The 72,089-nt window shown below is 42.9% G+C and overlaps 1 protein-coding gene and 1 long non-coding RNA gene across 2 annotated transcripts; one reads left to right on the plus strand and one right to left on the minus strand.

The window, feature by feature from the left end:
- Nucleotides 1-4,511: 4,511 nt before the first annotated feature.
- Nucleotides 4,512-6,514, minus strand: LEP (leptin). Its single transcript, XM_077261009.1, has 2 exons — nucleotides 6,365-6,514; nucleotides 4,512-5,007 (listed from the first exon to the last, which is right to left on the minus strand). The coding sequence occupies exons 1-2, from the start codon at nucleotides 6,512-6,514 to the stop codon at nucleotides 4,651-4,653; spliced, it is 507 nt and encodes a 168-aa protein (XP_077117124.1). The 3' UTR covers nucleotides 4,512-4,650.
- A 4,578-nt stretch (nucleotides 6,515-11,092) lies between these two features.
- LOC143773614 (uncharacterized) lies at nucleotides 11,093-60,005 on the plus strand. Its single transcript, XR_013215258.1, has 3 exons — nucleotides 11,093-11,226; nucleotides 54,747-55,014; nucleotides 59,308-60,005. It is a non-coding gene; the product is annotated as an uncharacterized LOC143773614 (long non-coding RNA).
- The last annotated feature ends 12,084 nt before the right edge of the window (nucleotides 60,006-72,089 follow it).

Raw genomic sequence — 72,089 nt, forward strand, 5'->3', positions numbered from 1 at the left:
CATGGGCGGCACGCGACCAATCACAAGCCGTGACGTCACAGAAGGAAGTAAACGCGCGCATTTTAAGCAAAGAACGCTGCCGGTTCCCTCGGTGAGGTCCAGGCTGCGTCGGAGAGGTGAGTATAGCAATATTTTTTATTTTAATTCTTTCTTTTACACATTAATGTTGTTTCGATACCGATACCCGATACCACAAAAGTATCGGATCTCGGTATCGGAATTCCGATACCCGCAAGTATCGGCCGATACCCGATACTTGCAGTATCGGAATGCTCAACACTAGTCTTCAGTGAAAACAAACTTTACCATAGAGAAAGAAGCAGACTTTTCTGATAAGATATATTGCAAAGTTACCTATTTTCATGTGTACTATTGATTTATTAAATAAAAATTAAAACGACAATTACTATTTAAGGATTTTATGATTCAGTAATGACAAGGCTGATGGGGACTGGACAGCAAATGTGGTACCAATATTTAAGAAGGGGTCAAAGACTGATTCCTGTAAATGTAAGCCTTGTTGTTTGTTGACTGAAATTTTAAAGGAAATCAGTCACCAGGTTTTTGCTATGTTATTTGAGAGCAACATAATGTAGAGACAGAGTCCCTGATCCCAGGGATGTACTGTATCATTTACTGGTCTTGATGCTGTTATTTTGAAAAATCACTGTTTAGTCTGCTGCAAATCTAGCAGCTCTCTGAATGCTGAGCTCTCTATAACACTGGCCACACCATTGACTAGCAGATATCTTTGTACACTGTGTATAGGCAGAAAACTGGTGTGGCGGGGTTAATCAGAGCAGGAGGACTACATTGCATGAGACAATTAGTCTCCTGCTGATAAAATACTGATATAATTGAAATTATAACAAGCAGTCCAGAAAATGACGCATCATTGGATCAGTGACTTTGCCCCTACATCATGCTGCTCTCATATTTCATAGCAAAAAACTGGTGACAGTTTCGATTTAGGTTTGAAAGAAATATTATTCTGGAAAAAATAAACCCTTTCGTGCATCTGGGCGGGGGTCCATATGTATGGAGGGGGTTTAGGAACTGAGTCAGCGCCACATGTGGCAGATGCCTGCTGTGGCACAGATGCTGGCTGTGTTACAGCGTTCATCGCTGCTTTTTAACCATTTAGATGCTGCTATTAGTTACTGATAAAAGCATTGAAATAACTGATGGGATATTGTGGCAGCCAGCAGCTTGCTGAAAGCCCTTATGGCTGCCATCTGGGTACTTTTGTGAATACCAGCCAGTTGAGATCATAGGAAATCATCATTTAATTATCATCATTGTAATACAGTAGTACTATAGTATATAAAACGAGATCAAAGGATTGCAAGCTTAAGTTCCCCAAGGAAACTAAAAAAAAATAGAGATATATGAATGGCGCCCTTCCACAGTAACAGCTTAAACATAAAGTGATTAAAAAAAAACATATTTGATATTGTTGCATCCATAAAAGTCTGATCTATTAGAATATACTCCGCAACATTGAAATTGCAACACTATGAAGGAAAAGTGGTGAATTCTGGAAATTACAGAATCAATAGATGTGTTATTGACAAGTAAATTATGATAAAATTGAAGAAACATTTTCAGGGTTCCATAGATTTACTCTTTGAACCTGTGGTAGGTCCATTTCTCCAGTGTTCGATGAGACGTTTTTCAACAAAAAAATGTGAGGCTGCTTGTTGTTTGCGCTATTGTAAGTACCTTGTGTAGCCTAAACGTGCTTCCATGACCTGCAGCATCTCCAGACTTGCCTCCCATTAAGCATTTCTGAGACATCATTGGTCAGTAATTGGAAAAGGAGCTGCCAGCAGCGGATCTTGATATGTGTGCCCAACCACATCCATTGTGATAAAATATTCATTAATAATAGCAGGCCAAAGCGTGTAAGTGCCTGTATTTCTGCAAGTGGTGCTCATACTTGATACTAAATGAATCGAGATGATCTGAAAACATTGTTTCCATTGTTTCATAATTTGCAAATCATTAACATGTCTATTGATTGTGTGAATGACAAAAGAGATGCATTCCGGTCGCCCCTCCTCACTCAAGAATTGCAACCAGAATGTCAACTGTAGCTCAACATGATAGCAATTAAAACGCCGGCTTGGTACATGGCACACAAAAAGCAACAGTTTTCATTTTCCTGAAATTTCTTTCAAACTTATGATTTTTTATAACCGCTAAAATTATTTAAAAAACTATGCAAGTTTAATATTGTCAGTGTCAAAGTGGCAGGTAATTTTTACCACGCAATAAATGCAATAAAAATTAAACCCATATAATAATGGGGAATTTTTTTTCACCTGCTACTGTTAATGGCAGTTACCTGCAAGCCAATCAGCGGTCATTTAATGGATTTAGTAGACAGGACAACTGCACTTCCTATGCCTATAGAATGATCAGTAATAGCTCGTTCAGTGCACATAGACTGACATTGTTCTTAGCAGCATACAACCTGTTTACACAGGATGATGTTCTGCTGACTATTAAGATATTTAAGAGACCTTAAAAATTATTTCACCCAGCAAATAAGTGTTGTGCATTTGGCAGCCTGTGAGCACTGGTGGGTTATCAAGAAGCAACCATTCCTAGGAATATGTGGTCATGATAATGAACTAGTATCTGTACGGCCTTAGGATATATGTACATGACATTTTTGGGGGGTAAAGTCTACCTGGAACCCACCTGAAAAAAGCTTAAAAATACGCCAAGAATGAATACATGCACAGCAATGTCAAAACGACTCGCTGTGCATATGTGCAGGCTTCAAAAGTCTTGACGCGGATAAAAGAAGTGACCGTTTTGCCTGGAAGACACCACTATTTAATATGCGGAATTAGCAAAAAATGTGGGTAACGAAACTGTTGCAAAAGATATCCAAAAAATGCTTCAGGGAAAACACCGCCAGCCTTTTCCTGAAGGGACTTCTGCTTTAAAAATGATGCAGGTACGCCAACATCTAAAAGGCGTTGTGTACGCAGAGAGTGATAGACAAACAGTGTAGGCTCCTGGAATATCAAGCTGCATATCATCGAGAGTATGGCAGGGAACCAGAATATCAGCATTATACATTGCAATAGATTTGTACTCTGAGCCCGTTTTGGGTATTACCATGATAAATGAAGCACCAGACATCTTGGCTCTTATAAAACTACGGTAGTTTAATTTAGAGAGAAGGGGTTTGACATAAATAAATAAATATAATGCATTGGCATGTCCTGCCGGAATTTTCAAATATATAAAACTGTAAACTGTGAGTTTTAACTAACAAACAACATAAATATGTAATCTAAAGCAATTAATAAATACACTACTTATAAATTAATACATTGACACTTAAATCTAAGAAATGTAATATAAACTCAACTACATGCTATTTACTAAAGAAAGTCTTGACACCGTGAAACACAACAATAAGTCTTAGGCCAGATTCAGACGGCCATACTAAACCTTGGGTCCGTCATGTCTGCAAATTGCGGATGTGACTCGGTCCGTGTGCAGCGCCATGTAATTGTTCACACAGTGGATGAGTGCAGGAGCTGCCTGCTATGTACCAGCACCGGTGTGGTCTGTAAATCGGAGCAGAATAATTCATTGGGAGATTTTCTCCACACAGACACTGGAACCATGTGGAAAATCAGCCATGTGTACTGCCACTCCGGCTATAATGGGTACATGCTCTCCGTGTGCGGTCAGGGTACACATGGATGGCAGACATCCCTGCAACACGCTTCTCTAGAGGAGCCCTAAATCTGATTGTTTTGCTGTCCAACAGGATAAGGGAACCAGCCCTAATGTAAAAAAAGGATAATATTTTGGATATAAGTATTGCTGAATTACTAACATACTATTATGTTTGTACATGGCCCCAATAATGCTGTGTGCATTAGCAACAGATAGAAAATCGTAGCCCAGCTTTCATTAACAACTGTCACCTGACTCTATCCTGTAAAGTGTTAATAATAGCACACTAATGCCTTATTGCCACTATGTACATCATACAGTAGTATCTCCATCTTTAGGAACAACAAGGATACACTGCAAATGATGCCATTAGATTGGAGTTACTTTGCTTAGAACTGCATGACATGGGTTGTATAATATAAGACACAATTACTATTATAAAATACATAAATATAAAACATTTGTAAAAGATTTAAAAAATAAATATAGTACAGTTGGGCAAACAACTGTAATGCACATAAAATTGATGATAAATCATTATTACGCCCAAATCTTAATCTAGGAAAGTTGTCAGACTGTTACAGTCATTAGTGCAAAAGATTTGGCTGTCTTGTAGTCCATAACATCAAGTAATGCAGCTTTTCATGTTCCTCTGGTCCCAAATAAAAAGTGGTAGCCAAGATTGACTTGTTTAGATCCCATTCCTTCATTCAAGTTGGGAAGATGTTATGGAAATTTGAAAGAGTCAAAGTATAGTCAATGCCCTGAAAGAGATCTGCAGTCAATATGATATGGTTGAATCAATAAAAATCTTCATTTGGTTTATAGCTTAAGGACTATAAATGACAAACATGGGTGGAAGGGTAGTGTGTCGAGGAGGAGCCACACTCCCGCATTTTCAAGTACAGAGATAGTCTGGCGATCACAAAAATCTGTGATGACATTCTAACAACTTGTGATGTCTACATGTCTGACGATGCTGTCCAATGTTTTTTCTAGTCGATCAAGAGTCACCTTTTCCATTGTATATGACGCGTTTTCATGCTGTTCCCTTAAATACTCCGATGAGTCTATCTGTCGAGGTTCTCTGGCCGTACAACCCATAATAAGATTAAGAATCTGTAACAGGCTACGAAGGTTCTCAATATCACTCAGCATTTGTTCCACATGTTCCATTGGGATACTGGACAGAATATGCTGAAATATTTCGAGCGTTTCATCCATCTTCTCCAAACTCACCAATATCTCTTCATCTGGAATGAAGTCTAAGCCACTGCTTTTCAAACTGCTAGGATAATTCAGCTGAATTGGGAAAAGGATTGAAATGAAGATAAGTGAGGTGCACGTACATCCAATCTTATACAATACCATGCACTGAACTCAGTTTTCTACTCATCAGTCTGTAATCCATTCACTAAATTCTTCCTTAAAGAAGCCCTCCTGTGAATATATATACTGTATATATATTAAATGAATCTGTGCATATCTGTATGTAGTGTAGTGTGTGTGTTAATATACTCACCTCCTGCTGCTCTCTCTGGTATCTAGCGCTGTTCTGCTCCTCTTCACAGTGACGTTACCGCTCTTCAGATTCTCCTGTTCACTCTATGCCCTATACGTGAGTTGGAAGTCTCTTTTACAGCATAAGCCTTGTTCTGAAGCACCATAGGCTTACATTACAAAAGCCACTTTCAGGTCACGGATAGCGCGGTGTGACCCGGAGAGTATGAAGTGATGTCACTGAGAAGAGGAGCAGAACGACACTGGACATAGAGAGAGCAGCAGAAGGTGAGTATATTAGCACACACTATATGCACATATACTCAGATTCATAAAAAACGTTTGCCTACTTTAGACCAGTTTCTTTTAATATAGTCCATTTTAAGTTAAACTTTCCTCTTACTAGACTACTCCACTTGACAAGTAAGGCTCAAAAAGTGACATTCTGATAATGTCTGTAATCGCTGTGGAATATGATGGCGCTTATAAGAAAGTAAAATATTTAAATAAATCTCACAGTTTTTACAATGAACTCAAGAATAAATAGTAGTATGGTAAGCTTCTCATAGTGATGTCTGTAGGTAGCCAGATCTTTAGCATTTAAAGGAAGTTTGTTAGCAAAAACAAAGCCAAAGAGTTCAGGGCAACTACTGGTTTTCCACCTGTCTCTGCTCTTCTCTTCTCTGATTGAAGACTATGGTATTGCAAGAGTCAGAGAAAGGCAGAAGCAAATGGTGGGAAAGTGCACTGAACTGTTTGGCCATGCCAGTGGTGCACAGAGCACCTGTGCTTAGTTTAAGCAGTTATTTTATGCAGATAAATTACCATATAACTTCGAGACTAATACATCAAGAAATTTAGTCATCTCTGAATTCTTCTACTGAAAATAGCTTGAAGATTAAAAGTGGACATTCACCGAAAGGTCATACAAATTAGATCGACAAGTATCCAACTCCCAAAATCCCCATAGAACAGCTGGTTGATGGGACCGCAAAGCTCTGAATTTGAAATCCCTATTGGATCGGTAAGGATCCAACTCCCAACACCCCCAAGGTACAGCGGGTTGATGGAAGCACAATGCTCTGAATTTGAAATCCCTTTAAGTTAATGCTTTTCCTTCATTCTTTAGAGGTTGTTGATATGTCACCATTTCTCTCACCTGAATTGGATGTTCCTGAATCCTTGTTATTAAAATTTTGGACAGTAGCTTTGCATCAGCCTTTAGTCGATCTGTTCTTAATGCCCTTCCATGGCACTGAGGTATTCGCATCCAAACAACCCAAAATAAGGAGAGTAGAATGTATTGCATTTTCCTTGTATACCACTCTATAATAATAACTAAAATAAAAAAATGACAAAAATGAAAATCACAGAACAGCAAAGGTAAATCAATGTACAATGAAAACAAATGCATTATTCTAATGAACTTTGCATTTCAGCATTTTAGCATGTTTGGATCTTGAATAGGTCACTGTAGCCGATGTAAAAAAACATGTATATATTCAGTGTCTACATAATTTATGAGCTTGTTATAAAGTATCAGTGTACATAAATGCTACCAGACTAGGATTTTTGTGTGGCTTCTGTGTATGCTCACGAAGTATAACTGACTGATACATTGTAACAAACATAGCAGCTATGGGAGCAGCCCTGGGTCTGGGCAGGTTGATAATCTCTGGATGTACACAATGAGCTGATTGCAAGAAGAGAATATAAAAATGGTAATTGTTACCATTGTCAATTGCTAGTAATGAGGGGTTTTTGCCTTGTTTTTGGAAAAATGCATTAAGGTCCCATATCTCCAACACCATTAACAAGTTCTTGATGTTAAAAGCAACCTGCACTAATAACATATTGGTCTTTATTTAGTATATTGCAAAGATTTTTTAAAATCTGGTTTAAAACAAAAAAAAAAGGCTTTTGTAGCTCAGTAAAGAATTGTAACCACTACTTATAGTCTGCTGTGCAGTTAATGTTTCCTTTATATCGTGTGAAATCCCTTTAGGTGCATCTATCCTGGAAGGTAATACAGATAGCTGAAATCTTGCTTATCTCAAATTCACATGAAAAATTACAAATTTGTATAATAATAGATGTTATTTTAGCCCTCAGAAAATTGACTGTTTGCTTGTAAACTTATAGAAAAGTAATCTTCATAATTAATTACTAAACAGAAAAGCAAGTGGCCTGAATGTGCCATGTTCTGTAATTCGGAACTTGAAGTGATACTTCTATCTTCTATTACATTATAATTACGCTAACATGACCGAATGTTCCCCTACACTGACAGGCGTGTCCCTATGTGTGTGTTCTATGTGACCAAGGTGGGGAGAATCTTCCACGGACAATCTTAGGACTAGTTTTCTGAGACGCATATGTGGCACCCCAGGGTCCGGTTGCCACGGTGACGTTGCCTCCCTCTGAGGGGTGATGTCATGCCTGGAAGCAGGAAGAGGTCCCCATGCCAGTTAATACACAGCATGCATCACAATTCCGGCTCCAGGCCAGAAGGGGAAGCTCTACACCTGACTTCAGGGGAGCTACTCTCTCTGGTCGGGAGGAGAAGTCAGTTTTCAGCCTGTTAGGAAGTTAGTAGGAGGAGAGGAGAGAGAGAGAGGAGAGAGACAAGGGCTCTGGGGAATTGCAGCTGCGTCAGAGCTGATCCCGAAGTGGAGCCCTGACAAGAAGAACGCCAGAGTCCTTGGCTGTGCGGGTGCTGTACGCCCCGACAGCCGAATCTGGAGGGCAGGGGATTGCAAGCTCCCTGGCCACACTAAACACCCAGAGGCATCGCAGCAGACTAAGAGCCCGGTGCTGCTAGGGAAAAGGCACTGCCCATGATAGGCTTGTGCTGTCTGCCATACAGGTCGAAGCCAACATGCAGGAGAAGGCCACAGCTAGCTACAGGCAACAGGGACCCAAAAATAGAGCACAGCAGGAAGGCCTTCAACCCCACCTGGCAAGGTGGACCCCTGAATGCTTCCAGGGTGGCCGGACTCCTGCTGTCATCTGTAACTGGTACCCTGGACTGCATGTTCATCCACCAAGAAGTAAAGGTAAAGAATACTGCACTTTTCTGTGTCCCTTGCTTATTCTCTGCACCACAACATTCACCACCACCTGAACTGACTGTTATATCTGCCCTGTGGCCCCGCTCGACCCGTGGGGAGCTGTACCATCTTTGCTGCGTTACCATCGGCCACAGTGGACCTGAACCGCAGTGTTGGTCATCCCTTGCCAAACACCACAGGTGGTGTCACGAAACAATCCCATATAACTTTTCCCCTTGCATTTTTTTATTGCACGCCCAGGGCAATGGAATCGGGTCATGTCCCTGTGAATCCCCCAAAGAAATGCCCGACCCGGTTCTGAGTGCTCCACGGCCCTGGTGGGCGTCGCACATAGTCCCTGGCCAGCTTTTCAAAGTATGATCTCTTTGAAATGACTCAGCGTAATACCACAGCCTATATCTGAATCAAGCTGTCTATGGTACAGGTAGCATAAAGCTCATGACATGTCTGCTTTAACGTGGGATTGACTCTCGATGAACAGTGCTTATCAGCAATATCTTATTATATTCCTATTATCCGAGTGATCATGTAGTAAGGTGAAGCAGCCATAAGAAAATCAAAAGCCTTGCTGCTTTCTTCCAAAAAGTGATATTTCTAGTAGCCTGTATTCTGTCGATAGAAAGAAGAGACTCTGCAACAATTTGCTGACTGCCATCAGAATAATTGACTCCAATGCTGGGATATAGCAGACTAGAGGTTGTAGTCTATTGATTAACAGAATACAGGTTACTGTAGACACCACTTATTCACGGTGCCAGAATAAAATGTGATTTTGTGTGTCTGCCTTTCCTTATTAGTCTAAGCATGTAAGCAGCTTGGATTAAAGATATGTATTAGGCAATTACGAGCAGGCCTGGCAGGTCAGGGGTCCACCAATGCCTGCAGAAACTTCAACTGGATGTGCGTCCTCAGACACACTTCCAGCTGAAGTTTATTGCATCGCACAGGCCCACCAGCTATGTGTGCTACAATACACACTGTCGGCCAATCAGAGGCCATCGGCTGCTGGCTTCACAAGAGGATGCGCGCAACGAGGGAGCGAAGGGAAGATGAGTATTTTTTTTAAATCATTGACCATACGTGGATGACTATGGGGTGCATTATACCATATGGGGGACTATGGGGAGTGCAGTATAACCTATGGAGGACTATGAGGTGCATTATATTATGTGGATGACTATATGAGTGCACTATACTTTATTGATAACCATGGGGTGTATATGCATGACTATGGGCTGTGCATTATACTTTAAGGATGACTATGGGGGTGCATTACACTTTATTGGATGACTATGGGATGGATTATACTTTATGGATGACAATAGGGGTGCATTATACTTTATGGAAGACTATGGGCTGTACATTATACTTCATGGATGACTATGGGCTGTGTGTTATACTTTATGATGGACTATGAGCAGTGCATTATTCTACAAGGATAACTATGGGCTGTACATTATATTATATGAGGATATGGGCTGTGTGTTTTACTAATATGGATGACTATCGGTTGTGCATTATACTACATGGAAGACTATGGGCTGTGCAGTATATTATATGGAAGACTATAGAATGCATTATACTATATGAAGTACTATGCGGGTGCATTATACTTCTTTTATTTTCTCCTATACATTAAAGAACAGCGACATAAGGGGTGGACATATACCAAGATGGATGATATATACCAGGATGGGGTCCAGGATAAGGCACACATAGGAGAATGGGCAATATATATACCATGATGAGGCCATGATGAGTAGTGTTGAGCGATACCGTCCGATACTTGAAAGTATCGGTATCGGAAAGTATCGGCCGATACCGGCAAAGTATCGGATCCAATCCGATACCGATACCTGATACCAATACAAGTCAATGGGACTCAAGTATCGGACGGTATCCCTGATGGTTCCCAGGGTCTGAAGGAGAGGAAACTCTCCTTCAGGCCCTGGGATCCATATTAATGTGTAAAAGAAAGAATTAAAATAAAAAATATTGCTATACTCACCTCTCCGACGCAGCCTGGACCTCACCGAGGGAACCGGCAGCGTTCTTTGCTTAAAATGCGCGCGTTTACTTCCTTCCGTGAAGTCCCGGCTTGTGATTGGTCGCGTCACGGCCACATGGGCGGCACGCGACCAATCACAAGCCGGGACTTCACGTAAGGAAGTAAACGTGCGAATTTTAAGCAAAGAACGCTGCCGGTTCCCTCGGTGAGGTCCAGACTGCGTCGGAGAGGTGAGTATAGCAATATTTTTTATTTTAATTCTCTCTTTTACACATTATTACATTAATGTTGTTTCAATACCGATACCCGATACCACAAAAGTATCGGATCTCGGTATCGGAATTCCGATAGCCGCAAGTATCGGCCGATACCCGATACTTGCGGTATCGGAATGCTCAACACTAATGATGAGTGATTTATATACAAGAATGAGGAACAGATATATAATGGTGAGGGACATATAAATCAGGATGGAGGCCGCACATATATGAATTATATATAGAACATCTGGCTCTATTTATCATTGTCTGTACTATCATTGCTGTATACTATACATGTGGAGTACATTGCTTTGTCAGCATTGCTTTGAATCCTATGGCTACACATTACAGTGAGTAAGAGAGCTTCTATTCAGTATGACCTCATGAGGACAGGTCTCCTTTTTTGCAGAAGCATATCTGAACAGGAGTGAGTCATACTAAACCTTTGCCTTCCCCCATGCCGGGAAGTGACTGCCTCTCCAATCTCATGCATCTATGAATTTTACAGTTTGCAAATATTTAGAAAGTTACTCTGAGAGCAACATTCTGCCTTGGGGAACACACAGAAACTTCCAACTAGAAAATGAGAACAATTTAGAGAACTAAAGAATGTTTCCCAGAAACTCTTCCGGCCATTCCCGAAGCTCTGTTAACCTTTCTGCTTTGCACACTTACAGTAAAGGTATCATTTCTTATGTAATGTATTATGTATTGTTACATGCATGTTTAGAGGAGTTAAGCTGACGAATGGTTTTGCTTTTGTTTTGATTCTTTTTTACATTAAAAATGTATTTACTATTCAGGGGATTCTTATGTGCCTGAACCTTGTGAATTGGCATTTTCAAAGGAAACAAAACAGAACGAGAAACAGTTTTGTTTTTTATCCAAACTAAAACTTGAGCAATATGTGAATTATTAGACCTCTGATTTTTTTCCCAGAAGACTCCTTAGGGGCCCTAATAAATATTTTGGACTGTGGACATTATATAGCAATGGATGATAGCTGTAATAGCAACGTCCTTCCCTTCTTCAATAGATGCCTTCAGATAAACTCTAGAGATATAGATTACATATTGAAATCCTCTGGATTGTAGCTTTGGCACAGTGAGAGGTGAAAGACATCATGGGCAATTGTTTTACTGCTCCAGGATTTTACAATGCAGAGTGGCTTTTTCCCAGAAGGAAAGGAAAAATGTAATAAGACTAGCCTAAGGGGCGTATTTGCCTTTCAACGTCCAGGGAAATGGCCAGCATTGATTTTAATAATTAAAAAAAGAAAAGTGAAAAAAATATAAACATTTTGAAGCAAAAGTGGCATATATCAGAAAACTAGCGCTGGTAATGTACTTATGGCTTGTGATTACATGCAGACAATACTTACAAAAGTAATATGATTTACACATCTCTATAGGAACTCCTATATAGCCGAAATATCAAAGATGTATTCTAAAAATATTGCATGAAGAAATATATGCAACTAATAAAAATTTAGTCATGGCCTATATGAACATAATTTCGGGTCTTACAGAGGTGTCCACAACCCCTTCTTAAATACCATATTCCCCAGAGTAAAATAAAAAAAAAATATACCTCCCACCCTGGTGCTGTTCCAACAATGTCCGCAGCAATTCCCCATGGCTCACGTGGCATTAGTATCTCACGTAAGCCTTGCAGCCAATCAGTGGTCATTAATGGGCTGCAGGTCTCTCATTTCCTATAGACATCTGAGGTTTGTCCGAAAAAAGTGTGAGCAAAGCAGCCCATTAGGGGATGCTGGTTGGCTGCAGGGCACATATGGCATAACAATGTCACGTGAGGACCCGCAAGACCCAGTTCTGACATCATTGTAACAGTAGCGGTGTGGTTTACATAGTATTTAAGAAGTAGTTATCCAAGTAGTAGACAACCCCTTTAACATGCTCTTTTATCTGCTTCTTGCTATAGACATATATACCCCAGTGGTAAGTCACATCTATTGCCCCTTTTACTTGCGGCATCCTACCGATCTCTAATTTATTGACCCTAAGTTCAAACAATGACATGTAGACCACAACTGCATTATGATTAGATAACTAATTATAAAACACTTTAAAATAGATACAAATCTTTAGTGAGGGAATCATTCTGTCCTACTAAAGACTTGCAATAAATATATAATGACAGGTATTTGTATCCAAGTTATAGACTATAAAGTTTTATTAGTAAATTATTATTTATTATTACTTTATTATCATAGAGCAGGGAAAGTGCCAGTTTTTGATATAATAATAGAATAATTTTGTGTACTAAAAGTATTTTTTTAATGAGTCCAGAACCTCAAGTAAATAAATGGCAAAGTAGCAAAATATTTGAAATCTAGAAGCATATAATCTATTAACTACATTATCTATATCTATCACAACATGAGAAATGAAACCGAGAAGTCACATGAATAACTTCTCACTTTCTTTTCTTCAGATGAAGTCAGGGAATCAGTGTCAATAACAATTTGTGAAACTCTAGGAATAATCTTGTCATAGAAAAATCTTAATGCAAGAAATAAGAATTGAAAAGCCTCCTTACCTCTCACGTTTGTCTTAGTTTGAATGAAGTGTGATGGATAGTCCATCTTTCCCTGTCTTTATATAGACACAGCTCAGACATATTACTCATCCAATGGCTAATGCAACTTACGCTGTCACACTTGTCACTTAATTTTTTAGACTTCTTTTTTACTCACTCCCTAAAGACATTTAATTTTTTTTCAGAGTTATGTAATTTTTTTTTTTACATTTTTTTTACACTTCTTTTACAATCGCATTCAGAAGTGTAAAGTCATCTCTCAGGAAAACTGATCCAAACTGTGTGTTATAAGACTTATTGCATGTAAGCTCATTCTTGTGTTACACAACTTCTGTGAACAGAATTTTTACATAAAATCAATGGAAATTGTGTGATTATATAAGCTAGGTTGTACTGTGTATGTTTAGTACATTGTATAATATAATACATACTGTATAATGCAATGTTCTATCTGTCTTTATAAAGAATGTACTAATTGTCTAATAAATGCATAAACAAAGAAATTGGTTTCCTATGTGCCATTGTATGTGCTTATATGCATGTGTATGTTTACCAGGTATCAATGTGATTGATAACTATGAAGTTATGGTTAAATGCAATCAATCCAGTTATCCTATAGTTATCTAGATAGATAGATAGACAAATACATTTATATATCTATATCTCTCTACCTATATATGCGTGTGTATCCATATATATATATGTATGTATATATATGTGTGTGTGTGTGTTGCAAATGAAGACACGTTAGTTGTGTTGGAAAAAGGGGCATAAACTTCCACGTGACAAATTTACCAAATTTACGGCTGGGCCTGGCAGGTCAGGGGTCCACCATTGTCTGCAGAAACTTCAACTGGATGTGCGTCCTCAGACACACATCCAGCTGATGTTTATTGCACCCTACAGACCCACCGGCTACGTGTGCTATGTGTGAGGACGCGTGCAATGAGGGTGCGAAGGGAAGGTGAGTATTTTTTTAAAATCATTGACCATACTAATACATGGATGACTATGGGGCGCATTATACCATATGGAGGACTATGGGGAGTGCAGTATACCATATGAAGGACCAGGCCCGGATTTAGGGGGGGCCCAAGGGGCCCGGGCCCTGGGCCACCCACCAAGCAGGGGCCTCCCACCAATATAGGGATAAATATCTCAAAACATGTTAAATGCAGGTGTGAACCGCTTCTAATGATAAGGAACATTTAACAAAAGAGAAACTATTGAAAGTGTAGGGACCTGGCTGCAGTCCTACATCTCAGTGGCTGGCGCAGAGCGGTGGAGTCATGGCACCTGAGCTGCGTCAGCATCCACTGACCTGGCTAGCCTAGCCAAACTTCCTTACTACCCTCCCTGTACCTGATGCTTAGCTAATGGCACGCGGCAGCCTTCTCTGATCTCAACATACGCTTCTAGGCGCTACCTATTCAGCTATATGATTGCTCCCTCGGATTAGATCAGATGAGAGTTTGTTCAGCTACCTTCGAGGAAGGTAGATTAAGGACATCCATGAAGCCAGAACGACTTGTAAATTTGGCTATCATGAGCATCGAGTCAGATATACTGCGTGAATTGGACTTTAGTGACATCATTAGTGATTTTGCAGCACGAAAATCAAGGAAAGTGCCTGGATTGTAAAAAATGAATGATTTTACCTGAATTACTCTGCGTAAATGATTTTTGTAAATAAACTTGCATTCGTTTCATTTTGTGTTTTTGCATTACATATTGCAACACCTTGAAAAATGGGCCTCCCTCCAAAATGGGCCCCGGGCCACCCACCTCTTAAATCCGGCCCTGTGAAGGACTATGAGGTGCATTATACTTTGTGGATGACTATGGGAGTGCACTATACTTTATGAATGACTATGGGGTGTATATGGATGACTTTGGGCTGTGCATTATACTTTATGGATGAGTTTGGGGTGCATTTTTAGTCAGTGGCAGTGAATAATGCCATATCGCATATCCCTAATACAGGTACACATTAAACGGGTGTTTTCTTCAGTGTGCTGGATCCAATTTTCATCCATTTCTGGCTTCTGTTTTAATCGTCAAGAATGTGGCATCAGTTTTTTCACATTTGCAAAATAAAAATATGATGGTTTTTCCATGCTTCTCCTACCCATTAGGCAGGGAAAAACAGACAGCAATAACATGTGCTGGCTATTTTTTCTCATGAATGCATTGATTTGAATGGGTGATTTTGATCTAGAAATCAGAAGGTCTAATGATCTACAAGAGAGTACACATAAAAGTGTCCATGGAATACTACAGGTGCATCTTGTATCTATCAAACACACTCCTAGAACATGTATAACAAACCTGGAGGTCTGAATGGAGTCTAAGGTTAGGTCAACAAGTTGCAGATTTTTCTGCTGCAAATATGCTGTAGATTGTACTGCAGATATGAGATGAATCCTTTGATTTTAATGTGGATTCATCTCTCATCCCAATCATGCCACTTTAAAAGGGTTGAAATCTGCAATGGGACTTTCTCTGCGAATTTCACCCCTTTCTATAGTGCATGTGTAGCGCCCCCACTGCCGCAGGGTCGAGGGGTACCCGGTACCGGGCCTCTGAGTCTCTGCTCTGGGGTCGTCACGGTGGCTAGGCCCCGGTCCGTGACCCTGCCGAGGGGCGCACAGTGAATAATAGAAGTTTATGGTGATGTTGCGGTGCAGTGTAGGTTGTAGTAAATAACGAGGACACCAGGTTGCAGTCTCTTTACCTCTTTACTGAAGATCTCTGGGTCCTCAGTCCGGAATCCAGATAACCAGGCTGCGCAAGTCCGGCCGGTCCAATGGCACCTCCAGAGTTCTCTTAACAGGTGGAAATCTGTGCCTTCCTTCTAGCGCTAGGTGTTGCGGTCCTTCCCTGCTGTGCTTACGGAAAGTCCCCACAACTGTTGTGTCCGTTTCTTAAGTTCCCTCACAACTCGATTAGATGATGTTCTGCTAATCCTCCGTCCCTCCCTGATGTTACGGTTAGGACGGCACCCGTATGACGGGTAGGCTCGGAGCTCTTTGGGACCCTAGAGTCGCCCCTCTCCACAAGTTGCCCTCCAAGACTGCATAGGTGATTTAGATGAGACAGCCCGCCTGAGACTGACTGTCCTGCCGTTGGTTTGAAGTATTGCTTGGAGCTAGATATATAAATACTTCCTCGGCGTTCCGGCCGCCGGTTGTGCGCCTCAGTAGGATGTTGCCTCGGTCTTACAGCACGACTCCTACTGGTATTCTCCTTCTTGCTTTGATCTCGTTTCTCACTCAGCACAATATATCTTGCTTCTAATCCTTTCTTAGGGCACCGCCGCTATGCTGAGCAGGCACGGTCCCGTGACATTCTTCCTTGTAGCCAGGCCTCTGTCAGGGTCCCAAACCTGACAGGGACCCTACCGAATCTTTCCCCACAACACCCTCTGCCACCAGGTGTTGTCTGGTCCAACCCAGTCAGCTTTCTCCACTAACTTCCTGCCTGACCCCCAGTTTTACCCACAGTGGTGAGGAGTGGCCTAATAAATAGCACCCTTAGCTCCCCCTGGAGGCCCGACTGTGAAATGTATTGGTGTATGTGATACCTAATCAGATGAACTCCTTCAGTGCCATCAGACGTACCATAGCCCCCCTTAGCGGCGGAGCCACAGTACTGCAACGACCAGGACTCTGGGGCGCTGCACATGTTTTTTGCTGCATCAAAAACACAGCGTCTTACAGTTCTAGAGGATGGGATGTGGACGGGATGGGATGTTTAGAAACCTCCTGTGCACTGTGCTTCTTCTTAACTCGTAAAACTCATCTGTGTTGTGTGTTTCAAATCCGCAGCACGTCGATTTCTCTTGCGGATACTGTGAATTTCTATGAGGAAGTTCCCCATAGACTTACATTAGATGTGGAAATTCCACCAGTAAACAAATGCACAAGCTTTTTTATTGTGTTTGCATGGTAGACCCGCATCAAAAACGCATGTAATCTGCACCTAAGTATGTCAATAAAGTTTTGTGAAAGCAAATAAACAGTAAGTATCAAAAACAAACCAGCTTTATTTGCAGCATGATACACCTAAGGGTACTTTCACACTAGCGTCGTTTGGAATACGTCGCAATGCGCCGCTGTGGCAAAAAAACGAATCCTGCAAACGTGCCCGCAGGATGCGTTTTTTTGCCCATATACTTACATTAGCGGCGCATTGCGACGTATGTCCATACGTCGCAAGCGTCGCACACTAGAAGCGTCGGCCCGTCGGCACAAAAAAACGTTACATGTAACGTTTTTTCGTGCATCGGGACCGTCATTTCCAACCGCGCATGCGCAGCCTGAACTCCGCCCTCTCCTCCCTGGACTTCACAATGGGCAGCGGAAGCGTTGTAAAACTGCTTCCATTGCCCACGTTGGGCATTATTTTCACAACGGGTGTCGCCACTTTGGGCTGACGCATAGCTACGGCCCCGTGCCGACACCAGTGTGAAAGTAGCCTTACAAGACAGAAAACGCAACCACAAAAATCCGATGAAAATGTATGTAAAAACGCACAGAAAAACTAAAAAAAAAAAACCCACAAGTAAACTAACGGAATAGGAGCAGAAATCCTGCAACATAAAAAACGCACCAAAAGCTCATTGCGGATACGTAGCCTTATTGGCATATTGTGGCTTTTCAAAGTCTGCATCTATTCTGGTAAATGTGGATGTAACCTTCAGCTCAAGCTACATCAGTAGACCGTTGCAGAATGCAGTATTTAATACTAAATAAGGAATAGGGAAATATATAATAATCAAAAGTATGATTTTTGTTTTGTTTTGTATGACATTAAACATTTTATTTCATTATTTTACCATTTTGCTTTTTGTCACGTAGCAAATTCATGAATGAAAATTCCACTGAAAGTGATTGTAAAACATACTATATTCACTGACGAGCCAAAGTGTAACAATGTTTTGAATCTTTAATTTTGAGGTTCCATATCTCACCATCCACTACTGCTTCTAGCTGGAGACTACCATCATTTTATAGATAATCATCTTGGCTATCTTATACACAAATTTGTCTTGCAACTATTTAGCATATGATTAGTTATGCAAATTTTTGTCATGTCACTGCATTGTTACTGTTTTGCTCATGCTGGTGGAAATATCTTTTTCTTCCAGTATACTACAAAATACAACCTGCTCTCACATTACCTAATAGCTCAGTGTGTTATTAAGTTGATTCCCAAGCGAAAGGTCACTGGTTCAAATTGGGGAGCAGCCATGAAGAAGTTTTCCCAAGAAAAGAGAAACAGCATCATCCAGCTTATCAATATCAGCTTCGGCCAAGAAAATTGCCAAACTGCATCTTAGGCTACTTTCACACTTCCGTCTTTTGCCAAGCGTTGCAATGCGTCGTTCTGTTGAAAAACCGCATCCTGCAAAGTTGCCTGCAGGATGCGTTTTTTCCCCATGGACTTGTATTACCGATGCATCGCGACATATGGACACACAATCCATACATCGTGCACTGGATGCGTTGGTTTTTGGCGGACTGTCGTAGCGAAAAAACGTTCAAGGGAACGTTTTTTCGTACGTCGGGTCCTGCAATTTTAAGTGTACAGGCGAGGCCGGAACTCCGCCCCCTCCTCCCTGGGACTTTACTATGGGCGGCGGACGCGTTGAAACACTGCGTCCGCTGCCCACATTGCACAGAATTTTCACCACGTCCGTCGGTGTACTGACGGAAATGTAAAAGAAGCCTTATGAGTGCCATGACAGTTGGAAGAATATGAAATGAAGTCTGTCATCCATTCAAATGCCAGCAAGTGGCCATCCGGGCAAAATATTGGATTCAACAAGTCGGCTGATCACAAGGTCTATCAGTTCTTGCGCTACAAACACGACTGTGGAGGTGGCTCATATGCTTTGTAATAGTGAGAACACAGACGTCGATGCAAGCACCATGTGATGCACATTACACAAGTCTGGAATGGTGGCACAAAAAAGAGTGAACAAGCCACGACTTCAATATTGCCATAAGAAGTATCTGCTCAAGTTTGCAAAAACCTACGAAAAGTGGGCAGTAGAAGATTGGAAACAGATGATTGGAGCAATGAGACAAAAGTCAATAGATTAGGCTCTGATGGGTGCAAGTGGGTCTGGAGGAAACAAGGGAAAAAGTTACGGATCAAGAAATTGAAGGAACTGTCAAATTCAGTGGAGGAAGTCTGATGACATGGGATTGTTTTACAGCCAAAAGCGTTGAATACTTGACCAAGATCAATGGTAGTCTCAATGCTGAGTTATATGTGAATATCCTACAAGACGAGCTACTTCGTACACTTGGGTACTATGGGTATGAAAAGGACGACATAGTATTCCAGCAGAAAAATGACCTGAAGCATACATCGAGATTGGTGAAGAAATTGCTCAATGACAATGAAGGAGAGGTGCTGGATTAACCCTCACAGTCCCCAGACCTCAACCCAATTGAACATTTGTGGGTAACATTGAAAAAAAAAATGTATACATACAAATGTTGAGTTGACCAGTATGCACCAACTTTGGAATCATGTAGAAGAGACTTGGGATCACATTTCGGTTGAGACATGCTTGAATCTGATCAAGTGCAAGTCCAGGAGGATTCAGGCAGTCTTGAAAGCCAAAGCTGGATTTACAAAACAATACAAATTAAAATTTAGATTTTTAAAACAGTAACAATGTAGTGACATGACAAGAATCTGAATAGCTAAACATTTACTAAATAACTGATAACTAAAGTCAAATTTATGTATCAGATAGCCAAAATGATTGTCTATAAAATGGTGGTATTCTCACGTTTTTGGCTTGCAGATAATGAAGTAAAAAATTCATTTAATACTCAATGTGTGCACGTGGCCTAAGAGAACTAAATTATCTAAGCTTTTCTTGAAGACAATCCTGGTTTTTGCTGTTGCCTGGTCCTAAAGTGACTATTTCACAGATTCAAAGATCCTATGATAATGAAGGGTGGTCAACTTTGGTCGAATCCTGTTTCTTCAAATGGGCATGAAATAACATTTCACCCTATTATATTTCTTAGCCATTTATATACTTACATCCATTTATAATTTTCCTCCTAAGTCTGCATTTCTGATTATAGAGCTGTAAAAACAATGCAGTTTAGAAAATCACAGTAAAAAACCACACCATGACCGCATTAGAAACATTTAATTTGGTTGCTGTGTACAATAATGCTAGATTCGGGCAACAGAGGTCTTAATGAAATTCATTCTTGAACGTCTCAGTTACAATATAATTTAATATGTTAAATAATTTACTATACATATAAAATTTTTGCTAATTTTTGAACCACCAAGGATAGTAGAATTAATTATCATGATTGACACTCGCTGGTGTGATTCCTAAACCTTCAAAGAAATATGATTTTTTTTCATAAGGTAAAAGTAAAAGAAAAACAATCAGTGGACAAGATGAGTATATGTCCCTTGTATTTGAAAAAGTGAATTCACCAGTGATTCACACAAGACCAGCCAGGATCATCTCAACTGTGGACACATTCTCTTGATATGACGCCTACATTCCTTTATGGTGAAAACTGATCCTCCCGGTAGAAAGATTCCTTTTAGGAGATATGTCATTAGTGAAAATTTCTCCCACAAATTATTTGCAGCAACTAGTTTTTACAAGATGCAAGATTCTAAACAGAAGGAGTTATCAATTGCAATTGATTATTATTTATCGTCAATGGAAATGTTCATTATCAGTCATGAAATAGTAGACACTGGTATTAGTTATCAGTGTAGATATTCTATCTACCTTTATTATTTCAAGACATTGATGACTTATTGCAATGATATGAGGATTATGCAACCTGTATTCAGCCTACTTATAACTAGGAGGATATGGCTACAGGGCTTCTTACTAAAGTCTCATTCGGACATCAGTGATTTTTCTGGTACGCAAAACACTGGACAATTTTCATAAGCTCTGACCTCACCTATTGTATCCTCACCCATCCATCGTAGATTGTGAGCCCTCGCGGGCAGGGTCCTCTCTCCTCATGTACCAGTCGTGACTTGTATTGTTCAAGATTATTGTACTTGTTTTTACTATGTATACCCCTCCTCACATGTAAAGCGCCATGGAATAAATGGCGCTATAATAATAAATAATAATAATAATGTTTTCTCATCAGACTCTCAGTAGTGTTTAGTAGTGATGAGCGAATATACTCGTTACTCGAGATTTCCCGAGCACGCTCTGGTGACCTCCGAGTATTTTTTAATGCTCGGAGATTTTGTTTTCATCGCCGCAGCTGAATGATTTACATCTGTTAGCCAGAATAAGTACATGTGGGGGTTGCCTGGTTGCTAGGAAATCCCCACATGTGATCAAGCCGGCAAAGAGATGTAAATCATTCAGCTGAGGTGAGGAAAACTAAATCTCCGAGCACTAAAAAATACTCTGAGACCACCCGAGCGTGCTCGGGAAATTTCGAGTAATGAGTATATTCGCTCATCACTAGTGTTTAGACATTGTTTCAGTTTGCAACCCATTGCAATGTTAGAAATGAACAGTACATGGATGCACAAAGATCCATGTACAATCCATGATTCAGATATCTGCAAAACAATTTGATGTGAAATAAATTTTTGACGAACTTAATTAAATCGGCATATCCTGGCAAAATGAAACAGTTTATCCGCCACCATTGTACAAATTACTGAAGACTGTATCAGTCACAGAAGGCTCACGTGATCTAAAGTGCAATTGCGCAGACTTCCCCATAATACCTAATACATCTCTTGGTACAGCAAATCCAACCAGGAGGGACTATCATAGCCTGAATAAAACTGAGGAAGGGAATGTAGCAGCCATTTTAGGATGATTTAGGATAGTAAGAAGACGTCAGAGCTCACAGCTCAGCAATACCAACAGGAAGAGAAAGCACTAAAGCATACAAATGCTCTAGAAAGTAATGTGTTGTACAACTGCAGCACTAAAGAAGATGAGAGTAGTAGTATGCTGATTGATAGAGGGAGAGATAATTAGGACAGATGTGATTGATCAGTGATAAAGTGTAGCTTCCTTAGTGCCATTTGTTCTGCTGCATTTTAAATACAATTACACAATTTTTCTTCTTAAGGCACTAGGATGCAGCAGCAAGCCATTAGAGAAAAAAATTTGTGTCAGTCAAACGCAGTGTGCTTGCTAGTTACAAGTGACTGTATTGAGCATTTTCATTCCCTGTGCAATCCTTTTTGTGAAAGGGCTAATAACTGTTTTAAAAAAAAATCTGAAAGAAAATTCCCTAGACATTTAGCTGCAACTGTCCACCTCACAAAATGTACATGTTGCAAACATTTTTTTGTGCATCTGTTTTACTGGTTAAACTTTACATCCATACATGCCACAACAATACAGCATCCTATTACAAGAGTTAGCCTTTTGGATGTTTACCTACCTAGCATTTATTATTATGTCATTTTGGGAAGGTGACTTAATTTAGTTAAAATAAAAGTAGATAAAAAAAATTAAAAGATATATAGACATTTAACTGCACATGTCTGTTTATGCACAACTGTTATACCAGTCCAATCTAATAATCTTGAACACCACACCTATACTGCAGTCAAGGGCCACATTTAGCACTTTGTTTGAGTTGAACATGGAGTTGAAAAGATTGGCATAAGTTAGTTATGGTGTTCTTCAAAATGTATGGTAAAAGGAAAAAATGTCAATGGCAATAGACTAGGTATTGTTACAGATAAAAAACATGCAACTGCTAAGAATGTGGGATCCATTAGCAGCAGGAGAACAACTACCATCACTACTGGCACTAGCTGTCTGGGCAGTAATGCTACCAAATGCAGGTCATATTTTGCCTCAACTGCTACGATCTTTCATGCGGCTGTGAGCAGGCTGTAGGATGCAGTGACGGACAGGAGACAGAGCAAGAGTTAACAATTTTGCTTAACACAGGGATACTCCACACAGGGAGGTTAAAGGTTAACTCGGAGGTTGGGTAGGCAGTTCAACAATTGGGATAAGATGCAGGGGTTAAGAAACAGTGGAAAAGTGAATTAACAGTTATTGAAGAGTTAACTTATTCTGTCAGACGCTTATCAAGATGTGGTCGTCCCGGAACATGTGATGGGGCCAATAATGGCTGACACGGTGCTTGTCCAATATGGTCCTGGTAGTAACGATGATCCGTCTTCTGGCGGCAGCGGTTGGTCTCTGGCCCCTAGTCCATGTACTGATGTGGCTGGAGAAGTGTGGACCACAGCACTGTCTGAGCCCGACGGGATCCAGCAGACATACACTGAAGAATCAGGACAGAGATGACAGTCCTGCACCCGGTCTCTCTCTGGCAGCACGCGTGCAGTACTCACTAGCCCAGAACGTTCAACACCGCGCTTTGGGGTTACCAAGGGGCACACTGCACATCCCTCCTCACAGTCTCTGTCAGCAGTGGTGGGGAAGCTCAAGAGTGGGCCTGCGCTATACTGATGCTCAAGGGCTAGAGCACTAACATCCTCCTGCTGCCAGCCTCTTCCCGCCCAGTCTGCCAGCTTCTGCGCACGCTGAGTCTGTAAACCACTGGCCACACCGTCTGTTTCCACCTGCAATGATTGGTCCAGTCTCTTAAGCTTTCCCCCGAACAACAGATGAGACAACCCCGACAGCTGACACAGAAAAGATACCCGCGGCACGGTCCCTTTTCTTACATGGCCTCTCAGGTAAATTAAATTTATGTTGTATCATTCCCAAGAAGACTCATGGCTGTACTAGCTCAAAAGGGTGCTTCTACTCAATACTGAGCAAAAGGTCTCAATACATATGACTACAGTATGTGATATTTCAGTTTTTCTTTTTTAAGAAATTTGCTAAAATTTCTACATTTCTGTTTTTTTTTCAGTCAAGATGGGGTGCAGAGTGTACATTAATGAGAAAAAATTAACTTTTTTGAATTTACCAAATGGATGCAATGAAACAAAGAGTGAAAAATTTAAAGGGGTCTGAGTACATTCCATACCCAGTATATGTACATATTCTATCTGCTTAACCCCTTTCTGACATCTGACGTACTATCCCGTCGAGGTGGGGTGGGCCCGTATGACCACTGATGGGATAGTATGTCATAGCGATCGGCCACGCTCACGGGGGGAACGCGGCCGATTGCGGCCGGGTGTCAGCTGCCTATCACAGCTGACATCCGGCACTATGTGCCAGGAGCGGTCATGGACCGCCCCGGCACATTAACCCCTGGCACACTGCGATCAGACATGATCGCAGTGTTCCGGCTGTATAGGGAAGCATCGCGCAGGGAAGGGGCTCCCTGCAGGTCTCCCTGAGACCCCCGGAGCAACGCAATGTGATCGCGTTGCTCCGAGGGTCTCTTACCTCCTCCTCCCTGCAGGCTTGGATCCAAAATGGCCACGGGGCTGCATCCGGGTCCTGCAGGGAGGTGGCTTACCAAGCGCCTGCTCAGTGCAGGCGCCGGCAAGCCTGCAGCACTGTAAGTCAGATCGCTGATCTGACACAGTGCACAGCAAATGTCAGATCAGCGATCTTACACTATAACATGATGCCCCCCCTGGTGTAATGTTATAAAGTTAAAAAAAAATATTCAGATGTGTAAAAAAAAAATTAAAAAATTCTTAAAAAAATATATATATATATTGTTCCCATAAATACATTTCTTTATCTAAATAAAAAAATAAATAAAAGTACACATATTTAGTATCGCCGCATCCGTAACGACCCGACCTATAAAACTGTCCCACTAGTTAACCCCTTCAGTGAACACCGTAAAAAAAGAGGCAAAAAACAACGCTTCATTATCATACCGCCGAACAAAAAGTGGAATAGCACGCGATCAAAAAGACAGATATAATTAACCATGGTATTGCTGAAAACATCATCTTGTCCCGCAAAAAACGAGCCACCATACAGCATCATCAGCGAAAAAATAAAAAAAGTTATAGTCCTCAGAATAAAGCGATGCAAGAATAATTATTTTTTCTATGAAATAGTTTTTATCGTATAAATGTGCCAAAACATAAAAAAATGATATAAATGAGGTATCACTGTAATCGCACTGACCCGAAGAATAAAACTGCTTTATCCATTTTACCAAACGTGGAACGGTATAAACGCCCCCCCAAAAGAAATTCATGAATAGCTGGTTTTTGTTTTGGTCATTCTGCCTCACAAAAATCAGAATAAAAAGCGATCAAAAAATATCACATGCCCGAAAATGTTACCAATAAAAACATCAACTCGTCCCGCAAAAAACAAGACCTCACATGACTCTGTGGACCAAAATATGGAAAAATTATAGCTCTCAAAATGTGGTAACGCAAAAAATATTTTTTGCAATAAAACGCGCCTTTTAGTGTGTGACGGCTGCCAATCATAAAAATCCGCTAGAAAACCCGCTAGAAATAGTAAATCAAACCCTCCTTTATCACCTCCTTAGTTAGGGAAAAATTTATAAAATGTATTTATTTCCATTTTCCCATTAGGGTTAGGGCTAGGGTTAGGGCTAGGGCTAGGGTTAGGGTTAGGGCTAGGGTTAGGGTTAGGGTTAGGGTTAGGTCTAGGGTTAGGGTGAGGGCTAGGGTTAGGGTTAAGGCTACAGTTAGGGTTGGGGCTAAAGTTAGGGTTAGGGTTTGGATTACATTTACGGGTTGGGAATAGGGTTGGGATTAGGGTTAGGGGTGTGTCAGGGTTAGGGGTGTGGTTAGTGTTACCTTTGGGATGAGGGTTAGGGGTGTGTTTGGATTAGGGTTTCAGTTATAATTGAGGGGTTTCCACTGTTTAGGCACATCAGGGGCTCTCCAAACGCAACATGGTGTCCCATATCAATTTCTGTCAATTTTGCATTGAAAAGTCAAATGGCGCTCTTTCACTTCAGAGCTCTCTCATGCGCCCAAACAGTGGTTTACCCCCACAAATGGGGTATCAGCATACTCAGGACAAATTGTACAACAACATTTGGGGTCCAATTTCTTCTCTTACCCTTGGGAAAATAAAAAATTGGGGGCGAAAAGATAGTTTATGTGAAAAAATATGATTTTTTATTTTTACGGCTCTGCATTATAAACTTCTGCGAATCACTTAATGGGTCAAAGTGCTCACCACACATCTAGATAAGTTCCTTAGGGGGTCTACTTTCCAAAATGGTGTCACTTGTGGGGGGTTTCAATGTTTAGGCACATCAGGGGCTCTCCAAACACAACATGGCATCCCATCTCAATTCCAGTCAATTTTGCATTGAAAAGTCAAATGGGCTCCTTCGCTTCCGAGCTCTGCCATTCGCCCAAACAGTGGTTTACCCCCACATATAGGGTATCGACATACTCAGGAAAAATTGTACATCAACGTTTGGGGTCTATTTTCTCCTGTTACACTTGGTAAAATAAAACAAATTGGAGCTGAATTAAATTTTTTGTGAAAAAAAGTTAAATGTTAATTTTTTTTAAACATTCCAAAAATTCCTGTGAAACACCTGAAGGGTTAATAAACTTCTGGAATGTGGTTTTGATCACCTTGAGGGGTGCAGTTTTTAGAATGGTGTCACACTTGGTTATTTTCTATCATATAGACCCCTCAAAATGACTTCAAAAGAGATGTGGTCCCTAAAAAAAAATGGTGTTGTAAAAATGAGAAATTGCTGGTCAACTTTTAACCCTTATTACTCCCTAACAAAAAAAAAATTTGTTTCCAGAATTGTGCTGATGTAAAGTAGACATGTGGGAAATGTTACGTATTAAGTATTCTGTGTGACATATCTCTGTGATTTAATTGAATAAAAATTCAAAGTTGGAAAATTGCGAAATTTTCTAAATTTTCGCCAAATTTCCATTTTTTTCACAAATAAACACAGGTAATATCAAAGAAATTTTACCAATATCATGAAGTACAATATGTCACGAGAAAACAGTATTAGAATCACCAGGATCCGTTGAAGCGCTCCAGAGTTATAACCTCATAAAGGGACAGTGGTCAGAATTGTAAAAATTGGCCCGGTCATTAACGTGCAAACCACCCTTGGGGTAAAGGGGTTAAAATAATCACAGAAATCGACATAAGAAATGCTTGAAAGACTCTTCCTGTTCATTTCAATGTTAATCTACACTGCTCAAAAAAATAAAGTTAACACTAGGGTTGAGCGACTTTCATTTTTTTAAGATCGAGTCGGGTTTTGTGAAACCCGACTTTGTCCAGAGTCGAGTCGAGTGCAGTCGGCCGATTATCGCTAAAAGTCGGGGATCGACCGAAACGCGAAACCCAATGCAAGTCAATGGGGAAGCATAGTCGGCAGTGAGTGGAGGCCAGGAAAACACCTACAGTGCCCATTTTAATGCCAAAAACATCCATTCTTGTTTCTGAAGCTTGTCAATCTTAATTAACTTTATAATAATAGTTGGGCATAGGAAATTGGGGGTCATTTGGCAAAAGTTGTGGGGGGAGTAGGGCTGGCTCAAGTTTTTCATGGGCCCAGGAAATGCGGACTACGTCACGGCAGTGTTGCAGGGAGAGGTAAGTATTTCAACATTGCAAGTGCTGTGATCCTGAGCAAGCAGGGGGGGCCCACTCGTTCGCATTGGCACTGGCACAGGGCCCCTCAAAGTACGGCAGTGTGTTTGCATGGCGGGGGCGCCTCCCACCAGCAGCGACACTTTTGCGTACTCTGAGGGGCCCTGTGCCAGTGACGTCGCCAACGAGTATGCCCCCCCACCTGATGAAGGAACCTGCACTTTCATCTGCACCTTCCTCTTTGTCCCTGTGTAAGGTGGTATAACATGCGGGAAGGGGAACCTTACTTTCAGCAGGGTCAGATTCTGGCTGTGTAGAGTACAAGGGGAATGTAGTGGTCTAGGTCAATGTGCCAGCAGACTCATCTAGCAGTGGCTGGGCAATGGGCAGGATGAGGAGGAAACAGATATAGGGCCAAAGAATAAAGTAGGCTAAATGCAGTTCAAAATTGGTAACAGGACTAAACAGGCGGCATTGCTTTGTTCAGTGGAGTAGCAAACCCAAGAGCAGCAGACACTGTTTCAAGGGCCTAACCACACTAGTAGGCCAAATGCAGTTTAATATCTGATAGTATAGGCCGAAAGCCAGAATGTGGAAGCTCAGCTTTGTTCAGTTGAGGACAACACCAGGCAGGGGCAGACACCTTTAGTAGGCCGGAACAGCCAATTTTAAAAAAAAACAGCAGTTAATAAGAGGCAGAAGGTAGAAGCTCAGCTTTATTCAGTTGAGGACAACACCAGGCAGGGGCAGACACCTTTAGTAGGCCGGAACAGCCAATTTCATTTTTAACAATCGTAATTTGGAACAGAAGGTTGAAGCACAGCTTTATTCAGTTGAGGACAACACCAGGCAGGGGCAGACACCTTTAGTAGGCCGGAACAGCCAATTTCATTTTTAAAAATCGTAATTTGGAACAGAAGGTTGAAGCACAGCTTTATTCAGTTGAGGACAACACCAGGCAGGGGCAGACACCTTTAGTAGGCCGGAACAGCCAATTTCATTTTTAACAATCGTAATTTGGAACAGAAGGTTGAAGCACAGCTTTATTCAGTTGAGGACAACACCAGGCAGGGGCAGACACCTTTAGTAGGCCGGAACAGCCAATTTCATTTTTAAAAATCGTAATTTGGAACAGAAGGTTGAAGCACAGCTTTATTCAGTTGAGGACAACACCAGGCAGGGGCAGACACCTTTAGTAGGCTGGAACAGCCAATTTCATTTTTAACAATCGTAATTTGGAACAGAAGGTTGAAGCACAGCTTTATTCAGTTGAGGACAACACCAGGCAGGGGCAGACACCTTTAGTAGGCCGGAACAGCCAATTTCATTTTTAACAATCGTAATTTGGAACAGAAGGTTGAAGCACAGCTTTATTCAGTTGAGGACAACACCAGGCAGGGGCAGACACCTTTAGTAGGCCGGAACAGCCAATTTTTTAAAAAAACAGCAGTTAATAAGAGGCCGAAGGTAGAAGCTCAGCTTTATTCAGTTGCAGCTTCTTGGCAATAATATAAAGAAGACGCGACAGGACAACACTCGGTGGATACCATATCTGTGTTTTCAATGGAAAAAAACCTTTCAGTTAACTACTTGCAGGAGAAAGTTTTTGTAGCTGGTGGCCAATTTTTGTACTGTACCAGTTTTTTGTTGTATGTGTTTTTGTTTTTAATGTTAAAATGTCTGCATTTGATATCTCTCCAGTATTTTCTTTTTTATAAGCAAAATACTGCAGTTTTACATCGGTTACATGGATACACAGGCAGCTTGGTGGTCAGTGGAGGAGTATTTAAAGTAGGGACCGCAGACAGGCTATCAAAGGCCTAAAATAACAAACAATAGGCTCATGGCAGTTTTACATCGGTTACATGGATACACGGGCAGGCAGCTTGGTGGTCAGTGGAGGAGTATTTAAAGTAGGGACCGCAGACAGGCTATCAAAGGCCTAAAATAACAAACAATAGGCTCATGGCAGTTTTACATCGGTTACATGGATACACGGGCAGGCAGCTTGGTGGTCAGTGGAGGAGTATTTAAAGTAGGGACCGCAGACAGGCTATCAAAGGCCTAAAATAACAAACAATAGGCTCATGGCAGTTTTACATCGGTTACATGGATACACGGGCAGGCAGCTTGGTGGTCAGTGGAGGAGTATTTAAAGTAGGGACCGCAGACAGGCTATCAAAGGCCTAAAATAACAAACAATAGGCTCATGGCAGTTTTACATCGGTTACATGGATACACAGGCAGCTTGGTGGTCAGTGGAGGAGTATTTAAAGTAGGGACCGCAGACAGGCTATCAAAGGCCTAAAATAACAAACAATAGGCTCATGGCTGTTTTACATCGGTTACATGGATACACGGGCAGGCAGCTTGGTGGTCAGTGGAGGAGTATTTAAAGTAGGGACCGCAGACAGGCTATCAAAGGCCTAAAATAACAAACAATAGGCTCATGGCAGTTTTACATCGGTTACATGGATACACAGGCAGCTTGGTGGTCAGTGGAGGAGTATTTAAAGTAGGGACCGCAGACAGGCTATCAAAGGCCTAAAATAACAAACAATAGGCTCATGGCTGTTTTACATCGGTTACATGGATACACGGGCAGGCAGCTTGGTGGTCAGTGGAGGAGTATTTAAAGTAGGGACCGCAGACAGGCTGTCAAAGGCCTAAAATAACAAACAATAGGCTCATGGCAGTTTTACATCGGTTACATGGATACACGGGCAGGCAGCTTGGTGGTTAGTGGAGGAGTATTTAAAGTAGGGACCGCAGACAGGCTATCAAAGGCCTAAAATAACAAACAATAGGCTCATGGCAGTTTTACATCAGTTACATGGATACACAGGCAGCATTGTGGTCAGTGGAGGAGTATTGCAAGGAGTGTCTGTCCCAGTACTCCCAAAATATAAATAGATGTTAATGTCTCGCAAAACAACCAAAAAAAAAAAAAAGGTGGCATACTTAGGTACAGGGGTGGGCTCATCTGCTGAGTTTCTGACATAGTAATTTGGCAGTAACTATTTAATGGTGCCAATATAGGACACAGACACAGACTACTTTAAGTTGCATCATAGATGTCTACAAATTTGTATTGTCAGTGCCAGACATTGAATGATGTCAGCGAATAGACTAAACATTAGTGGAGCTGTGCGACATAATTTTTCACGTGGTAGAGCACAGTTTGAGCTGGGGGAGGGGGGAACTCTCTTGAGGCCGGCGGGACTGCCCCAGGGCCCCTCATGTTACAACGGTGTGTCTGACGTTGGGTGCGCACCACCACCGCCAGAGACACTACATTGTACTATGAGGGACCCAGTAGCAATGCCGTCAACCAAAAGCGAGCACACCCACCTCTTCAGACAAACAGCAGTCTCACGGGTGCTTGCGCCAAGTCACGATACCACGGCCCCGTGTGGGGAGTTTGGCCATTTAGGGAGGTGTAAACATGTCGTATGCTGTACAATCAGCTGCAGCAAATTAGACATTAGAAAAGTAATTCACAGGCAAGAGCTTTTCATAGGAAAGCTAGGTGTCGGCCGGGCAAGGTGGGGCAAAAGATTTCGAAATCCAGCTGTGGTTCATTTTAATGAATGTTAGATCGTCAACATTTTGGGTAGCCAGACGAGTCCTTTTTTCGGTTAATATTGAACCTGCAGCACTGAATACTCTTTCTGATAGGACACTTGCTGCCGGGCAAGCAAGCTCCTGCAATGCATATTCTGCCAATTCTGGCCTGGTGTCTAATTTTGATGCCCAGTAATCAAATGGGAATGACGGTTGAGGGAGAACATCGATAAGGGATGAAAAATAGTTAGTAACCATACTGGACAAATGTTGTCTCCTGTCACTTTCAATTGATGCAGCAGTACCTGTCCTGTCTGCGGTCATAGCAAAATCACTCCACAACCTGGTCAGAAAACCCCTCTGTCCAACGCCACTTCTGATGTGTGCACCCCTAAGGCCGGGGTCACACTAGACCGTAATACGGACGAGTGCTATGCGATAAAAAATCGCATAGCACTCGGCACAATGTTAATCTATGGTGCAGCTCCCATCATCCGATATTTTCTCCACCGTATTTCGGATCCGAGGGAACTCGCAGCCTGCTGCGATTGTCAGCGTATCTCAGCCGAGACTCGCCAATGCAAGTCTATGGGTGCGAGAAAAAATCGGATTACACACGGACCATGCGTGTGCATTGCGAGAAATACGGAAGACTTCTCCAGGTGACAGGAAATTGAATCATCCATCATCAGGAAGCTTTGGAATGCTAATTTATGCCCCACGCTGGATTGCAAACCAGGAAGCACGCCTCCACGGAGTGTACTGTGTAGCAGCATGGCCAGACATATAAATGTGGAGATGCTGATTGCTCTGGTCCATGATAGACCAGAGTTATGGGACCAACGCGATGCACATTATGCTGACCGCGCACGAAAAGACGCAGCATGGAGGGCAATCTGTCGCCACATGTTCCCCGATTTTGATCAGCGACCTCAAGAGGTTCAGCAAGAAATTTGTAAGTACCATTCTTTACACAAAAAATGTGCTTTAACATTTTTGGAACGATAAAAATAGGCGTGAACACATCATATGTGGTGTGTTTTGGAGTGATGTAAATGTTCCAAGCTCTTGGTTGAGGCTACAAAAACATTAACAAGACACACCAATATGGTTCCAATATATTAGCTACAGTCCTTTCAGATCTTACCAAGGGAGTTTTAGGTCCCCTTAGGCTCCTGGGCCTGTGTGTGCTTGCAAACCCTGAACCTGTTGTAGTTATGTGATTGTGCAGCATGGTGGCTCACTGGATATGAGTCCTGGGTTAAAATTCCACCAAGGCCAAAAGATGCAGAGTTTGGATGTTCTCTCCGTGTTTGCGTGGGTTTCTTCTGGCCACTCCGCTTTCCTCACACAATCCAAAGACATACTCATAGGGAATTTATATTGTGAGCCACATTGGTGACAGCAATGATAATGTTTGTTCCAAACTGCCGAATATGTTATCGTTATGTAAAAATACAGATTCTTTCTTATTATTTGTTATTCCCCAAACAACTTTTTCTTCTTTGCAGTGAATGATGTCACTAGACGCTGGCGGAGTTGCCGGGATCAATACCGGCGGGAACGTCAAGTTTCGGGGCGTAGTGGTGATGCAGCACCCAAAAAAAGAAAATATCTTTATTTTGATAGGCTGAATTTTCTTGCCCCGGTGATGGAGCTCAGACCGTAAGTGGATGCATGTCCAAAAAACTTAGACACATCTTCTAATCGAATCTGTTTATAATTTTTGCCTCTCAAATCATTTTTGAAATACAGAACAGAGTCCAATCTGACAGAAAGAGAGACTGCATCTGACTCGGAGTTGGTGATTGACCCCATTGGTGAGGATTCCGAAAGGGCTGGACCCTCAGAGCAAGCACAAAGCCGCAACCAACCACAACCAGCAGCAGCGTCTTCTGCCACACAGGAGGCCAATCCAGAGGTTGAGGAAGGAGGCCAGAGCAGCAGTCCAACCTTGGCTCTGGATACATCACCACAGCCTACTACCAGACCAAACCGTGGTCGGCGCAGAAGGGTGGCTTCTAACACTGGCACCAGGAGGCAAGTGGATACAGGGGTGTTGGACTATTTGGCAAGGGCTGCACATGACGATGGGGAGGAAGCGTACTTCCGCAGTCTTGCCCGCTATTTACGCCCCATTCCACGTTCGCTCAGGCTGCGTACCAGAGGTTGTATACAAATTGTTATTGATGCGGCAACACCCCCAAACAACCCCATTCGTTTGTTCAACTACCTAGAACAGTGGCAAATGTCACCTACAAATGTTCTGGCGGTGCAAGACCTTCCAGAGGAACCCAACCAAACAGTTGCAGCACCCTCCTTGCCACGTATAGCTCCACCACACCAGCCTGCCCAAAACACCCACCAACAAACAAACAGGGCAATGAATGAATATCCATCCACTGCCCAATCTGACCACTTGAACAGACACATGTTTGGAGGCTGGTCCCACCATGTGTCTGCTCGACATGGCCAGATTGGGGGTTATGACCAAATGGGTCAATACAATACACAGGACTTTATGCCCTTCTACCCTCAACATCCAGTTTTACCTCACACTCAGGAACGAAACGTGCAACAACACCCTTCATATATATCTGCCATACCACAGGTTGACAGTCTGGTTGGTCCACCACCTAGGCCAAGTTCAGCACATGCTGGACACCCGCCATCATCATCATCGCCACCCCCAACCTACCAGAACCTGTAAGTTCCGGCCCAAAAGTTTCAGCATGTCATTTAGTTTTGTTAATTTTATTATTGTGCGCCATTGGCCTGTTATTTTTTCATTTTGACTCTGGTTACTAGGCCTAAAATTACATATGATGTGAATATGTTTTGGCCAAATATATATATATGCTTGGAGCATTAAAATTGTTGCCCAAAATATGAGTGTTGTGTATTCTTAGGACTACAAAGGTGATGTTGCAACTTTCTCTTTTTTTTGGAAAGTAAAAGAAGATACATACTACACAATTCAAACATGAACATTAAGCTATTTATTACCTAACAATATCAAGAAAATTTAAAGCACAACAGCATTGTCTTGCCAATCAGTCGCTCCCTCTGGTGACACAAAATAATTTGATAACACATCTCGAACTTTTAGGCCTGAGGGCTGACGACGAGAAGGAAGAACACGTGGAGTAGGCAATACAGTATTAGCATAATCAATTTCATCAGCAGCAGATGATGGGCAATCATGTTTTCTAGTAAAGTTGTGAAGAACAACACATGCTTTGATTACACCATTTACATTGCCTTCACTCAGTTGTATTGCGGACTGAAGGACCCGCCATTTAGCAGTGAGAATGCCAAATGAGCACTCTACCAGACGGCGGGCACGTGAAAGGCGCAAATTAAAAATTCGACGCCGGTAGTCCAGGCCTCTCCGTGGATATGGCCTCATGACGTTCCGGGATAATTGAAACGCCTCATCTGCTACCATCATGTAAGGCACCACATCTAAATTTGCCCCTGGTAAGTTACTTGGGGGTGGGAGATCCAAATCATTGTTGCGCAGCCGCCGACCCATTAAGGAAGAACTGAAGACTCTAGAGTCTCCAGTTCTCCCATAGGCCCCAATATCTACAATTATAAACCTGTAGTTGCTGTCGACCAGGGCCAACAGCACTACAGAGAAAAACTGTTTATAATTATAGAATTGTGTCCCTGAGCCCGGCGGCTTACGCACACGGATGTGCTTTCCGTCAAGAGCACCAATACAGTGCGGAAACTGGCAGGTGTCCTGAAATCCTTGGGCAATCCGTAACCAATCGGACATTTTCGGCTCAGGCATCACCTCTTGATGGAGTCTTCGCCATATTTCCGTGCATGTATCCCGCACAATTCCTGAAATTGTAGATTTTCCAAGTAAAAACTCTAAATGCAGTGCCGCATATGATAGTCCAGTGGCAAGGAAGCTAAAAGAAACAAGATAATTTGTTTACCCGACAAAATTCAAACATTCCAGTGTTCTCTGTGGAAAAAATACAATTGTCAAAATAATATGCCAGGATTCCACAAACATTAAGGACATGCGATGGCTTTGATGTTCGATTTGCTCAAATATTCCAAATTTAGCCCAAATTACGTTGTTTTATGGCTGATATGACTAATTTTTAACCCCAGAAAAACTCATAGAAAGTCGGGGGTCATCTTATATGACGGAAACTACGGGTATGTTGAAGTTTAGGAAACATTTAAGTAGCTATTTTTCACAATGGGCAATACCCTTAAACACAAATCTTTGTTGGGAAACAGAGGATTGATACATACCGTAAAGTAAGGATAAGGCGCTCCTCTGCACAAATTGATTTTCGCATCCTGGTGTCCTTCTTGGTAATCCCTGGTCGCAAAATCTCCAACAAAATATCAAAGGTTTGGATCCGCATCCGACAATAGTTGAAGAACTTGTCTGGATTGGTCCTCAGAGCAGCATACAGACGTTGGAAATGTCCTTTCTTGATCCGTTGCTTCATAAGTGGATGTACCCACATCCGTCTCCGCCTCCTCGGATCAACAATTACTGGGTATGGCTCTCCAAAACGTTGTGAAAGTACCCAGTTGTAAAGCACACGCTCTGTGGTGTTAAAAGTCAGTAGATCCGACATGTTGCTCATCAAGCAGAAGTGCACCAACACAAGCAGGGACTCTGCTGCCTTCATTGGTGGCTGCCACCTGTTTTAGGGCCCTTAAATCATGTTCTGGGTGATGATTTAAATTTTTTCAGGTGCCAAAACCGTTATATGTCCATTTTGCAAGCTTGCGTGAAAATCTCGGCATACGGATGCCATACGGATGTCACACGGATGTCACACGGATCATTTGATGCGAGGAAAACGCATCCTCGCACGGCACACGGATCACTGTTTTTGAAACATTTGTGCGATTCTCGGCCGTGAAAAACGGACCGTTTTTTTATACGTTAAGTGTGTCCCCGGCCTAACACTCCTAGTCTGCTGCCCCCTGGAGCTCGTGTGAGAACGATCACGTGCGCTGTGTGCTGGGAATGCCTGAAGCAAACGGTCAACAAGAGTTGATTGTTTGGTTGCTAATATTAGTTCCAAGTTCTCATGTGGCATAATATTTTGCAATTTGCCTTTATAGCGTGGATCAAGGAGGCAGGCCAACCAGTAATCGTCATCGTTCATCATTTTCGTAATGCGTGTGTCCCTTTTTAGGATACGTAAGGCATAATCCGCCATGTGGGCCAAAGTTCCAGTTGTCAAATCTCCGGTTGTGATTGGTTGAGGGGCAGTTTCAGGCAAATCTACGTCACTTGTGTCCCTCAAAAAACCAAAACCCGGCCTTGCCACGCAACCAATTTCCAGTGCCCCCGGGAAAGCTTCCGCATTAAAAATATACTCATCCCCATCATCCTCCTCGTCCTCAACCTCCTCTTCGCCCGCTACCTCGTCCTGTACACTGCCCTGACCAGACAATGGCTGACTGTCATCAAGGCTTTCCTCTTCCTCTGGTGCAGACGCCTGCTCCTTTATGTGCGTCAAACTTTGCATCAGCAGACGCATTAGGGGGATGCTCATGCTTATTACGGCGTTGTCTGCACTAACCAGCCATGTGCATTCCTCAAAACACTGAAGGACTTGACACATGTCTTGTATCTTGGACCACTGCACACCTGACAACTCCATGTCTGCCATCCTACTGCCTGCCCATGTATGTGTATCCTCCCACAAAAACATAACAGCCCGCCTCTGTTGGCACAGTCTCTGAAGCATGTGCAGTGTTGAGTTCCACCTTGTTGCAACGTCTATGATTAGGCGATGCTGGGGAAGGTTCAAAGACCGCTAATAGGTCTGCATACCGCTGGCGTGTACAGGCGAACGTCGGATATGTGAGCAAAGTCCACGCACTTTGAGGAGCAGGTCGGAGAACCCAGGATAAGTTTTCAATAAGCACTGCACCACCAGGTTTAAGGTGTGAGCCAGGCAAGGAATGTGTTTCAGTTGGGAAAGGGAGATGGCAGCCATGAAATTCCTTCCGTTATCACTCACTACCTTGCCTGCCTCAAGATCTACTGTGCCCAGCCACGACTGCGTTTCTTGTTGCAAGAACTCGGACAGAACTTCCGCGGTGTGTCTGTTGTCGCCCAAACACTTCATAGTCAATACAGCCTGCTGACGCTTGCCAGTAGCTGGCCCATAATGGGACAACTGGTGTGCAACAGTGTCATCTGCCGATGGAGTGGTTGGCCGACTGCGGTCTGTGGAAGAGCTGTCGCTTCTGCAGGAGGACGAGGAGGAGGAGGAGGGGGTGCGAACGCCTACAGCCAATTGTTTCCTAGACCGTGGGCTAGGCACAACTGTCCCGAAATTTATGTCCCCTGTGGACCCTGCATCCACCACATTCACCCAGTGTGCCGTGATGGACACATAACGTCCCTGGCCATGCCTACTGGTCCATGCATCTGTAGTCAGGTGCACCTTTGTACTCACAGATTGCCTGAGTGCATGGACGATGCGCTGTTTAACGTGCTGGTGCAGGGCTGGGATGGCTTTTCTTGAAAAAAAGTGTCGACTGGGTAGCTCGTATCGTGGTTCAGCGTACTCCATCAGGGCTTTGAAAGCTTCGCTTTCAACTAACCGGTAGGGCATCATCTCTAACGAGATTAGTCTAGCTATGTGGGCGTTAAAACCCTGTGTACGCGGATGCGAGGATAAGTACTTCCTTTTTCTAACCAGAGTCTCATGTAGTGTGAGCTGAACTGGAGAGATGGAGATCGTGGAACTTGCGGGTGTGCCGGTGGACCTGGCAGACTGAGAGACGGTTGGAGACGGTATTGTTTCCACCGGTGCCCTAGATGCAATATTTCCTCCTACAAAACTGGAGATTCCCTGACCCTGACTGCTTTTGGCTGTCAAAGAAACCTGCACAGATACTGCCGGTGGTGCGGAAAATGGTGGCCTTACAGTGACGGAAGGGATGTTGCGTTGCTGACTAGCTTCATTGGCCGAGGGTGCTACAACCTTAAGGGACGTTTGGTAGTTAGTCCAGGCTTGAAAATGCATGGTGGTTAAGTGTCTATGCATGCAACTAGTATTGAGACTTTTCAGATTCTGACCTCTGCTTAAGCTAGTTGAACATTTTTGACAGATGACTTTGCGCTGATCAATTGGATGTTGTTTAAAAAAATGCCAGACTGCACTCTTCCTAGCATCGGATCCCTTTTCAGGGATTGCAGACTGAGCTTTAACCGGATGGCCACGCTGTCCTCCAACAGGTTTTGGCTTTGACACGCGTTTTGGGCCAGATACGGGCCCGGCAGATGGAACCTGTTGCGATGTTGATGCCTGCTGCGGCCCCTCCTCCACCTCCGCTTCTGAACTACTGCCGCCTGCACCCTGTTCCCCCAATGGCTGCCAATCGGGGTCAACAACTGGGTCATCTATTACCTCCTCTTCGAGCTCGTGTGCAACTTCGTCTGTGTCACTGTGTCGGTCGGTGGTATAGCGTTCGTGGCGGGGCAACATAGTCTCATCAGGGTCTGATTGCGGATCAGTACCCTGAGAGGGCAATGTTGTGGTCTCAGTCAAAGGAGCAGCATAGTACTCTGGCTGTGGCTGTGCATCAGTGCACTCCATGTCAGAATCTACTTGTAATGGGCATGGCCTGTTAAGTGTTTCACTTTCTAAGCCAGGGACGGTATGTGTAAAGAGCTCCATGGAGTAACCCGTTGTGTCGCCTGCTGCATCCTTCTCTCTTGTTGTTGTTTTTGCTGAGGAGGACAAGGAAGCGACTTGTCCCTGACCGTGAACATCCACAAGCGACGCGCTGCTTTTACATTTACCAGTTTCAGAAGAGGAGGCAAAAGAGCTAGAGGCTGAGTCTGCAATGTAAGCCAAAACTTGCTGTTGCTGCTCCGGCTTTAACAGCGGTTTTCCTACTCCCAGAAAAGAAAGCTTTCGAGGCCTTGTGTAGCCAGACGACGAAACAGCCTCCACAGCTCCAGACTTAGGTGGAATATTTTTATCCCCACGACCACCTGATGCTCCACTACCACTACCATCATTACCAGCTGACAATAAACGCCCACGGCCATGACCTCTTGCACCAGACTTCCTCATTGTTTGAAAAACTTAACCAAATTAACTTTATTTGTTGCTGTCAAACAACTTACACGTTGAGCTATAACTTCAGTATGATTTCAATATCCCTTAACAGGTTGGTGAGACCACAAGGAAAATCAGGCACAATGTTACACACTCTGTTTTCTGTGGCACCAAATCACAGAGATGACACACACGCAGGACTGTCACTCAAGCACAAATGTCAATATTAATCTCCCACCTATTTTTTTTTTTTTTTTTCTCAGGGAGACTTTAGAAACCAAATAAGATAAAATGTTTTTTTCAGGGAGACTTTAGAAACCAAATAATAAAATAAAAATAAAAAAAGGCTTTCTATGGCCCACTGAATGAGAGATGGCACACACAGGAGTGGCACACAAGCCCTGACTGAGGCCAATATTTTTCTCCCACTGATTGATGTAGTGTTTTTTTTAAAGGTAGATTTTAGAACCCAAATCAAGCAAAAAATAAATAGGCTTTCTATGGCCCACTGAGTGAGAGATGGCACACACAGGAGTCAGGAGTGGCACACAAGCCCTGACTGAGGCCAATATTTTTCTCCCACTGATTGATGTAGTGATTTTTTTAAAGGTAGATTTTAGAACCCAAATCAAGCAAAAAATAAATAGGCTTTCTATGGCCCACTGAGTGAGAGATGGCACACACAGGAGTGGCACACAAGCCCTGACTGAGGCCAATGTTTTTCTACCACTGATTGATGTAGTGTTTTTTTTCAGGTAGATTTTTGAACCCAAATCAAGGAAAAAAATAAATAGGCTTTCTATGGCCCACTGAGTGAGAGATGGCACACACAGGAGTGGCACACAAGCCCTGACTGAGGCCAATATTTTTCTCCCACTGATTGATGTAGTGTTTTTTTGTTAAGGTAGATTTTCGAACCCAAATCAAGGAAAAAAATAAATAGTAGTGATGAGCGAACGTGTTCACTCGAACCTGGTGTTCGATCGGACATTAGGGCGTTCGAAGGTGTTCGGTATTCGGCCGAACATCTCGCGGTACTCGAGTGAAATCTCGTTTTTGTTTTTCTCATTTTTGGCGGTTTTTCAAGGAGCCAATCATGTTAGGTGAGCCTTCTAAGCTACTAGCATGACGTAGGGACATGTACAAGACGAGAGCAGTGAGTGGCTGGCCAGATCAGGTGACCTGACCAGCCAATAGACTGCTTTCATTATGTTCGGCGCTTTCAGCCATTTGCAGTGTGAAAGAGCATAGGGACAGACGTGCTGGGGGGACTGGGAATTGATAGGGACTAGAGCAGGGACAAAGACCAGAATTAATCAGGCAGGCAGGGTGCAGAAATCAACAGCCCTTGTCAGGGCTAATCTACGTTTACTACTACTAGTCCTCTCTTGTATTTGCTGGCTAGCTGTGTGGCAGCTGGGACCAGGAGTGCAGCGGCCGCCATCTTAGCTGCGCACTCACTGTCTCAGTGCCAAGTCTCAATCTCAGTCTCCAAGTCAATCTTTATAGGCATTAGGCATTAGGCAGGGATCGTGTGTGCATTAGGCTGGGCTTTATAGTGCGGCGTCCGCCATTTTGGGCGAACGCCGCACTATTAGAATATCGGCTGCTGGATGTTCCTCAGACTCCATTTAGCCTCCAGCACACGCTGTCTGTAACCTCATTTGTGCTGCTGTCTGGGACTTGTAGTGCCTCAGACTCCAGCACACGCTGTAACCTCATTTGTGCTGCTGTCTGGGACTTGTAGTGCCTCAGACTCCAGCACACGCTGTAACCTCATTTGTGCTGCTGTCTGGGACTTGTAGTGCCTCAGACTCCGTAGAGTGGTACAGCACACGCTGTCACCTCATTTAATAATAATAATATTAATTAATAACAATAATTAATAAATTAAAAAAGGAAATATTTGCGGCCTAAAAATAAAACCGCATAAGATATAAAAATGCATTTTTGAGTGATACAGATATACCACACCTGGCCCAAAAATATTTGTTTAGCGTACACATAAGTGCAGTGTACAGAATACGCAATTCTGCCACATATATAGTATATATATATAGTATAGAATACCCTACATTCTAATCCAAGGTTTTGTGTGTCCAAAAAACCGCATTAGATAAAAATTGCATTTTTATAGCACGCCATATCTAATAGTTAAAGAAATAAAGGGTATTTGATGTGAAGAAATACCACAAATATAAACACAGTTTTATATCTGTTACTGGTACCCAAGTTTTGTGGTTCAAAAATACGCTCTGTATTTAGTGACTAGGCCTGTTGCCAGATTTGTGCACGCCATATGTAATAGTTAAAGAAATAAAGGGTATTTGATGTGAAGAAATACCACAAATATAAACACAGTTTTATATCTGTTACTGGTACCCAAGTTTTGTGGTTCAAAAATACGCTCTGTATTTAGTGACTAGGCCTGTTGCCAGATTTGTGCACGCCATATCTAATAGTTAAAGAAATAAAGGGTATTTGATGTGAAGAAATACCACAAATATAAACACAGTTTTATATCTGTTACTGGTACCCAAGTTTTGTGGTTCAAAAATACGCTCTGTATTTAGTGACTAGGCCTGTTGCCAGATTTGTGCACGCCATATCTAATAGTTAAAGAAATAAAGGGTATTTGATGTGAAGAAATACCACAAATATAAACACAGTTTTATATCTGTTACTGGTACCCAAGTTTTGTGGTTCAAAAATACGCTCTGTATTTAGTGACTAGGCCTGTTGCCAGATTTGTGCACGCCATATCTAATAGTTAAAGAAATAAAGGGTATTTGATGTGAAGAAATACCACAAATATAAACACAGTTTTATATCTGTTACTGGTACCCAAGTTTTGTGGTCCAAAAATAAGCTCTGTATTTAGTGACTAGGCCTGTGGCCAGTTTTGTGCACGCCATATCTAATAGTTACATAAAGAAGGGGTATTTGATCTGAAGAAATACCACAAATATAAAACACAGTTTTATATCTGTTACTGATACACATCAGTTTGCTGTAAACCAAGGTTTGGTTGCATAAAATACGCTCTTTACCGAATAGTCCTTTTTGCAACACGCAATATATCCTCTGTTTGGACAAATAGAGTGTATTTCACCTTCATAACTAGCTTTTCTAGCATAACCTTTACAATGGTGAACCCCAGGGGTAAGGGACGAGGACGAGGACGTGGTCGTGGGCGTCAAAGTGAGGTTGCAGGCAGAGGCCGTAGTCCTGGGCAGGGTGACACAGTACCTGCTTCTGATGGAGCACTGGAACGCCGCAGAGTACCCTTTTCTAGCTTCCTGTCCCAATTTACAGTGTCACGTGGCACACCCCTATTGGATCCCCAGCAGTGCGAACAGGTGATCAACTGGATAGCGGATAATGCATCCAGTAGTTTATCCACCGCCCAGTCTTCCACGCAGTCCACCAACGCTAGCCAAGGGAGTGGACCTCAGGATCTTTCAGCTCAACCTCCTCCCGCCCAGCCTGGCCCCTCCTTGGAAATTAGTGATTCAAATCCTGCATACTCCCAGGAACTGTTTTCCCAACCCTTCCTAGATTCACAAAGCACTGCTGAGCAGCAACCTGACCAGTGGGTCTGTCCCGATGCCCAAAATAGAGAGCTTTCCCAGTCTGTGGGTGATGAAAGTGGGGATTTACAAATAGTCTGTGGAGAGGTGTCTGAGGATGAGACACGGGTGTCAGACAGTGAGGTGCTTGTCAGTGCAGTAATTCCCAGGGGGGAGCAGGCTGATGAATGGGAGGAGGAGGAGCCGGTGGATGATGAGGTGACTGACCCCAGCTGGGTTGTTAGGCCTAGTCAAGAGAGTGCTTCGGAGGGGGAGGCAAGTGTAACATCAGAAAACGTTGCAAGAGGTAGACGTGCGACCAGAGGGAGAGGCAGGGCCAGAGTAATTTCATCAGACAGAGGTTCAACAAGTGAACCAGTTTGGTCGAGGCCTCGGTGTTCTAAAGTCTGGAGCTTCTTTAAAGAAAGTGAGGAGGACCGACGGACTGTGTTGTGCAACCTGTGCCACACCAAGCTCAGTAGGGGAGCCACCACTAGCAACCTAAGCACTACCAGCATGCGCAGGCATAAACTAAACACCCAACTCATTGGAATCAAGGCTGTTCACCTCCTTCTGGTCGCACCGCTGCTCCTTCCCCTGTGTCACATGCTGGCTCTGCCAGTAACTCCCCAGCCCAGGAGCCCGGCACCAGCGACTCCCGCCATGCAACCACCCCTGCACCTTCACCATCCCCCCCACAATCCACCAATGTGTCCCAGCGCAGTGTTCAGCTGTCTTTGCATGAAACATTTGAGCGCAAGCGCAAATATGCCTCCACCCACCCACATGCACAGGCCTTAAATGTCCACGTCTCCAAACTCCTGAGTTTGGAGATGCTGCCCTACAGGCTGGTGGAGACGGAGGCATTCCGCAACCTGATGGCGGTGGCTGCCCCTCGCTACTCCGTCCCAAGCCGCCACTATTTTTCTCGATGTGCCGTCCCAGCACTACACCAGCACGTGTCTCAGAACATCAACCGTGCCCTGACCAACGCGGTTACAGAAAAGGTCCACTTAACCACGGACACGTGGACCAGTGCTGGGGGGCAGGGACACTATATCTCCCTGACGGCACATTGGATTAATTTGGTTGAGGCTGGGACAGAGTCTGAACCGGGGTCAGCTCATGTGTTGCCCACACCCAGGATTGCGGGGCCTACCTCGGTGACTGTTTCCCAGGATTACTATACTTCTCCCCCCTCCTCCTCCTCCTCCTCCTCCACAAACACCACTTGTAAATTTCCATCCGTGGACACGCCACCTTCAGTCGGCAGCTGCAGTCGCAGCAGGACCGCAGTGGGCAAGCGCCAGCAGGCGGTGCTAAAACTGCTGAGCTTAGGTGACAAGAGGCACACTGCCCAGGAGCTGTTACAGGGCATGACGGCTCAGACGGATCTTTGGCTGGCGCCGCTGAACCTGAAAGCAGGCATGGTCGTGTGTGACAACGGGCGTAATCTGGTGGCGGCTCTGCAACTGGGCAGACTCACACACGTTCCATGCCTTGCCCACGTGTTCAATCTGGTGGTTCAGCGGTTCCTCAAGACCTACCCCAATCTGTCAGATTTGCTCACCAAGGTGAGACGCATCTGTGCCCATTTCCGCAAATCCACCACTGATGCTGCCACCCTGAGGGCAGTGCAACGGCGCTTACAACTGCCAGCTCACCGACTGTTGTGCGACGTGCCAACGAGATGGAATTCCACCCTACACATGTTAAACAGGGTTTACCAGCAGCGCAGAGCCATTGTAGACTGTCAGATGACCACTTCCACCAGAACCGGTAGTCAAGTTAGTCAGCTTCCTCAAATCTACAATGAGGAGTGGACGTGGATGTCTGATATATGTAAGGTGTTAAGCCACTTTGACGAGTCAACACTGATGGTCAGCGGGGATGACGCCATAATCAGCGTCACCATCCCGCTGCTTTGTCTGCTGAAAAAATCATTGCTCAGCATGAAGTCTGAGGCGCATCGATTGTCACAGGAGATGGGGGAAGAAGAGTTGACTGAGAGCCAGAACACCAGCCAGTCTGTTTCTCAGAGTGTAACTGAGGAGGGGGAGGAGGAAGATGAGGATGAAGAGGAGGAGACTGTGGGCGAGACTGAAGACGGTACCCATTCCCTCTTCTCAGTTCAGCGTGTTTGGGCTGAGGAGGAGGAGTTGGAGGAGGAGGAGGAAATGGAGAGTCGGCCTGTTGCGGAGGGGGAATTCTTACGTGTTGGGACTCTGGCGCACATGGCTGACTTCATGTTAGGCTGCCTTTCCCGTGACCCTCGCGTGAGAAAAATATTTTCCACCAGCGATTACTGGGTGTTCACCCTCTTGGACCCCCGGTACAAGCACAACTTTTCCACTCTAATTCCTATAGAGGAAAGGAGTATGAGACTGCATCAATACCAACTGGCCCTGGTGCACAAGCTGAAAATAGCCTTCCCATCTGACACCGCTAGCGGCAGAGGACGTGGTTCTGAGGGCCAACAAGCGAGGGAGAGGAGGGGAGCAGGCAGCTTGTCAAGCGCTGGCAGAGGATCAATCTCCAAGGCCTTTGCCAGTTTTATGTCACCCATGCAAGAGTATGCCACCAATCCACAGTCTAGACAGAGTAGAGGCGAGATTTACAGAAAGATGGTGAAGGACTACCTAGGTGACCATACCAACGTCCTGCATGATCACTCTGCTCCATACAACTACTGGGTTTCAAAGCTGGACACGTGGCCAGAACTGGCACTGTACGCCTTGGAGGTGCTGGCTTGCCCTGCCGCTAGCGTGTTGTCAGAGCGGGTCTTCAGTGCAGCTGGTGGCATCATCACCGATAAGCGTACACGCCTGTCAACTGACAGCGCTGACAGGCTGACGCTTATCAAGATGAATAAAGCATGGATTTCTACAGATTTCCACTCGCCACCGTGTTAAAGCAGCTCAAACTGAAGTCTGTCATGTCACCGTGCCACTCTCCGTGCTGACGCTGCTGACGCCTCCACATGCTGGGTCTTCGCTACCTCCAAACTATGTAATTGTGCCACTCTGTGGCCTCAATGTGTAAGGAATGATGCTGCTGCCGCCTCCTCAAGGGTCCGTCACCGTGCCACTCTCCGTGCTGACGCCTCCACATGCTGGGTCTTCGCTACCTCCAAACTATGTAAATGTGCCACTCTGTGGCCTCAATGTGAAAGGAATGATGCTGCTGCCGCCTCCTCAAGGGTCCGTCACCGTGCCACTCTCCGTGCTGACGCCTCCACATGCTGGGTCTTCGCTACCTCCAAACTATGTAATTGTGCCACTCTGTGGCCTCAATGTGTAAGGATTAAGGAATGATGCTGCTGCCGCCTCCTCAAGGGTCCGTCACCGTGCCACTCTCCGTGCTGACGCCTCCACATGCTGGGTCTTCGCTACCTCCAAACTATGTAATTGTGCCACTCTGTGGCCTCAATGTGTAAGGAATGATGCTGCTGCCGCCTCCTCAAGGGTCCGTCACTGTGCCGCTCTCCGGCCTGATGCTGCCTCCGCATGCCGTGCCCATAGCTGCCATGCTGTGTCAGGCTCAATTTCGGTGTGTTTCACCTGCTACCTCATCAAAGTGGGTCACTCTGTCACCACAAAGCTGTTGGCCATAATTTGGCGTAATGGTGCATTTGGGCAGCCTCAGAGGCAACTATGCATGCTGCCCCTACTGTTTCCTGTCCATTCCAGTGTTGTTTCCATCATTTTCTGAGCTTCCCAGGTTTTTAGGCGACCTTCCCTGTGCAGAGCTTTGGTCCCGCTGAAAAATGTTCGAGTCTCCCATTGACTACAATGGGGTTCATTATTCGAAACGAACACTCGAACATTGGGAGATGTTCGACTCGAACAACGAGCACCCGAACATTTTAGTGTTCGCTCATCACTAATAAATAGGCTTTCTATGGCCCACTGAGTGAGAGATGGCACACACAGGAGTGACACACAAGCCCTGACTGAGGCCAATATTTTTCTCCCACTGATTGATGGAGTTTTTTTTTTTAAGGTAGATTTTCGAACCCAAATCAAGGAAAAAAATAAATAGGCTTTCTATGGCCCACAATTTGAAAGAGAGAGGTGGCACACCCAGGAGTCAAGACTGGCACACAAGCTGAAAGGGCAATATTAATCTCCCAGTTTTTTTTTTTTTGTTTTTTGTTTTTTTTTCAGGGAGACTTTAGAAACCAAATAATAAAATAAAAAAATAAAAAAAGGCTTTCTATGGCCCACTGAATGAGAGATGGCACACACAGGAGTGGCACACAAGCCCTGACTGAGGCCAATATTTTTCTCCCACTGATTGATGTAGTGTTTTTTGTTAAGGTAGATTTTCGAACCCAAATGAAGGAAAAAAATAAATAGGCTTTCTATGGCCCACTGAGTGAGAGATAGCACACACAGGAGTGGCACACAAGCCCTGACTGAGGCCAATATGTTTCTCCCACTGATTGATGTAGTGTTTTTTTTTAAGGTAGATTTTAGAACCCACATCAAGCAAAAAAATAAATAGGCTTTCTATGGCCCACTGAGTGAGAGATGGCACACACAGGAGTGACACACAAGCCCTGACTGAGGCCAATATTTTTCTCCCACTGATTGATGGAGTTTTTTTTTTTTAAGGTAGATTTTCGAACCCAAATCAAGGAAAAAAATAAATAGGCTTTCTATGGCCCACAATTTGAGAGAGAGAGGTGGCACACCCAGGAGTCAAGACTGGCACACAAGCTGAAAGGGCAATATTAATCTCCCACTGTTTTTTTTTTTATTTTTATTTTTTTCAGGGAGACTTTAGAAACCAAATAATAAAAAAAAAAAAAAAAAAAGGCTTTCAATGGCCCACTGAATGAGAGATGGCACACACAGGAGTGGCACACAAGCCCTGACTGAGGCCAATATTTTTCTCCCACTGATTGATGTAGTGTTTTTTTTAAAGGTAGATTTTAGAACCCAAATCAAGGAAAAAAATAAATAGGCTTTCTATGGCCCACTGAGTGAGAGATGGCACACACAGGAGTGGCACACAAGCCCTGACTGAGGCCAATATTTTTCTCCCACTGATTGATGTAGTGTTTTTTAAAGGTAGATTTTCGAACCCAAATCAAGGAAAAAAATAAATAGGTTTCTATGGCCCACTGAGTGAGAGATGGCACACACAGGAGTGGCACACAAGCCCTGACTGAGGCCAATATTTTTCTCCCACTGATTGATGTAGTGTTTTTTTGTTAAGGTAGATTTTCGAACCCAAATCAAGGAAAAAAATAAATAGGCTTTCTATGGCCCACTGAGTGAGAGATGGCACACACAGGAGTGACACACAAGCCCTGACTGAGGCCAATATTTTTCTCCCACTGATTGATGGAGTTTTTTTTTTAAGGTAGATTTTCGAACCCAAATCAAGGAAAAAAATAAATAGGCTTTCTATGGCCCACAATTTGAGAGAGAGAGGTGGCACACCCAGGAGTCAAGACTGGCACACAAGCTGAAAGGGCAATATTAATCTCCCACTGTTTTTTTATTTTTTTTATTTTTTTTCAGGGAGACTTTAGAAACCAAATAATAAAAAAAAAAAAAAAAAAGGCTTTCTATGGCCCACTGAGTGAGAGATGGCACACACAGGAGTCAGGAGTGGCACACAAGCCCTGACTGAGGCCAAAATTTTTCTCCCACTGATTGATGTAGTGATTTTTTTAAAGGTAGATTTTAGAACCCAAATCAAGCAAAAAATAAATAGGCTTTCTATGGCCCACTGAGTGAGAGATGGCACACACAGGAGTGGCACACAAGCCCTGACTGAGGCCAATATTTTTCTCCCACTGATTGATGTAGTGTTTTTTTGTTAAGGTAGATTTTCGAACCCAAATCAAGGAAAAAAATAAATAGGCTTTCTATGGCCCACTGAGTGAGAGATGGCACACACAGGAGTGACACACAAGCCCTGACTGAGGCCAATATTTTTCTACCACTGATTGATGTAGTGTTTTTTTTTCAGGTAGATTTTAGAACCCAAATCATGGAAAAAAATAAATAGGCTTTCTATGGCCCACTGAGTGAGAGATGGCACACACAGGAGTCAGGAGTGGCACACAAGCCCTGACTGAGGCCAATATTTTTCTCCCACTGATTGATGTAGTGATTTTTTTAAAGGTAGATTTTAGAACCCAAATCAAGCAAAAAATAAATAGGCTTTCTATGGCCCACTGAGTGAGAGATGGCACACACAGGAGTGGCACACAAGCCCTGACTGAGGCCAATATTTTTCTCCCACTGATTGATGTAGTGTTTTTTTTTAAGGTAGATTTTAGAACCCAAATCAAGCAAAAAAATAAATAGGCTTTCTATGGCCCACTGAGTGAGAGATGGCACACACAGGAGTGACACACAAGCCCTGACTGAGGCCAATATTTTTCTCCCACTGATTGATGGAGTTTTTTTTTTTTTAAGGTAGATTTTCGAACCCAAATCAAGGAAAAAAATAAATAGGCTTTCTATGGCCCACAATTTGAGAGAGAGAGGTGGCACACCCAGGAGTCAAGACTGGCACACAAGCTGAAAGGGCAATATTAATCTCCCACTGTTTTTTTTTTTATTTATTTTTTTTTCAGGGAGACTTTAGAAACCAAATAATAAAATAATAAAAAAAAAGGCTTTCTATGGCCCACTGAATGAGAGATGGCACACACAGGAGTGGCACACAAGCCCTGACTGAGGCCAATATTTTTCTCCCACTGATTGATGTAGTGTTTTTTTGTTAAGGTAGATTTTAAAACCCAAATCAAGGAAAAAAATAAATAGGCTTTCTATGGCCCACTCAGTGAGAGATGGCACACACAGGGATGGCACTCTAGCAGAAATGCCAATCTTAATCTCCCACAAAAAAAAAAAAAAAAAAACAGGGACTGTCCTACAATTACTATCTCCCTGCAGTAATCTCAGCCAGGTATGGCAGGCAGCAATAGGAGTGGACTGATGCACAAATTAAATAAAAAGTGTGGACAAACAAAAAAGATAGCTGTGCAGAAAGGAAGGAACAAGAGGATATGTGCTTTGAAAAAAGCAGTTGGTTTCCACAGTGGCGTACACACAGCAATACAGCTATCACGGAGCCTTCTAGGGCAGCCCAATGAGCTACAGCGCTGAGAGAAAAAAAAAAAAATTAGCTTCCACTGTCCCTGCACACCGAAGGTGGTGTTGGACAGTGGAAATCGCTACAGCACAAGCGGTTTGGTGGTTTATGGACCCTGCCTAACGCTCTCCCTGCTTCTGACGAAGCGGCAGCAACCTCTCCCTAAGCTCAGATCAGCAGCAGTGAGATGGCGGTCGGCGGGAACGCCCCTTTATAGCCCCTGTGACGCCGCAGACAGCAAGCCAATCACTGCAATGCCCTTCTCTAAGATGGTGGGGACCAGGACCTATGTCATCACGCTGCCCACACTCTGCGTTCACCTTCATTGGCTGAGAAATGGCGCTTTTCGCGTCATTGAAACGCGACTTTGGCGCGAAAGTCGCGTACCGCATGGCCGACAAGCACAGGGGTCGGATCGGGTTTCATGAGACGCCGACTTAGCCAAAAGTCGGCGACTTTTGAAAATGAACGACCCGTTTCGCTCAACCCTAGTTAACACTTTAACAGCAGAATATAACTCCAAGTAAGTTAAATTTCTGTGAAATCAAACTGTCCACTTAGGAAGCAACACTGTTTGACAATCAATTTCACATGCTGTTGTGCAAATGGAATAGACAACAGATGGAAATTATTGTCAATTATCAAGACACACTCAATAAAGGAGTAGTCCTGCAGGTGGGGACCACAGACCACATCTCAGTACCAATGCTTTCTGGCTGATGTTTTGGTCACTTTTGAATGTTGGTTTTGCTTTCACACTCATGGTAGCATGAGAAGGACTCTACAACCCACACAAGTGGTTCAGGTAGTGCAGCTCATCCAGGATGGCACATCAATGCGAGCTGTGGCAAGAAGGATTGCTGTGTCTGTCAGCATAGTGTCCAGAGGCTGGAGGCACTACCAGGAGACAGGCCAGTACACCAGGAAACATGGAAGGGGCAGTAGGAGGGCAACAACCCAGCAGCAGGACCGCTACCTCAGCTTTTGTATAAGGAGGAACAGGAGGAGCACTGCCAGAGCCATGCAAAATGACCTCCAGCAGGCCATAAATGTGCACATATCTGCACAAACAGTTATAAACCAACTCCATGAGGATAATCTGAGTGCCCAACGTCCACAGATGGGGTTGTGCTCACAGCCCAACACTGTGCAGGATGCTTGGCATTTTCCACTGAACACCAGGATTGGCAAATTCGCCACTGGCACACTGTGCTCTTCACAGATAAAAGCAGGTTCACACTGAGCACATGTGACTGACGTGACAGAGTCTGGAGACGCCATGGAGAGTGATCTGCTGCCTGCAACATCATTCAGCATGAGCGATTTGGCAGTGGGACAGTAATGGTGTGAGGTAGCATTTCTTTGGACAGCCGCACAGCCCTCCATGTGCTTGCCAGAAGTAGCCTGACTGCCATTAGGTACCAAGCTGAGATCCTCAGCCCTCTTGTGAGACAATATGCTGATGCGGTTGGCCCTGTGTTCCTACTAATGCAGGACAATGCCAGACGTCATGTAGCTGGAGAGTGTCAACAGTTCCTGCAAGATGAAGGCATTGAAGCTATGGACTGGCTCGCACATTCCCCAGACCTGAATCCAATTGAACACATCTGGGACATCATGTCTCGCACCACCCACCAACATCACATTGCACCATAGACTGTCCAGGAGTTGGTGGATGCTTTAGTCCAGGTCTGGGAGGAGATTCCTCAGGAGACCATCCGCCGCTTCATCAGGAGCATGCCCAGGCATTGTAGGGAGGTCATACAGGCATGTGGAGGCCACACACACACTACTGAGCATCATTTCCTTGTCTTGAGGCATTTCCACTGAAGTTGGATCAGCCTGTAATTTCATTTTCCACTTTGATTTTGAGCATCATTCCAACTCCAGACCTCCGTGAAATATTAGTTATGATTTACGTTGATCATTTTTAGGTTTTATTGTTCTCAACACATTCCACTATGTAATGAACAAAGATTTACAACGGGAATATTTAATTCAGTGATATTTAGGATGTGGGATTTTAGTGTTCCCTTTATTTTTTGAGCAGTGTTCTTTGCTGTTCATATAAGGAGTTGTAACTGGTTTGTCAGAAATAATGTAGTTTTTAAAATTTTTGAAAAATTCATTTTTGAAAATTCCCCATATAAATGTATCAGACCTTCCCCTTATAGTTCTAATTAATTAAAATTGAAACTGATCAAATGGTTTAAAGGGACTCTGTCACCTCAAATTGGCAGGATATTTAAATGACTTTTTACCTGTCTGATGGGCGGCGTTTCATCTTCATTTCTGCACACTGTCCCTCCCTGTTGTCCACAATATGTTAGTGAATTAGAGTAGTTGTGCTCCATAGTTGGCTCGTGCGCAATGCAATCTTCGGTCGCACACGTGCAGTATGCTTTGCCCAACTGTGGGCAAAGCCGAAAAGCATTACTACGCAACTGCCCACGCACTATGTCCCACAACACAGCAAAATACTTCTGGGACATAATGTGTGGGTGCATGCGCAGTAATGCTTTTCATCAACAGTTGAGCAAAGCATACTGCGTGCGCGAGACCGAAGATTGCATTGCGCATGCTCCAACAATGAAGGACAAGTACCCTAATTCACTAACATAGAAATGAAAATGAAACGCCGCCCATCAGACAAGTAAAAAGTAATTTAAATATCCTGCCAATTTGAGGTGACAGAGTCCCTTTAATATGTCTTATTCATGTCACAATGGATGAAAACAATGAAACATTTTTACCATTTTTTTATGTTTTATTTTAATGTAAAAGGTTTACCAAAATAAATCTGTAGATCTGTATACGGTAATGTTAGGCTGTAAATTATTTCATGTTATACCATGGGAAGTTATGCAATTATTCCATATACTTCATCCCTATTTTCCATGAATCTAAGTAACATGTACAATTGTGGCCAAAAGTTTTGACACCCCTGCAATTCTGTCAGATAATACTCAGTTTCTTCCTGAAAATTATTGCAATCACAAATTCTTTGATATTATTATCTTCATTTAACTTGTCTTCAATGAAAAAACACAAAAGAGAATGAAGCAAAAAGCAAAACATTGATCATTTCACACAAAACTCCAAAGATGGGCCAGACAAAAGTATTGGCACCCTCAGCCTAATACTTGTTTTCACAACCTTTAGCCAAAATAACTGCGACCAACCGCTTCTGGTAACCATCAATGAGTTTCTTACAATGCTCTGCTGGAATTTTAGACCATTCTTCTTTGGCAAACTGCTCCAGGACCCTGATACTTGAAGGGTGCCTTCTCTAAACTGCCATTTTTAGATCTCTCCACAGGTGTTCTATGGGATTCAGGTCTGGACTCATTGCTGGCCACCTTAGAAGTCTCCAGTGCTTTCTCTCAAACCATTTTCTAATGCTTTTTGAAGTGTGTTTTGGGTCATTGTCCTGTTGGAAGACCTATGACCTCTGAGGGAGACCCAGCTTTCTCACACTGGGCCCTACGTTATGCTGCAAAATTTGTTGGTAGTCTTCAGACTTCATAATGCCATGCACACGATCAAGCAGTCCAGTGCCAGAGGCAGCAAAGCAACCCCAAAACATCAGGGAACCTCCGCCATGTTTGGACCGTGTTCTTTTCTTCGAATGCCTCTTTTTTTCTCCTGTAAACTCTATGTTGATGCCTTTGCCCAAAAAGCTCTACTTTTGTCTCATCTGACCAGAGAACATTCTTCCAAAACGTTTTAGGCTTTTTCAGGTAAGTTTTGGCAAACTCCAGCCTGACTTTTTTATGTCTCGGGGTAAGAAGTGGGGTCTTCCTGGGTCTCCTACCATACAGTCCCTTTTCATTCAGACGCCGACGGATAGTACGGGTTGACACTGTTGTACCCTCGGACTGCAGGGCAGCTTGAACTTGTTTGGATGTTAGTCGAGGTTCTTTATCCAACATCCGAACAATCTTTTGTTTAAATCTCTTGTCAATTTTTCTTTTTCGTCCACATCTAGGGAGGTTAGCCACAATGCCATGGGGTTTAAACTTCTTGATGACACTGCGCATGGTAGACACAGGAACATTCAGGTCTTTGGAGATGAACATGTAGCCTTGAGATTGCTCATGCTTCCTCACAATTTGGTTTCTTAAGTCCTCAGACAGTTATTTGGTCTTCTTTCTTTTTCTCCATGCTCAATGTGGTACACACAAGGACACAGGACAGAGGTTGAGTCAACTTTAATCCATGTCAACTGGCTGCAAGTGTGATTTAGTTATTGCCAACACCTGTTAGGTGCCACAGGTAAGTTACAGGTGCTGTTAATTACACAAATTAGAGAAGCATCACATGATTTTTCGAACAGTGCCAATACTTTTGTCCACCCCCATTTGTATGTTTGGTGTGGAATTATATCCAATTTGGCTTTAGGACAATTCATTTTGTGTTTTTTCATTTAAGACAAATTAAATGAAGATAATAATACCAAAGAATTTGTGATTGCAATCATTTTCAGGAAGAAACTGAGTATTATCTGACAGAATTGCAGGGGTGTTAATACTTTTGGCCACAACTGTAAATCCATTGAGGCTTTTCACTTTTCTGCATTATTACCAGTGCTAAATATGTATTAATCTTATAGATAAACTAAAGCACTTGCAAAAGAAATAGGTTAAATTGAAACCCTAAGTGATTTACATCCAACTCTGTGTAGACTTAGTTAATATACTTTCTTGCATAGCCAAAATCATGTAAGTCATGAACAGATATTCCTCTACGTAACTATACCGGAGCTGATATGTGACATTTTGTTCTTCCCGTCAAGGATCAGAAGATGGAACACGGGTCTTCCCTTACTCCAATAAAGCAGCAGACCCTGGAGAACAGCGCACATCGCTTATATCATCACCTAAGTGAAGGAAATCATATTCTCATAAAGGAAACCATTTGTTCCAATGAGCACATTGCCAGGAAAAATATATAAATATGGTAATAATCAATTGTAGACCTCACCTCACTTTTACAAGCCTGGAATTAAAAAGACGTAAATCTACAGTGACTTCAATTAGCAATGTGTGCTCTAGCTGTTTATGGTAAGTACCCTGAATTGTACCCTATAAATCTACACTGAAAGGATTAAAACTAAGTGGTGTAACATTGTACAAAGCTTGTAATCGTTAATCATTGTAAAGAAATGTATACAATGTACCAGGGACACACAACCGCATCGGTTTTAGAGTCACTCTATAGGACTATACTACTTGGGCGGCCCATTATACATATTTGACACTTTTAGTAACATTTGGTGATTAATTAAAAAAAAAAAAAAACTTTATAGAAAATTTAAAAATCTCTTCAAGGCAGCTGTTTGACCTGGGACATCTATTGCAGATGAATAGTTAATGCCATGAGTATTCCTCTGTTTGGACTCACCTCTATCTCGAGAATGGACTGTAGGCACATGTAGAGGTGACTGCACATGTCTTGCATTATATTCATTCATTTATATAGGGCATCTAAAAATTTGATCAGCGGCTTCCACATTTTGCTTTTCTTTATTGGAGTCCAATTTGATTTTACGCTTTAAAGAGGTCTGTATTTTTTTTTCCCATGGGGCTAAGAATTTTTTTTGCAGGTAGTTGCTAACAACATGCGTTTTCTGCCATGCAATGGTCTCTCCCGGCTCAGAGTGGTCACGGGCCACTCCTAACAGTAGTTTCCCTCCTTCCTGTAACATCACTTCAACAGAGCAGTTCCTTCTCTTCTGCTCTCCTCTGTCAACGGGGCATCACTGCCAACATAATGTTAATTGCCATCCGCCTTCCGGCTGCCTAACTGTAGGAAACCAGCTGTCAGTCAACATGACATTGGCAGTCACACCCCATCAACACATCAGAGTGGAAGCGAAGGACTTGGCAGCTATCATGCACTTGTCCTATTCATGCACACATCTTGAAAGGTTATTGCTCCTCTTCATAAAGGGAATTCTGTGATATGTTAGCGCTATGTTAGTAAATGGAAATAATGACTTTAGAGGATGCGCTTTTATTATACTCAATCCTGGTACTGACAAATAAAAATATACATATAGTATTTTTGTTATGCTTTTAATAGAATTTAACAATTATTAAACTAGTAGCCTCATTTATCAAAGTATCCTGGTTGTCTATAGTAACCAAACACAGCAATGATTACACTTTTCCTGAATAGGTGAATAAATGAGAGTGCCAAGGGTGATCCAGCATGCCAAATTTTCTTGCCCACAGTATTTAGATGTTAGGCTAAGGGAGCAAACTAAACCTTTTCACAATGTAAAAGAAAACATAGTTATGGCTCTGGGGTGCTATGTTAGACAGTTTTGAAAAATGATTTTCACTGTCTAGGAATGTCTGAAAACCGAGTTTGTGGTAGACGATATTACAGTAGATGTGGCCTCCTATTCGAGGCCAAATCCTGACGTGATGTATTAATAAGTGACTTTATAAATGCACGATATAACCATGTTTATGTATACTGTACATAAGATGAGATTTGGATCATTTTACTCCATGGCAGCTCATCTATGCTTTTCAACAATAGTCTAGTATCAACCTTTAGGCTGGGGCTACACGGAGACCATTTGTAGAGCTACTGATCAATGTTAACTTTTGAGCTACAAGTGCAGTTTTATGGCATACATTGTGTTGTATCTAATATTGCAGTTGTCCCATGAGAGTTAAAATTAGCTAGTATGCTAAAAAAAAAAAAGTAGCTCCAGCCTTCGAAAATTTTAACTAAGCAAACTGGTTTTAAAATACTGGGCCCAATTAATTAAGACTGGCGTTTTGTGTGCAAGTCTTAATTAACGGGACCACTGAAATAAAATGCACCTAATTCATTAAGAGATGCACCCCCCCCCCCCCCCCACTTCATGAATTAGGCACAACTTTATGCTATTCAGTAATTTATGCCACTAAAATGGTGTAACCTTTGATGATCTTGCTGGGCAGCTCTCCCCAATTTTGCAAAGCTACCCAGGCATAGCATAAACATTTTTGTGTCATTTTGAGAAAATTTGGGGAAAATTCAAGGTTTTTACACCAGAAAACTGGCAAAAACACCTCAATCAATCAGGTCCCAAGTTTTCATAGATCTCAAGCACATATTTATTTTAAGACCCCTATCTGGCTGGATCCAAAAGGGGTGAAAGTATTTAGCACTTTCTTTTTAATATAACTGTATTGATAACTTTCTAGAAAATATCTAAAAAGGTAATAAATTGTGAAGTAGTAGAAAAAAGTAACTGCCTTCATGCCACGCCTCCGATATTCCAATAAAGCCCGATAGCTGTCAGTTTTTACACTGTTCCATCAATTATCCATCAATTAATGCAGTGATCTCCGAGTCCACAACATGTACTATGGTGGCGGTCACGTAACTTTTCCAAGGGAACACTTCCTCAGCTGTCCACTCTTCTGAGCAGGCAGCAGAATCTCTGGTATCGCCTGGGCAAAAGTGGAGACTTCTGAGGAAGTGGACATGTGAATAAATCTTGTGACTTCCATTATATTTCACCAGAGAAGTTTATCGAAAGGACTGTACCATAACAATTATGTAACAGAGGTATGCAGACTCAGGAGCTCATATTTAATAAATCCAATTGTCAAATTGTTAACTCATATGTTATCTAATAGAGAAATGCAATAGTAGATTGGCTGTCAATCGCGGAAATAATCATTCCTTTCTTCCCTTACTTTGGTTTGTGTTACATTATAATACTTCTTTTGTTTTTGCCCAATTCTGTCCATATTTTTTTTTAAATCAATGTATGTGACTGACCGTCTTTTTTTCTTGTAACTGACTTCAGTTCTGATATTTTTCTGATTCTTGCAATTTGCAAATTGTGATTATAGAAGAACACTGCAGCGGATTTCTTTACCAAAGGTATCAATGTAATCAGTATTACAGCCCCATTACAACCATGGCTTTACATTGCATTACAAAATCATGCTGACAGATTCGCTTCAGGTTTTTCTTCTGCTCCGTAATTTTACCCTTTCTTTGACTTAGTGCTCTTCTGGGATTGTCTCCTATGGACTGACATTTATTTCCAGCGAAGTGTCACTTATTTACTTGCATGCTGTAGTTTTTATAAAATCACTGTTTCCTCTGCTGCAGATCTAGCGGTTCTCTAAATGCTGAGATCTGTATAACATCACTGATTGGTAGCTTTCTGTGTCCACTGTGCATAGGCAGAAAGTTGCCAATCAGTGGTGAGGATGGGGTTATATAGAGCTCATGAATAAGAATGACTACATGTCAGCAGGTTTACCAATCTTCAAGTGATAATCTCCTGCTGACAAAACAGTGATTTTATCTAAACTACAGCAAGTAGCCCAGGAAGTGATACATTGCTGTCTCAACATTATACTGTGCTCAAAATAAGTGGTGAAAACCTGGCAACTTTAAGTCGTATCTTACCTGCGCATATTGTTCTCGCTGCTTGTTACATTGGATAGAAAATAATTAAAAATTCCATTCTTGAAACCATTCTTTTGAGTATGACTGTATTGTAGGACGGTAAGTTTGACTTCAGAGACAAGTTAATAAAATGCTCAATATAAATATATTGACAGCTTGAGTAGCACAAAGCCTTGTAACTTGTGTTGAGTGCTGAATAACCCACCAGAAAGCTATTATGAAGGGACTTTACTGGAACCTCTGTTTTTAGAAGGGATTTCCTGGAAACCCTGATGACTGGCCACCTGCTTCTTAGTGTCACCCATCGGCCTGTTTCATCTGCTTAACACATTGCCTAGATTTCATAAAACATTTGCTGTTCTATTACCAGCCATAAATTAAGAATGTGATCAGTAATACCTCGCAGGAGGCAGGTCTGAGTTATTTCCTGTAGGCAATGAAACACATGGACGCAAGGAAAAATTCTAATAGTCACGTTATAACATAGTAACATAGCAACATAGTTAACAAGGCCGAAAAAAGACATTTGACCATCCAGTTCAGCCTATATTCCGTCAGAATAAATCCCCAGATCTACGTCCTTCTAAAGAACCTAATAACTGTAAGATACAATATTGTTACACTCCAGGAAGACATCCAGGCCTCTCTTGATACCCACGACTGAGTTCGCCATCACCACCTCCTCAGGCAAGCAATTCCAGATTCTCACGGCCCTAACAGTAAATAATCCTCTTCTATGTTGGTGGAAAACATAAGTATTTTTAAATTTAATTTTTTAAACATAAGTATTTTTTTAATTTTAGAAGTCTGAACCACTGAAATTTCTTAACAGATTATTTTCTTGGCATATAAAATGAACATTTAATGAAGATGTGGTTTGGATTGAGCGCGAATTGGTTCTTCCCTAAACAACATTTTTTCTGCAGACCCATGTTGAATGGAGCAGAGGGGTGCTTGCTGGACCTCCGCAACCTTCATAGGCCAAGAATCAATTTCTCAGCTGTACGTAAAAGTTACCACAGTATTACCAACCTACAATGCGGAAATGTCTACTTGTTAATTATCACAAGGTAACTATTAGCAGAAGATATTACCTAGCTGGTGGACACTTCACCATGAGTCAGGAAAGCCATGTTCTTCAGGTGACATATAACTTCTGGAATTAAGATAAGGTGAGAACTTCCTGGATTATTTTTATGTATTGAAACAAAATGCACAATAAATAATAATTAATCATGTTCTTTGTAGAGACATAGCCTTTGTGTTCCTAGAGGTAGATCCTATTACTACTACATTTATTGAGAACATGATGACGGGCTTACAATCTAGGTACGATACTTCAATGCATTCCTTTGGCCTGAGGCATCTGAATATACATTATGACTCATCAATGTGCATTTTTATTGTATGATTAATAAATTCTATTAAACATATAAATAGATTAGTATTGTTAGCAAATCTTTAGAATTCTGGACTTGAAACCAGTGGCATATATTGGCTTTCCATTTCTGCTGTAATGTAGCAAATTCTAGAAAAATGATAATTGTTAAAAATAAATATCTTGAGCAGTATTACACCAGTGTCAGAGTGTGTTCATTTCTGCTTATCAGAGAATAATTAGAAAATACGGTATAATAATGTTTAAGAAGAATATCCGCGATAGACAAATTATATTAGGCAAGCATATTAATAAAAAAAATCCAACTAATCCTGAATAATGATAATGAAATCTGAATAAACCTGAATACGTGAATGTTTGCAGAAAGAGAATGAGTGCCTTAATGCAATTTTTTTCACATTCAGACTATTATTATTATTACAATAAATGAGTCAATTACCAAATACAACTAGAAATTGTTGGATGAGAAAAAAGAAAAGACTCATTTGCATAGACTCAATCCATTTTAATTATTATTTTGCTCAAAACTTCATGAAACCTTTGACTAGGACACCTCTTCCCTCACACACCTTTCTGGTTTTTTTTTTGCTTTCTTTCATAAATAGTAAACATTTCAAACATTTTTCCTAGAGTTTTTTTAAGTATTTTAGGGCATTAATTTTATTTTATTATTTTTAGAGTATGTGTCAGATCTACAGTTAGGTCCATATATATTTGGACAGAGACAACATTTTTCTAATTTTGGTTATAGACATTACCACAATGAATTTTAAACAAAATAATTCAGATGCAGTTGAAGTTCAGACTTTTAGCTTTCATTTGAGGGTATCCACATTAAAATTGGATGAAGGGTTTAGGAGTTTCAGCTCCTTAACATGTGCCACCCTGTTTTTAAAGGGACCAAAAGTAATTGGACAATTGACTCCCAGGCTATTTCATGGAAAGGTGTGGGCAGATAAAAGGCCTGGAGTTGATTTGAGGTGTGGTGCTTGCATTTGGAAGGTTTTGCTGTGAAGTAAACATGCGGTCAAAGGAGCTCTCCATGCAGATGAAACAAGCCATCCTTAAGCTGCAAAAACAGAAAAAAACCATCCGAGAAATTGCTACAGTATTAGGAATGGCAAAATCTACAGTTTGGTACATCCTGAGAAAGAAAGAAAGCACTGGTGAACTCATCAATGCAAAAAGACCTGGGCGCCCACGGAAGACAACAGTGGTAGATGATCGCAGAATAATCTCCATGGTGAAGAGAAACCCCTTCACAACAGCCAACCAAGTGAACAACACTCTCCCGGAGGTCGGCGTATCAATATCCAAATCTACCATAAAGAGAAGACTGCATGAAAGTAAAGACAGAGGGTTCACTGCACGGTGCAAGCCACTCATAAGCATCAAGAATAAAAAGGCTAGACTGGAATTTGCTAAAAATCATCTAAAAAAGCCAGCACAGTTCTGGAAGAACATTCTTTGGACGGATGAAACCAAGATCAACCTCTACCAGAATGATGGAAAGAGAAAAGTATGGCAAAGGCTTGGTACAGCTCATGATCCAAAGCATATCACATCACCTGTGAAAGATGGCGGAAGCAGTGTGATGGCTTGGGCATGCATGGCTGCCAGTGGCACTGGGTCACTAGTGTTTATTGATGATGTGACACAGGAAAGAAGCAGCCGAATTAATTCTGAGGTATTCAGAGCCATACTGTGTGCTCAGATCCAGCCAAATGCAGCCAAACGGATTGGTGATCGTTTCATACTACAGATGGACAATGATCCAAAACATAAAGCCAAAGCAACCCAGGAGTTTATTAAAGCAAAGAAGTGGAATATTCTTGAATGGCCAAGTCAGTCACCTGATCTCAACCCAATTGAGCATGCATTTCACTTGTTAAAGACTAAACTTCAGACAGAAAGGCCCACAAACAAACAACAACTGAGAACCACTGCAGTGAAGGCCTGGCAGAGCATCAAGAAGTCTGGTGATGTCCATGAGTTCAAGACTTCAGGCAGTCATTGAAAAACAAAGGGTTTTCAACCAAATACTAGAAATGAACATTTTATTTAAAATTATTGAATCTGTCCAATTGCTTTTAGTCCCTTTTAAAACAGGGTGGCACATGTTAAGGAGCTGAAACTCCTAAACCCTTCATCCAATTTTAATGTGGATGCCCTCAAATGAAAGCTGAAAGTCTGACCTTCAACTGCATCTGAATTGTTTTGTTTAAAATTCATTGTGGTAATGTCTATAACCAAAATTAGAAAAATGTTGTCTCTGTCCAAATATATATGGACCTAACTGTATAGACTAGTCAGTGAGAAAAATGACAGAAAAATGCCATGAACAGTGGAACCAGTGCATCCTGCATTTAAAAAAAACAAAAAAACACTGACCTGATAAACAAAAGCAAAATTCCACAGAAAAAAACTTATTGTATGCAGTGTATTTCATATTCACTACGGTGAAATGGAACCTGTCTGGTCCCCCATGCCCTCCAACCAAGCAGCATTCACTTATTTATGATTAAATTCCCTGCCTCACCAACTATGTATAACTTTATTCTGTAAAAATGAGGGTGTGATAACATAATTTGTAGGGGCTGTTGTCATCACCGCACATGCAAATCTTATGCACGTCCGCCACACATTTTGGCAATGTCACTGCACCTCTGCAGCCTGATATACTGTACGTGTCCTGGCTTCAGAGGCACATTGTACATGATTGGAAGCCATCTTCAAAACTTTCGGTCATGCGCAATGTGCCTCAGAATCTGGGCACGGTTCTGCAGCATCAAAGGGTCAGTGCTCATGACCGGAAGTTCAGAAGATGGCAACAAGGAATTTGTCAAACTGGAATTTCAAAAAAATGCTGCTATTGAAACAAAAAGAAGTATAAATATTTTAGTTACTCTTTTTCTCTGTTCTGGACAAATGGACAGTGGAATTCATTTCCTGCCTCGTTGAAGTTTTTGCTAGAAAAAAAAAGTTTTGGGAATATCAGGATCACAAATTCTTGAAGAGAATCAGAAATAGGGTATATTTATAAGGCTCAGGAAAAGTGTCTCAAAATGCTGAGACAAACTGAGAGATTAAAATATGAAATAGTTTGGAATAAGGCCATGTGCCCACGTTGCGTTTTTTAAGCATTTTTTACGTGTTTTTCCGCTGCAGAAACGCTTAAAAAAGCTTACAAAACGCATTGCATTTTTAATGGAATTCCACATTGTTGTGCCCATGCTGCGTTTTTTTCCGCAGCGGAGACGCAAAGCAGAAAAAAATGCAGCATGTTTATTAATTTTGCGGAATCGCGGCGATTTTTCTGCTATATAATTGTATTGGGACGCATGGAAAAAACGCTTGAAAAGCGCGATAAAAATGCGAAAAAAACGCTAGAAAGCCGCTAGTGGCTTTCCTGACAAGGGAGTCTGGTTTTGATGAGAAAAATTCTGCTTGTTTTCTGCAATGTGGGCACATAGCCTAAAGGTGCCCGTACACATTAGATTAATGTCTGTCTTATCCCCAGATTTCAAAAGGACCAGCTGATTATTTCATGTCTATACAGTGCCTTGAAAAAGTATTCATACCAGGTAAACTTTTTCAAATTTATTCACATTATACCCCCAAACTTAAAAGTTTTTTATTGGAATTTTATTTGATATACCAACACAAAGTAGCAAGTATTTGTGAAATTTAAAAACAATTGATATATGTTTTTCTAATTATTTTAAAAATATACATCTGAAAATCGTGACATGCATTTGTATTCAGACCCTTTTTGTCTGATACCCCTAAATAAAATCCTGAGTGACTAATTGCATTCAGAACAAGTAGTAGAAAACACAGCGCCTCAAACGTTGGTGAAAAAAAAATCACATTTTATTCAGCCTCCTGTGGCCACAGGAGGCAGAATAAAATGTGATTTTTTTTTTCACCAACGATTGATGCGCTGTCTTTTCTACTACTTGGTATGGACTTTTTTCCGGGATGAACTCCCTGGTTGTGAATTGCGTCTTAATTAGTGTCCTGTAGGACCCTGGCTATATGAGGTGCGGTTTAACTTATAATTTGTGATTGACTAATTGCATTCAGAAGTCACATAATTAGTAATCTGAGTCAACCAGTGTGTAATTTATTATCAGTTTAACTACAACTGTTCTGTGAAGGCCTCAAAGGTTTGTTTCAGAACTATAAGAGCCAAAAAGGAACATAACAACCAGGTCAAGGATAAAGTTGTGGAGAAAAATAACGCAGGGTTAGCATACAAAAAAATAACCCAAGCTCTGAACATCTCATGGAGCATTGTTGAATCGGTCATCCAAAAATTAAGTATATGCATAACTGCAAACTTACCAAGACATGGCCATCCATCAAAACTGACATCCTAAGCTAAGAAAGTACTAAATAGAGAAGCATCAAAGAGGCCCATAATCACTGTGGAGGAGTTGCAGAGATCCACAGGTCAGATGGGAGAATCTATCCTCAGGAAACTAATAGTCACATACTCCATAAATCTGACGTTTACACAAGTATGTCAAGAAAGCCATTTTTTTTAAAAGCAAGTCATAAGTCCCATTTGCAGTTTGCAAAAAGCCATATAGGGTACATAGTTAGCATGTGGAAATGTGGAAGAAGGAGCTCTTGTCAGATGAGACCAACGTAGAACTTTTGGGCTAAATCGAAAAGGCTATGTGTGGCGGAAAACGCACATCACCCTAAAAACACCATCCCCACTGTCAAGCATAGTTGCTGCAGCATCATGCTGTGGGGAAGGTTTTCTATATCAGAGACAGGGAATCTGGTTGGAGTTCATGGGAAGATGGATGGAACTAAGTACAGGGCAATCCTGGAGGAAAACCTGCAAAAGATTTGAGACTGGGGTGGTTTACCCTCCAGCAGGACAATGACCCTAAGCATACTGTCAGAGGTACAATGGAATGGTTTAGATTAAAATATATTCATGTGTGTGAGTGGCCCATTCACAGTCCAGACCTAAATCCCATTGAGGATCTGTGGCAATATTTGAAAATTGCTGTTCACAGATGCCTCCATCCAATCTCACTGAGTTAGATCTAATTTGCAAAGAAGAATGGGAAAAGATTTCAGCCTTTAGATGTGCAAAGCTGGTAGAGACATATCTCAAAAGACTTTCAGCAGTAATTGCAGTGAAAGGTGGTCCCACAAAGCATTTATTCAAGGGGCTAAATACAAATGCACTTTGCTAATCAGATATATATTTTCAAAATATATAGAAAGCCATGAATCAATTCCTTTATACTTCACAAATACTTACTACATTGTGTTGGTATATTATATAACATCCCAATAAAAAAAATTAACATTTCTGAATGTAACGTGAAAAAATGTGGAAAAGTATACAAGGTATGACTACTTTTCTAAAGCACTGTATCACATCTCTTACCTCACATCAAATGTTGGAGAAAAAATGGTTTGGGTATGGAGCGCCCCCAGACGCAGGGCCGCGGGGTACTTGGTACCGGGCCTCTCTGTCTCAGTCCTGGGGTTGTCACGGTGGCTGGACCCGGTCCGTGACCCTGCTAAGGGGCGTCCAATTAAAGATGGTAGTTTGGTGCGTGGTGCAAGGCGCGATGAATAACGAGGACACAGGGTTGCAGTCTCTTTACCTCTTTACTGAAGGCTTCGGGATCCGCAATCCAGAGCACTGCTAACAGGCCTGGCTGAGACCGGCCGGTCCGAAGGCACATCCAGAGTTCCCTTTGCAGGTGGAAATCAGTACCTACCTACTCGCACCTGTCTGTTGTAGTCCTTCCCTGCTGAGCACCACGAGATAGTCCTCACACCTGTCGTATCTGTTCTGATGTTCTTCTCCGTCCCCCAGATGATATGGCTAGGACGCACCCATATGACAGGTAGGCCTGGAGTTATTCTGAGACCCTAGAGACGCCCCTCTCCCACAATTGCCTCCTTTGTCTTCGTTAGGTGATTTAGGTGAGACAGCCAACCTATAATTAACTGCCCTGCCGTAGTTCAAAGTAATGCGTAGAGTCTGTTACTTCCTCGGTGCTCCGGCCACCGGCTACGCACCTCAGAAGGATGTTGCCACGATCTTAAGGGCACGACTCCTTCTGGTTCTCTCGCCTCTGTGCTATGATATCGCTTCTCCACAATATTCTCCGCTTCGTGTCCTTTCTAAGGAGCCTGCCGCTATACCTTACAGGCACAGCTCCATAACAATCTGTCCTTTTCGCTAGGCCACTGTCAGGATCCCACCCCTGACAGGTCCTCTCCCGATCTCTCCCGGGCTGCTTTCTCCCTAACTTCCTGTCCAACCCCCAGTTTTACCAGAGTGTGAGGAGTGGCCTAATAGATAGAACCACCCCCCTGGTGGCCGGAGTATGGAGTGTAGTGTGTATCTGTGATACCTGGTCAGGTGAACTCCTTTAGTGCAATCAGACGTAACATCACTCCCCTTAGTGGCAGAGCGACATTACTGCAATGACCAGGACTCTGGGGCGCTGCACTCCCCCCGGTTAAATCCAGTATTCCCGGACTGGGAAAAGAAGAACAACATTACATGTTATTAGAAAACACACAAAATTTTGAAACACTATGAACAAGTTAGTCTACGTTCACATTAGCATTTGGCGCTGCAGCGTCCAACTTTCGGCGAAAAAGGACGCATGCGTCGCAAAACGCAGCGTTTTAGCGTGCGTTTTGTTGCATTTTTGTTTGCGTTGTGCGTTGCGTCGCCGACGCAGCGGCGCACAACGCAAATGTGAACGTAGCCTAACTGCTATGAACAAGTAAATATACAACAGTGCTTCCCTTTATATGAGATGAGGACGCTTGAACGTTGCAAAAGTTTGGTCATGCACAGTTCATGACACCCAGTTCAATAGGTGCAACCTTGAAACAGCAGGGACCCCGGGTAAACAAAGGGGTCCCTGTGAAAGTTTTGGAGCAATTCACTGTCCATCACTCCATTGTCCATTTTTAAACCTGTAACAAAGAGATTTACAAGAACATTTTCAACCAAATAGCAGCTATCGTTGGTATCTCCAAGTTTTGTAGCGAAGTGGAGTTTGATTCTTGGTGCTGCGTGTAGACCACTGCAGTGCAGGGGTTGCTATTGACCTAACAGGGCCCGCTACGCTTGCTATCGCTGGTGTAGTTCACTCTCTTCTAGCTACACTTCTAGTGAATCTGGGTAGCACTGGCATGCTGGAGCTCTCAGGGCTGCTGCTACTACTGATGGGTATGGCAGATTCACCGATAGCAGAGGTGCGTTAGTGGATTATTATCCGTGAAGACGGTGAATTTTGCTGAGGCCAGGTAGTGCTTGAACCTCTCCGTCACGGCCCAAACGACGGCGAGGAACTCCAGCTTAACGGAAGTGTAGTTGTCAGGGTTCCTTTCAGTGGGGCGAAGTTTCCTGCTGGCGTAAGTGATTACTCTTTCCTTGCCCTTCTGGACCTGGGACAGCACGGCTCCCAGCCCCACGTTGCTGGCATCCATATACAATACAAACGGTTGGTCATATTCAGGGTAGGCCAGTACCTCTTCTCTCATCAGCGCCGACTTTAAGCAGGTGAACGATCCTTCCAGTCCGTCATTCCAATCAAATGGGGTATTCTTACCCTTGGGTTTCTTGGATTGGCCCACCAACAGGTCTTGCAATGGCGCGGCCTTCTTGGTGAAGTCCTTGATAAACCTTTGGTAGTAGCCCACCAATCCGAGGAACTGCCGGACTTCATGGAGGTTACCAGGCTTCGGCCAGTCCTTGATCTCCGTGACTTTGTCGGGGTCTGGGACCACTCCTTCGGCACTCACCACATGGCCCAGATACTGCACTTTGGGTTTTAGTAGATGGCATTTGGACAGTTTCACCTTTAAGCCAAAGTTGGACATAGCTTCAAACACCTTGGCCAGGTGCTTCAAATGGTCTTCATAGGTCTTAGAGAAGACAATGACATCGTCCAGATATAGCAGCAGGGTTTCAAAGTTCTTGTGTCCCAGACAGCATTCTATCATCCTCTGGAACGTCCCCGGGGCGTTACACAATCCGAAGGGCATGTAGTTGAACTCACAGAGACCCATCGGCGTCGTGAAGGCCGTCTTCTCCTTGTCCGCCTCTGCCACGGGAACCTGCCAGTACCCACTGGTGAGATCCAAGGTAGAGAAGTAGTTAGTAGACTTTAAAGCAGCCAAGGACTCCTCTATCCTGGGCAGGGATTACACATCCTTATGTGTAATGCGGTTTAGTTGCCTATAATCCACACACATCCTCATGGTGCCATCTTTCTTCCTAACGAGGAGTAATGGAGCTGCCCAGGGGCTACAACTGTCTCTCACTACCCCAGCCTCCTTCATCTCTCGCAACATGTCCTTGGCACACTGATAATGAGCTGGGGGTACAGGACGGTATCTGTTGTGAATTCTGCTTTTGGGTTCCCTCCAGTGGTAGTAGGTGGTAATGCAGTGGTTCCTGGGTTGCAGTCCTGGCCAGGTGTGTCTGCTGATTGCAGTTCTGACTGGGGTATTTAGGTGTGCAGGATTCATTAGTCCTTGCCAGTTGTCAATTGTTGTTGGGAGGGGTTGGACCTCTGCCTGTTCCTCCTGCCTTTCTGCCATATCAGCAAAGATAAGTGTCTGGTTTTGTTTCTGTGGCACACATGCTGTGTGCTTCATAATTCAGTGATATTCTTTTGTGGTTTTTTTGTCCAGCTTAGATTGTGTCAGTATTTTCTCAGTCTTGTTGGATTCTCTGGGGTTGCAGATATTCGTTCCACATCTTTAGTTAGATTGTGGAATTTTTTGTATTATCTGCGGTGGATATTTTTGGAAGGGTTTTATTACTGACCGCCTAGTATTCTGTCCTATCCTTTCCTATTTAGCTAGAGTGGCCTCTTTTGCTAAATCCTGTTTTCTACCTGCGTGTGTCTTTTCTTCTCCTACTCACAGTCATTATTGGTGGGGGGCTGCCTATCCTTTGTGGTTCTGCTCTGAGGCAAGGTAGTATTCCTATTTCCATCTATAGGGGTATTTAGTCCTCCGGCTGTGGCGAGGTGTCTAGGGTTTGTTAGGCACACCCCACGGCTACTTCTAGTTGCGGTGTTAGTTCAGGATTTGCGGTCAGTACAGTTTCCACCTACTCCAGAGAAATTTTCATGCGGCTCCAAGGTCACCGGATCATAACAGTACAACTGGCCAATAATGAGTTAAATGCATCTCACAAGAAGGGAAGAAAGGTGTTGAGCCATTTTTTTTTTCTGCGGTCTGCTTTGTCTTTTCTTCCCTCTTCATCTATGTGTGGCTGAGGAGTCTTGTGCTAGCATGGATGTTCAGGAATTAGCTTCTCGTGTAGACCAGCTTGCTGCTAGGGTACAGGGTATTTCTGATTATATTGTTCAGACTCCTGTTTTAGAGCCGAAGATTCCTACTCCTGATTTGTTTTTTGGTGACAGGTCCAAATTTTTGAGTTTTAAAAACAATTGTAAACTGTTTTTTGCTCTGAGACCTCGATCCTCTGGTGATTCCATTCAGCAGGTTAAAATCGTCATCTCCCTGCTGCGTGGCGATCCACAGGATTGGGCATTTTCCCTGGAATCTGGGAATCCGGCCTTGGTTAATGTAGACTCCTTTTTTCAGTCTTTAGGATTATTATATGATGAACCGAATTCTGTGGATCAAGCGGAGAAGACCTTGTTGGCCCTGTCTCAGGGTCAAGAGGCGGCAGAATTGTATTGTCAGAAATTTAGAAAATGGTCTGTGTTGACTAAATGGAATGATGATGCTTTGGCAGCAATTTTCAGAAAGGGTCTTTCTGAATCCGTTAAAGATGTTATGGTGGGGTTTCCCACACCTTCCGGTCTGAGTGATTCTATGGCTCTGGCCATTCAGATTGATCGGCGCTTGCGGGAGCGTCGAACTGTACGCGCTGTGGCGTCGTCCTTTGAGCAAAGTCCTGAGCCAATGCAGTGTGATAGGATTTTGTCTAGAACGGAACGACAAGGATTCAGATGTCAGAATAGGTTGTGTTATTATTGTGGCAACGCTTCTCATGTCATTTCAGTCTGCCCTAAGCGGACAAAAAGGATCGCTAGTTCATTTACCATCAGTACTATACAACCTAAATTTCTGTTATTGGTGTCCTTGATCTGCTCATTGTCATCATTTTCTGTCATGGCGTTTGTGGATTCAGGCGCCGCCTTGAACTTAATGGATTTTGAGTTTACCAGGAGTTGTGGTTTTCCCTTGCAGCCTTTGCAGAACCCTATTCCTTTAAGGGGAATTGATGCTACACCTTTGGCTATAAATAAGCCCCAGTTTTGGACACAGGTGACCATGCACATGGCGCCAGCCCATCAGGAAGATTGTCGATTTCTGGTGTTGCAAAATTTGCATGATGTTATCGTGCTGGGTTTTCTGTGGTTGCAGGTACATAATCCTGTGTTGGATTGGAAGTCTATGTCTGTGACTAGTTGGGGTTGTCAGGGGGTTCTTTTATGGTTCTCAATGGCAAGAGAACATAGCCCAGCATACATAGGAACTAGCTCTTGGAAGGATGGAAACTTAAACTGACCATGAACTAAACCTGCCGCACAACTAACAGTAGCCGGGTAGCGTAGCCTGCGTTTTATCCCTAGACGCCCAGCGCCGGCCGGAGGACTAACTAATCCTGGCAGAGGAAAATATAGTCCTGGCTCACCTCTAGAGAAATTTCCCCGAAAGGCAGACAGAGGCCCCCACATATATTGGCGGTGATTTAAGATGAAAATGACAAACGTAGTATGAAAATAGGTTTAGCAAAATCGAGGTCCGCTTACTAGATAGCAGGAAGACAGAAAGGGTACTTTCATGGTCAGCTGAAAACCCTATCAATACACCATCCTGAAATTACTTTAAGACTCTAGTATTAACTCATAACATCAGAGTGGCAATTTCAGATCACAAGAGCTTTCCAGACACAGAAACGAAACTGCAGCTGTGAACTGGAACAAAATGCAAAAAACAAACAAGGACAAAAGTCCGACTTAGCTGGAAGTTGTCTGGTAGCAGGAACATGCACAGAAAGGCTTCTGATTACAATGTTGACCGGCATGGAAGTGACAGAGGAGCAAGGTTAAATAGCGACTCCCACATCCTGATGGGAACAGGTGAACAGAGGGGATGATGCACACAAGTTCAATTCCACCAGTGGCCACCGGGGGAGCCCAAAATCCAATTTCACAACAGTACCCCCCCCTCAAGGAGGGGGCACCGAACCCTCACCAGAACCACCAGGGCGATCAGGATGAGCCCTATGAAAGGCACGGACCAGATCGGAGGCATGAACATCAGAGGCAGTCACCCAAGAATTATCCTCCTGACCGTATCCCTTCCATTTGACCAGATACTGGAGTTTCCGTCTGGAAACACGGGAGTCCAAGATTTTTTCCACAACGTACTCCAACTCGCCCTCAACCAACACCGGAGCAGGAGGCTCAACGGAAGGCACAACCGGTACCTCATACCTGCGCAACAATGACCGATGAAAAACATTATGAATAGAAAAAGATGCAGGGAGGTCCAAACGGAAGGACACAGGGTTAAGAATCTCCAATATCTTGTACGGGCCGATGAACCGAGGCTTAAACTTAGGAGAAGAAACCCTCATAGGGACAAAACGAGAAGACAACCACACCAAGTCCCCGACACAAAGCCGAGGACCAACCCGACGCCGGCGGTTGGCAAAAAGCTGAGTCTTCTCCTGGGACAACTTCAAATTGTCCACCACCTGCCCCCAAATCTGATGCAACCTCTCCACCACAGCATCCACTCCAGGACAATCCGAAGATTCCACCTGACCGGAGGAAAATCGAGGATGAAACCCCGAATTACAGAAAAAAGGAGACACCAAGGTGGCAGAGCTGGCCCGATTATTGAGGGCAAACTCCGCTAAAGGCAAAAAAGCAACCCAATCATCCTGATCTGCAGACACAAAACACCTCAAATATGTCTCCAAAGTCTGATTCGTCCGCTCGGTCTGGCCATTAGTCTGAGGATGGAAAGCAGACGAGAAAGACAAATCTATGCCCATCCTAGCACAGAATGCCCGCCAAAATCTAGACACGAATTGGGTTCCTCTGTCAGAAACGATATTCTCCGGAATACCATGCAAACGAACCACATTTTGAAAAAACAGAGGAACCAACTCGGAAGAAGAAGGCAACTTAGGCAGGGGAACCAAATGGACCATCTTAGAGAAACGGTCACACACCACCCAGATGACAGACATCTTCTGAGAAACAGGAAGATCCGAAATAAAATCCATCGAGATGTGCGTCCAAGGCC

Source organism: Ranitomeya variabilis, chromosome 5 (genome assembly GCF_051348905.1).
Source record: "Ranitomeya variabilis isolate aRanVar5 chromosome 5, aRanVar5.hap1, whole genome shotgun sequence".
Taxonomy (NCBI): domain Eukaryota; kingdom Metazoa; phylum Chordata; class Amphibia; order Anura; family Dendrobatidae; genus Ranitomeya; species Ranitomeya variabilis.

Excerpts from the sequence above, each read along its gene's own strand:
- LEP (XM_077261009.1), bottom strand. The coding sequence starts at position 6,514 with ATGCAATACATTCTACTCTCCTTATTTTGGGTTGTTTGGATGCGAATA. Across the intron at positions 5,008-6,364 it reads TTCAGGAACATCCAATTCAG|CTGAATTATCCTAGCAGTTT; the intron begins GTGAGAGAAATG and ends TTCCCAATTCAG.